Source organism: Scylla paramamosain, chromosome 35 (assembly GCF_035594125.1).
Source record: "Scylla paramamosain isolate STU-SP2022 chromosome 35, ASM3559412v1, whole genome shotgun sequence".
In the NCBI taxonomy this organism is placed as follows: domain Eukaryota; kingdom Metazoa; phylum Arthropoda; class Malacostraca; order Decapoda; family Portunidae; genus Scylla; species Scylla paramamosain.
Genome location: NC_087185.1, coordinates 14741250 through 14809163, shown reverse-complemented (window position 1 = coordinate 14809163; position 67914 = coordinate 14741250). Strand labels below are relative to the sequence as shown.

Genomic DNA, 67914 nt, shown 5'->3' with positions numbered 1-67914 from the left:
AGAGATTTGCATACCGTGTTTTTATTTATTTCTCTCTTTTCTCTGTGTCTTTCCGGGAGCTGAACTGAAGTGGGGAAGTGACAAATGTTGCCACTCGTCCTGTCTATCGCTCGGTGCTTGAGTGACCGCCATGCTGATGAGGGGGAAGGATCAGGTGAGGTTAAGAAAACGGGAAAGGTGAGGCAGCGATAAGAATAAAAGGAATAGGTAACTCAAAGAAAAGCGAAACAAAAGAATGCATACAAAGAGCTAAAGTAAAAAGAGAGGAGAAGGGCAACTGGGAAAAATAAAGGAAAAAATAGACAAGGGAAAATGAAGAAAGTTAAGAATACGAACAGCAGAAATAGAAAAGGAAAGAAAGGGAGGAAGAAAAGATTGAATTCCGCGCTAAGTAAAGGAAGGAAAAGAGGAAGGTGAAGTAAAAAGCAGAAATATGAGAAAGAAAGTAAAATAAAAAAAAATAAAAAAGACAGACATAGGCAAATAAAGTAAGGAATAAGAAAAGAATATGAAAATGAGAGAATGAAGATAAAGGAAAACGAAAAAAAAGCATGAAATAAGTAAGGAAATATGAAAAGTAAGAATTGAAAAAAGCAAAAAATAAAGAAAAAATCAACAGGAATAACGAAAATAAAGAAAATAAATTAAAATAAAAACAAAGGAAGGAATAAGAGAAGGAAAATAAAGAGATATAAAAAAAACAAAGGAAAAGTAAAGGAATAAAAAAAAAACAGAAGGTAAAATAAAGAAGGGAAAGAATGGGAAAAGTAAAAACAAGAAAAGGAAAGAAGCAGAGAACCGAAAAACCGAGAAAAGAAATGAAATAAACAAAATAAAGAATTTACAGTCGAAACATCTTTAAATTCCGTGAGTAGTAGTAGTAGTAGTTGTAGCAGTAGTAGTAGTAGTAGAGTTAGCCACTACAACATACAATTATTTTCTCCACGTAATTTCTCACCATACATATAATATTTACGAATCATTGCTCGCTACACAAAGTTACAACATTAAAAACTACCGCTGACTAATCACTAATGGGGAAGCGTGTCAACCGAAGATTACATGCATTTTCTCACATCATCTTGTATACACCTGGAGATCTCTCGAGGAAAAGCAGATATGCAGCGGAAAGCGACGAATCATCTCCACTCATCGCTCACATGCCTCGCCTCACCACCATCACCACCACTGCCACTGCCACTGCCATCACCACTTATCTCACTATCAAGACTACATTTCAAGTCACATCGGCCTGTACAATAACAATAAATCTACCAGCGTGAGTTAGAGTCTAATGAATGTAATGAACCGGTTGACAGTAGTAATAGTTGTAGTAGTAGTAGTAGTAGTGGCAGTGGTGATGGTGGTAGTAGTAGTAGTAGTAGTAGTAGTGGCAGTGGTGATGGTGGTAGTAGTAGTAGTAGTAGTAGTAGTAGTAGTAGTAGTAGTCATCCTCTTCTCTTTACTGCATGATAAAAGCCTCCCTAACCTTCAGTGAGAGCTGGTCGTCTGTTCCAGGCCACCCAATACCCCCATCTGCTCTACCTCCTGTGCCTTCTTCCATCGTTACCCATCCGTAGTAGTAGTCAGAGCATCAGCAGCAGCAATACAAGCACCAAGGATGTGTCTGTCTGTTTAACTCTATTAGATCAGTTTTGGGCATGTTTCGATAAGTTGAAAATTGTATATGGTTGTTGGTTAGCCATATTGAGTGTTCATCTGATATACTTTGTTATTTTAAAATGTTTCGTCAAAATAATTGTATTTCGTCGGAGCTGTCTGCCTTACGGATCAATAAAGTCTGTTCTATTCTGTTCTAAGACTTTGAAGCCCAGATGACGCACCCAGCACCCACACAGCCACGTGACGCACTCGCCACCTACAGTCATGGCCCTCCTCCTCTTCCCATAACACCCATTCGAACCCCGCCACTCGTGAACCCTCGTGACGCAAGAGGAACATCGATCTTCGGAACCCCAAGCTTGTTACGATGATGTTGATGGTTTAACTAGGAGTCTCGCTCTCTCTCTCTCTCTCTCTCTCTCTCCCTTGTTCCTCGCAATCTTAGTTTATTTCTTTTTCTTCTCCTTTACGTCTCCTTTTACATTGTTCCTCTCTTCTCGTATTTCATTTTTATTCCTCCTGCTTTTTCTGCTCCTCTTTTTCCCCCTTTTCCTCCCTCTACCCCTCCTCCACTTCCTCCTCCTCCCCCGCCCACTCCTCCTCATTCTACTGTACCTAACGTCTTATTTTTTCTTCTTAATACTCTTCCTTCTTCTCAATGGCCTCTCTTGCTCTTATTCTCCCTTGTCTCTTCCTGTTCTTCCTTCTTCTTGTTGCTACACGACCACTCTCTTTTTGCTGCTCCTCCTCCTCCTCCTTCTCCTCCTCCTTGTCCTTCTCTCTCTTGTTTCAAGTCCTCTTGTGTTTTCTTGTCTTGTTCGCCATCTCTTTCATATAATTTATCTTTATTCTTCCTTCTTCATCTCCTCCCAACCCTCCTACTTCTTGTCTTCCTGTTTCTCATCTCCCGTTATTTTCTCCTTCCTCCTTCTCCTTCTTTTTTCTCCTTGTCTTTATCCTTGTCTTTCTCCTCCTCCTCCTCCTCCCGTTCCTCCCTGTGGTCTTGATAAAGCAATGCATTAAAAAACACATCTCACTTCTCCTTCCTTGCCTCTCCCGTCCTTTCCTTTCCTTCTCCCTCTCAGTCTCCATTCCTCCTCTCCCATCTTTCCCATGTCTCTCCCACGCGCGGCTCGCCAGGTGAGGGAAGGTTCGATTTAGCTCAACGAGTTTAATCTGTCTTTAGCCCTGCCAATTTCAGCCTTAAAGATGCTATGGTTCTGTACTCATTGGCGGCTCTACGTCACAAGTTCTTACATTAAAAGTTGCGCTTCATCTCTATGTCTTCGTGTTTTCATTAATTTTTGCAGCAGCTAGACGTATTTTTAGCGGGAGTGAATTTCATAAGTTTTGGAGAATGTCCCTTTGTGTCTCCGCTAACTTCTGGAGTGATAGCGATAGAAAAGAAAGCCAGTGAGAGAGCGAGGTAAAAAAAAAAAGATTAAAAAGTTGAATATTGAATAGGACAAGATTAAACGCATACTCACCTTTCTTTCTTTAGCATTAATTAGAGCTGGGAAGAATAGAGACACACTTTTCCAGCCTTTCTTTGTCGTTAATTAAAAAATCTCTCCACACTCTGATCCCCGAGATGCATAAAAAGATGAGTTATCGGTGAAGTTTCTCGCAGCGCTGGTCACAGTGAATCTTTTTACCACACTGAGGACCCTGCACGCACCCTGCCGAGGACCTCAAGCTTACCGTACCGCAGATTTAAGGGTTATGCTACCGCTGAACTCAAGACTTACTGTATCACGGCCGTCACTCATACTACCACGGACGTCATTCTTCTACGTACCATTGACCTAAAACTCACCCTAACACGGTCCTTAGATTCACCATACCACGGTCATTATTCATTCTACCACGGACAAAATTAATTCCAATACGTACCTTAGACTCCCTGCCATGGACGTCACTAACGCTACCACGGACATCGCCCATTCTACCATGGACCTAAAATTCTAATACGGACCTTAAACTCACCCTGCCACGGACACCACTCATCCTCCCCTTGTTGTGGTATTGATATTTCTCAGTAATAATAACATCAGTAAAAGGAAGCTGCAAGAAGCCGTCAGATCTACACGCGGTAGTCCTTGTGTGAAAATTGTATCTTATTTTAAAAGCTCCCTAATGACTCAGCACTAACAACCTGATTACGGAGTCTATTCTATATGATAATCTTTCTTTTATCCTCCTGTCCACAAGTCATCTAAGAGAAAAAAAAAATCACCATTCAACAAACTTACTTCCTCTTCTATTTTATTCTGTAGAGTACATTGTTTAGTTTCGTTTAAGTTAGAAAGGTTGGTGAAGATGCTAAAGGTTTGCCAGTGGAAGGTAAAGCTGAGATAAATGAAGGGCAGTAATAGACTAAAGTTGTCAGGCAGATCGTCAGACGGATTACCTTGCTAATTTGTTTCTATATAATACAAACTTAAACCCTAAATCATTATCACCACACTTTCTTCCCTTGCCTTAAGTCACGAAGGAGCAAAAGTCACCGTTGGACAGAATCCCTTTTCTCTAATGCCTCACCTACTTAGCTCTATGCTCACTAACCCACCCATTTTCTTCACATTCCTGCCTGTTCTTATTACGCGGCGAGACAGGCAGGAATGTGAAGAAAATGGGTGGGTTAGTGAGCACAGATCTATGTAGGTGAGGAATTAGAGAAAGGGAAGCTGCAAGAAGAGACCAGGCTTACACGTGGCAGTCCCTGTTATGAAATATACCTATCTATTTCCACCTGACATCCCCATCCATAAACACATCTAATCTTCTTTTAAAGCTCCCTAATGTCTTAACACTAACGACATGATTACTGAGTCCGTTCCACTCATCTACCACTGTATTAGCACTACACCTACTATTACTACTACTACTATTAATTAATAATAATGATAATAACAATAATAACAACGACAATAATAATAATGATAATAATAATAATAATAATAATAATGATAATAATAATAATAATAATAATAATAATAATAATAAAAGTAATAATAATATTGACAAAAAATAACAATAACAGTAGTAGTAGTAGTAGTAGTAGAAATAAGACGCGTCCCTTGTAATGGTAGTTTGGTTGTGCTGTTCTTGCCGGTGTTATTATTATTATTGTTATTTTTGTTGTTGTGGTTGTTGTTGTTGTTTTTATTGTTGCTGTTGTTGTTATTGTTGTTGTAGTCGTGGCATTAAGACGAGACCACCTCTCTCTCTCTCTCTCTCTCTCTCTCTCTCTCTCTCTCTCTCTCTCTCTCTCTCTCTCTCTCTCTCTCTCTCTCGTTAAGAGATGCATTTATTTATGTATTTATTTATTTTTTGTAATTTTTAAGATTTTTAACTTTTTTGCCATTTTCTGGATTTTTCGCACAATCTTATTGTTAAGCGGGAGAAACTTGAAGGTTAGACTTCTTCATTAATGGAGAAAAGCTTTTCTTACTTTTCTTTTTCATGAATTTCTTGGTTGTAATCATGAATCTTTTCAGTGATTTAACACTGAATTCTTTCCTTTTTGCAATGTTCAGTTTTTCATTTTTGTTTTTATCTTGTCATTGTTTTATGGATTTCATTCACATTCTTGTTCATCAATGAAGAGACAATACATATGAATATTCATCAACTGATATATATATATATATATATATATATATATATATATATATATATATATATATATATATATATATATATATATATATATATATATATATATATATATATATATATATATATATATATATATATATATATATATATATATATATATATATATATATATATATATATATATATATATATATATAACGTTTTTGTTATTATTTTCTGTTTTTTTTCCACAATCTTGTTCCTCAGTGGAGAGTCATTGGTTATGTGTCTCCATTAAGAGAGACAGTTCTCTCTTTTTTTCTGTTTTTCTTTTTTTTCTTATTATTTTCTGGTTTCCATACACAATGGTGTTCCTCAGTGGATCAGCAGTCAATTCATAATCATCTTAAATTACGAATATAAAGATTTTTTAGTGTGCTTTTTTTTCTTTTTATTTATTTATTCTTTTTTCCCTTGTTTCCTCTCCTCCTCAGTGAAGAGTCTCTTGATTATTAATTTCCTCGTTAACGGATACATTTTTTTTGTAGTCCTTATTATTTATTTTTTTTCTTTTTGTCATTATTTTTTTATTTCACTCACAATTTTGTTCCTCAGTGGAGAGTCAATGTTTATGCTTACCTATTAAGGAATAAATCTTTTTTTTCTTTTTTTTTTTGTCAATATTTCCTGGTTTCCCTTCCCAATCTTGTTTCTCAGTTAAATAACACAATTCATATACTTCTTAGGTTATCACTTAGGTTATTACTTCAAAGATTTGAATGTTTTTTTTTTTTTTTTATCTCATGTTTGTCATTATTAAGTGAATTTTTTTATTTACTATTTTTCCTTTTTGTCATTTTATCTGCTTTTTTTTTACTTTTTTCTTTTATCAATATGTTTTGGCTTTTCTTTTTGTCGTTATTTCTAGCTTTTATGGTTTTTTTTCATTTTGTCACTATTTTGTTTTTTTTCTTTTTTTCTTTTACCTTTATCATAATTTTCTCCTTTTCTTTACTCTTTTTGTAATTTTCAGTATTTTAATATTTGTAGTTGTTTTATATATTTTTGTCACTATTTTGCTGATCTTTCCTCTTTTACGTAATTATTTTCTATTTTTTATCAGTTTTCTGGCTATTTTTACTTTTTATTGTTTTTTTATAATTATTTTCTGCCTTTTTTATTATTCTGTGATTTACATTATTTTTATCTGTAATTATTTTGTTTTTTTCTTACTGTTCTGCTTAACTTTTATTTTTTTTGTATTTATGTATTTTATTTTTTTAAATTTTTTGTCATTATTTCCTCTTCACTTTTTGTCACTATTTTCTAGATTTTTTACATTTTTTTCATCATTATATTCCTCCCGATTTACTTTTTTGTCTATTTTTTCCATTTTTACTTTTTTGTCATTTTTTTAAACTTTTTGGTCATTATTTTCTGTCTTTTTACTTTTTAGTAATTTTCTTTTAGGTTCTTACTTTTTTTTACTTTTTTGTCATTATTTTCTGAGATTTTCACTTTTTGCCATTATTATTTTTACTTTCCTTTTGTTGTCATTATTTTTCTTACTTTTTGTCATTATTTTTTCTTTTACTTTTTTTGTCATTATTTAGTTTTTTATTTGTTATAAATATTTTTTGAGATTTTCTTTTTATCAGTTTTTACTTATATTTTGTCATTATTTTTTGTTTTTACTTCTTGCCATTATTTTAATTTTTGTCATTATTTTCTGCTTTTTACTTCTCATTATTTTTTTTTTACTTTTTAATTAATTAACTAATTAATTTTTTTTGCCATTTTCTGGCTTTTTTACTTTTACGGTACTTTATGCTGCTTCATTAACTGATATTTTTTTTATTAATTATTTTTACATTTTTTTGTAATTTTCTGTCTTTTTTTACTTTTTCTTTCTTATTATTATATTTCTAGCTTTTATACTTTTTTTTTGTTTATCGTACTTTTTTTTATCATAATTTTCTGCTTTTTTTTACTCTTCGTGATTTTCATTACTTTAATCTTTTGTATTTTTTTATGTTTTTGTCACTATTTTCCTTACCTTTTCTCTTTATATTTTTTTTTATTTGTATAATTATTTTCTGCCTATTTTTACTTTTTGTGATATTCATTATTTTAATCTTTGTAACTGTTTTGTCTTTTGTTACTATTCTGCTTATCTTTTCTCTTTTTTGTAATTATTTAATATTTCTTACTTTTCTCATTATTTTTTGTAATTATTTTGTCTTTATTTTTTGTCATTATTTTCTGGATTGACAATTTTTTGGTCATTATTTTCTTCCTTTCTTACTTTATGACAATTTTCTTCCTTTTTTTACTTTTATTTGTCATTATTTTATTTTTTATTATTTTCTGCATTTTTTCTTCATAGTAATTTTCTTCTGGATTTTTACTTTTAGTAATTATTTTCAGTCTTTTTTTTACATTTTCATCATTATTTTCTGGATTTTCACTTTTCTCGTTATTTTTCCCTTTCTTTGTCATTATCTTCTTGTTTTTAGTTTTTATCATTATTTTCTGTTTTTTTTTTTACTTTTTATCATTATTTTGTTGTTTTACTTGATATAATTATTTTTTCTGGGTTTTCACATTTTCTCATTTTTTTTACTTATATTTTGTCATTATTTTTTTTGGCTTATTTTACATTTTTCCCAATATTTTCATTTTTTGTCATCATTTTCCGTTTTTTTTACATTTTTTTCTGATTATTTTCTTTTTTTACTTTTGTAATTTGCTGGCTTTTTTACTTTTAATTATTTTTTTTCCTTTTGTCATTATTTTCTGGCTTATTTACTTTTCCATTATTTCTGTTTTTTTTTTTCCTTTTAATCATTATTTTATTCTGTATGTCATTATTTACTGCCTTTTTTGTCATTATTTTCTGGCCTTTTTGCTTTTTTGTCACTGTTTTCTGACTTTTTAACTTTTTTTTACTTTGTTCTTTAATTCTTTACTTTTTTTTTCTCACTGTTTTCAGGGCTTTTACCTTTCTTATTTTCTGGGTTTATTTATTTTTCACCATTATTTTTTCTTTTCATTATTTTTGTTATTTCTAGATATTTTTTACTTATATTCCTTTTTGTCATTATTTTCATTTTTTTTTTACTCTTCCGTATTATTATTTTTTATCACCATTTTTTTGCCTCTTATTTTTCCTTGTTTGCCAAAATTTTCTACCTTTTTTTAAATTTTTTGTCACTATTTCTATCATTTTTAGACTTCTCTTTTTGTCATTTTTTCTTTTTTGTCTATTTTTTTTAGTTGCCATTTTTTTTACTTTTGCCATTATTATATTTTTTTTTGCTTTTTTTTTTTTGTCATTATTTTCTCGCTTCCTCTCACAATCTTGTTCCTCGGAGGAGAGTCACTTGATTACCCCATTAAAAAGATGTTATTTTTTTTATCATTTTCCTGTTATTTCTTCCTTTTTTTGTCATTGTTTTCCGTTTTCCACTCGCAGTCTTTTTTCTCATTGGACTAATTATCAATTCACAGACTACTTACGTTACGGTACAGTTTTATTATTATTATTATTTTTTTTTTTTATTATTTTTCATTACTTCTTGTTTCCTTAGTGGAGAATCACTTGTTTCCTCGTTATTTTTTTCTAATTTTCCTTTGTTTTTATTTCTGTCATTGTTCTGTTGTTTCCTCTCACTATTAATAGCCATATTTCACCAGATTTCCTCTCACTATCAATGGATGTTTTCTTTCTTGTCTTTTTTTTTTTTTACTTTTTCCCATTATGTATTTTTTTTTACTTTTTTTACTCATTTTTTGTTGTAATTATTTTCTGTTTTCACTTTTTTGTAATTTTGTACTTATGTTTTGTCATTTTTTTGGTTTATTTTACTCTTTTGTCATTATTTTCATTTTTTTCATTATTTTATTTCTTTTTTACTTTTTTTTACTTTTTTACGTCATTATATTCTTCATTTGTCATTATTTTTGGCTATTTTATTTTCATTAATTAATTTTTTTTTTTACCTTTTTTCATTATTTTCTGGGTTTTTTTTTCTCTTTTTTTCATTATTTTCTGGCTTTACTTTTTGTCACTATTTTCTGTTTTTTTTTTTTTTTTTGTTATTATTTTCTGACTTTTTACTTTTTTGTCATTATTTTCTGGCTGTTTTACTTTCTTGCCTTTATTTCTTTCTATTTTTTTTCTCAATATTTTCTGGCTTTTTACTTTTGTCATTTCCTGGGTTTCTTTAGTTTTTGTAATTTTTTTTTATCCTCAGGATTTTTTACTTATATTCCTTTTTGTCATTATTTTGTTTTATTTACTTTTTAGATATTATTTTCTATATTTTTGTCACTATTTTTTTCTTTTTTTCTTTTTTTGCCAGAATTTTCTGACTATTTTTTTGTCACTATTTCCATCTCCTTATATTTTTCTCATTTTTTTTATTTTTATCACTATTTTTTTACATTTTTGTATTTTTTTTTTACTTTTGTCATTTTATTGTTTTTTTTAATCTTTTTTCTTTTTGTCATTATTTTTTTACTTTCTCTCGCAATCTTGTTCCTCGGTGGAGAGTCACTTGTTTACCTCGTGAAAAGATATTATATTTGTAATTTTCCTGTTTTTCTTCCTTTTTCTCTCATTGTTTTGCGTTTTCCACTCGCAGTCTTCTTTCTCAGTGGACTAATATTCAATTCACAGACTTCTTACGTTACGGTACAGTTTTATTATTATTTTTTCTAATATTATTATGTTTCATTACTTCTTGTTTCCTTAGTGGAGAGTCACTTGTTTCCTCGTTAAGATTTTTTTTTTATTTTTACTTGTTTTTATTTCTGTCATTGTTCTGTTGTTTCCTGTCACTATTAGAAGCCATAATTCACCAGATTTCCTCTCACTATCAGTGGCTGTTTCACCAATACTGGATAGAATTTTTCTTTTCTTTCTGTTTTTGTCGTTGTGTTTTTGTTTTCACAATCTTGATCCACGGCAAGTTAACACAAATCGTGGCATTCTAAAATAACTTGTATCAAGATTTCTTTGGTAGATCTTTATCTCTATTTTTTCGTCATTTTCTGATTTACTCTCGAAATATTTAGGCTTCCTATTTAATGGAGGTAATTTAATTACTTTTTTTTTCTATTAATTTCTGGTTTCATCGGCGAATTGACAGTCACTTAATACACTTCATAGCTTATGAGAGCAATGATTTTTTTCTTATCTTTTTTTTTTGTTTCTTTTGTCATTATTTTTCATTTACTGTCACGAATATTCTTGTTCCTCACGGGAGAATCACACAATTATTTCTTCATTAACAGACAGATAGAATCTTTTTTTTTTTTTCTTTTGCAACTTTTAAGCGTTTCATTTTTTATCATTAATTTTTGGATTTCACTCACAACCTTGTTTCTCAGTGGAATCACTTAGTGTTCTTGCTTCTTAATTAATGGATGAAAGACTTTTCTTTTTGCTCTATTTTCGGGTTTCGATTTACAAACTTGTTCCTCACTAAAGATCCAGTGCTTAGGCTTCTTAATCCTTAGTTACAAAGCTTACTTTCTTTCTTTTTATACTTTTTTTTTCATAATTTTCTCGGTTGCACTGACGAGGTTGGTCCACAGTGCGAGTGACTCAGTGTTTAGCGGCTCGCGACCCATGATCGAGGCTCCGCGCACCAGTCCGCCCTTCCCTCTGTTTTTGGGAACGCAGTCGAGCCTTAAGGGCAGCCACCTCTCGGGCCCATCTCACTCGCGCGGGGCCTGCGGGTGGCGGCTGCGATTCCAGTAGCCTCAAATCCAGATCAGGTTTATAATCAGTTGGTGGGCTGTTATGACTGTCGATCTTACAGCGGACGGATTTCAGATTTATTTTCTTGTAGCGCTTGTTCTTCTCTGGTGACATTTGATTGTTTCTTTTCAGCTGGCGGACATAACGGTAATGGCTACACGGGAACGTCTTCTTCCTCAAATCCAGTTCCTTCTTTACTTTCATTCTCGCCGTCATCTTCTTCACCGGTGTTGGTGGGGAGGTCCTCCACCACCTCCACTTGCTGCTTACATTGCCCATCGCGGTGTTCTTGTGGCGGCAAGTCATTACCTTCTTTTTCAAATCCTGATCCTTCCCTATGTTCTTCCTCGTCATCATTTTCTCCACCGGTGTTGTTGTCTGCACATTGCCAAGCGACACACTCTCTCTCTTCTTTCTTAAAAGCATTGCTTTCCGTATCTTCTCTCTCCTTGTCCTGTTCTTCACGATGACTTTGGTTAAAGACAAAAGTTTGGTTATAGAGGGAAGGTTAACTTTCTCAGTAACGTCTTGTTTCTCAGCTTCCTTCTCAAAATCTTGTCTCTCTTTAATTTCCCTATCTGCATTGTCTTTGTCAGGAGAGGTACTTTTCACATCTTCAACAACCACTTCCTTCTTTCCAGTGTCATGCGCATCATAGTCTTCCGAAATACTAGTCTTCTTTCCTTCAAGAGTATTAGCTTCACAGCCTTCATGATATTCATCGTCTCTCTCCTGAACTAGCGGTATTTCACTAATTTTTCCTGGTTTCTTTTCCTTCTCTGTAGTTTTTTCTTTCTCATTATCTTCTTTCTCTTCCTCATCTGTGTTCTCTGTTTTTGTAGGGACGCTTTCCACATCTTCAGTGTCTCCTTCGGTCTTTTCAGACTCATTTTTATCATGTTCTTCCCAAACTGCGGTCTTCTCTTCAGCTGGATTCTTTTCCACACTTTCTGCGTTTTCATGGTGTTTTTCGTGAACTAGCTGTACTTGACTCATTGTTTCTGATTCTTGCTTCACCTCTGTATGATTTTGTCTCTCTGTATTTTCTTTGTCTTTCTTATGAGTCGCCTTTCCATCAGCATGATTCTTTGTCTCGCACGGAATGTCTTTCTTGTGTATTTCCTTAACTTGAGCGATCTGTTTTTCATTGTTTGTTTCTTTAGGCTTCGTAGACGCCTGCTTATCGCGACGGACGGTACGAGGTGCGCTGCGCTGCTGTTCGCGTGCAGCAGGAGCGTCTTTGTAGAATGACCGCATGTTCTTGGTTTGCATGGGGATTACTGGCGACAAGTTTACAATTTCGGGAGTTATGATGTTAACGGGCTTACTTTTCTTCTTAAAAGTGTTCAACAAGGAAGTCGTGTAGTCCATCTTTACTACCTTTTCTTCATCCCCGCGTTTAGCACACTCGTACTTAACGTTCTCTTGTAGCGGCTTATTTTTCTGTTCCTCAGGGGCATCGGTCTCCTCGCCGCCTGAAGCTGCTCGGTCCTTCTGAATAATTTTGAAGCTGGTTTCCGTGACATAAAGAACGAACTTTTCCGAATTTCGGTTCTCCATCTCGTGAAGGAAGGTTGCCAGGCGGCCGAAGAGGACAACCTTCTTTCCGCGCCGCTGTTTGATGGAGACCTTGACGGCCGTCTTGCCTGGCGTCCAGTACTCCCGGAACACCATGCCGTCCATGTACATCACAGTCTCCAGAGACGTGTACTTCTGGAGACTGGGTTCCTCTTTATGCGGTTTGAAAAAGAACTTGGCTACCTTAGTGAAGCGAGGACCTCGTGGCCAGCAACAGCAGAAGAAAGATTTCGCGTTTGGATCTCCCACGGATACTTTGACTGTGCGTGGGGGGCCGCGGAGAATGTCGCCATTCTCCACGACACATTCCCCACGCATGAATGTGCTGAAGGAGCGTGCACCATCCATCCTGTCTCCTGTCATCTGACTGACTGAATGGTCTCACTAGGGTACACTAGTATTTAGGATGTTTGAGGTGCTTGGAAAGTGCTTGACGCTGGAGAGCTTGGAGTTGTGACAAAAAACACACGGTGTTGCCGCCTTGCAGAGCACCGTCTTTAGTGTTCACAGGCAGGGAAACACCTGCACCACGGTTAGCGGGTTGGGGCTCAGGAGGTGGTCCCTCGCTAGCAACTGTGATCGGCGGCGACCAATAGGAAACTTGCGCTGCATTGCATCAACCAATCACAGACCATGTTTTATTATTATTATTATTATTATTATTATTATTATTATTATTATTATTACTATTACTTTTATTTTATTATATTATTTTTATAATTTTCCTGTTTTTCTTTTCTTTTTTGTCATTGTTTTCCGTTTTTCACTCGCAGTCTTCTTTCTCAGTGGACTAATACTCATTTCACAGACTTCTAAGGTTACGGTACAGTTTTATTTATTAATTTATTTTATTTTTTTATCTTTTTACTATTACTCTTCATTACTTCTTGTTTCCTCGGTGGAGAGTCACTCAGTTATTTGTCTCCTCGTTAATATATCACCCAGCTACATAAGCCACAAGCATTACACACTTCCTCACCTCGCCGTGCATTCAATTCGTCCCCCTCCCGCTGTAACGCCATCAAGTGCACATTTACCTCCTCCCCTCGCCTCGCAATGCGCCCTGCCTTCAGTTTCCCAGTGAGCCAACGATAACCATCCTCCCAGTCCTGCCTTGCACACATTTCATCATATACGACTGTGATACGTGCATGTGTTATCTATTCTATTCTCCCTGGTCCTACTATACAAGTCTTTTATATACGGTATAACAGGTGTTTCATGACTTCTAAATGGAACGCATGAATCCAGTATGAACGAGTATTTTATCCCGTCCAGATCTAACCAAGCGTGTTTTTCACCTTAGGAAACAGATTGGAGTTAACACTTGCATATTTCAATTACAAAATCACTCTATTACTCTGATTATTATTTTTTTTTTATTTCTTTAACTATTTTATTTTATTCATATATTTATTTTTCAATATGGAAAATACTGACAGCAGACATGAGAGCTTTGGGGAAAAATCCTACTGGGTACTGAACCGTGCAGTTAAAATTCATCCCTTAGAATCAAAAGTTGGGGATTATTGAAAATTAAGTTGATAAAAGCGTTAATTAGAATCATATCATAGTCTTAACAGTTGTACAATAAATCCTAAGTATCCTGGAACACCCTCGGCCTTCCCCATGCTGGAAAACACCAACAAAACGCATCAGAACTTTAGGGGAACACCATAAAAGAAACATTCTAGAACATTTCACATACTTTCCTCACCCTAAAATTCCTTCATTGCATCAAAACTTTAGGGAAAACTCATAACAGAAACACTCAAAGGGACATTCATAAACATTCAGATATTTTCATCATTCTAAAATTTCTTCAGTGCATCAAAACTTTAGGAAAAAATCGTAAGGGGAAATTTAAAAAGGGACATTCTAAAACATTCATAAAGTTTCGACACTACAGTTCCTTCAACTTTCACCTAGATCAAGGAAAATAGAAGCAGTTAGTGTCAGAAACTTAGGATAAAAATCATCGTAATTTTTTTGTCTCCATCTAAGTATGTTCACGTAAGAATTGAATGTTTCTGCTTGTCCTTTACTCTGAGGAACAAAATAATAGGCAGGAGAGCAAAGGAAGAATAAAAGTAAATAATTGAGTCATTTATTTTTTCCCCCATGCTGTTGGAGGGGACGGAAGAATAGAGCAAAGTTTGATGTATGTAAGTTTATTTCCATTACTTTTCTTGTTATCGGGAGGAGGAAAGTTAAAGGGACTCGTTAACGTCTTTTCGTTGTGCTTTCTGCAAGGTCGCCAGCAACACACGATCAGCTCACTCTGTCTCGTCTATATCAAGTCTGTTTCTCATTACTGTCCAATCAGTATTTAGTTTAGAATGCATATTGGACACGAGCACATTTTGGAAATCTTATATAACACAAAGCAATGAACTGAGGCACAAGCAGAGTCTAAATTTGCAAACATGGTCACCTCACTCTGCCTCGTCTGTATCAAGCCTCTTTGGCATTACCGCCCACTCGATAGTTAGTCTAGAAAGCATAATGGACACGAGCACATTTTGGAAATCTCATAAAACACAAAGTAATGAATTCAACAACACAAGCGGTCTCTAAATTCTCAAACATTAGCACAACAAACAGAACAACACTCTCCTTTGAAAACAGAAACTCTCTCATTTGAAAACAGAAACTCTCTCATTTGAAAACAGAAACCGTAAAAACTAACATAAAAATACATATATTTTTAAAAGGTATTCATCAGAAAACAAAAAAAAATACAAACATAAACGAAACATCTTAAATCTCACACATTAACACAACACATTCCAATAAAAGAAAAAAAATCACACTTTCGCACACTAACAACTAAGATTCAATGACTATTTACTTTTTAATCGGTTCCTGAAGATCAACCAGACCTTCAGCTTTCTGAACACCACAACAAACCAAACGTTCCCCTTTACTCTTTCACTGCGAAACATTATTTTCCCGTAAGTCTTTAGAATTTTTCAGATGCTTATTTTTGGACTAGAATATATTAAATAGTTCTGCAGCTTAGAAAATACAAAACTAATCTTTTATTCTCTATTACCTGTACATGTAAGTTCTACTTCTATATCTCCATGAATACCAAAATATGACAATAACAACAGATTGAGGTGGTATTTTCAACTTTTTTTATTCATCTATTTATTTTATTTATTCATTCATCTATTCATTTATTTTCGTCGATAAACAGAGGAACATTGCAGGTATGGAGGGAGTGAGCGAGCGAGAGGAAGTCCGTGAAGGTCAGAGGCGGGCGGGCCAGAGGCAATGAAGAGTGACAAGCCGCCTCAAGGACCCTTACCGTTTGGGCTTCAATTTTGCAGGCAATCAGCGACTCCATAGTGCATTGGAGGCCCATGTATACTTTATGTGTTGTGGAATTGAGGAATCGTAGGCGGCACGGTTTCTCTGCGTCTCTCTCCCTATCTGTCTGTCTGTCTGTCTGTCTGTCTGTGTCTGTCTCTTTCTGTCTCTGTCTCTTCAGTGTGTTGTATTATGGATCTCTCTCTCTCTCTCTCTCTCTCTCTCTCTCTCTCTCTCTCTCTCTCTCTCTCTCTCTCTCTATCTGCCTGATTTTCTCTTTATCCAAAGGTCACATATCGCAAAATAACAGGCGAAGTATATCACGGCTCCCAGAAAACAAGAGAGAGAGCAAGATGTAATCAGTGAATCAGAGCGAGATAAAGGAAACATTATCTCCGCCTGGCCCTCGAGTCCCCGCTGTGTTGCACGACGAGTGGCTGAACAATGCATGGTGATGACGAGAGAGAGAGAGAGAGAGAGAGAGAGAGAGAGAGAGAGAGAGAGAGAGAGAGAGAGAGAGAGAGAGAGAGAGAGAGAGAGAGAGAGAGAGAGAATTATACCAACTGAAACCATGAAAGACAAATTGACGTTTTGAAATTAGAAAAAAATAATGAAATGAATCTCAAATCAGCAAAAGGAGTTATGTCAGAAAGAGAGAGAGAGAGAGAGAGAGAGAGAGAGAGAGAGAGAGAGAGAGAGAGAGAGAGAGAGAGAGAGAGAGAGAGAGAGAGAGAGAGAGAGAGCCACCCATTTCACAACCCATGAAATATAAAACAGACGGACAAAACAGGCGTACAGACACACAGACAAACAGAGGCAAACACACACACACACACACACACACACACACACACACACACACACACACACACACACACAAGCATACCGTGAGAAAGATACACAGACGGGCACGTGGGAACAAGTAACACAGAGGGAGAGGAACAGACAAAAAAAAAAAAAAATAACAGACAGACGGAAAAAAGACAAAGAAATGCAATCATTCAAACAAAAAACAAAGACGAAACGAAAGACAGACACAGATAAACAGACAGATAGACAAAAAAGACAAGATAGAGAAGACAAAATAGAAAGAAAAAAATAGATAGGAAAGGAAAAGTCCGGGAAGACAAAACAGGTAGAGAAAGAGAAAAAGACAAACTGAAATAGACAGGAAGAGAAAAATCAAGGATGACAAAAGACGAAGATAAAAAAAAAAATCACAAACAAGGAGATAGACAGATACAAGACAGGAAGGGAAAAAAACAGAGAAAAAGAAAGGGAAAAGCAGACAGATAGACTAGAAAGACAAAACAAAGAGAAAGAAAAAATACAGAGAGATAGACTGGAGGAAAAAAAGACAAGGAACACAAAAGCAGACAAAAGGAAAACACAGACAGACAAACAGAAAGATAGACAGCAGGAGAAAAGACAGGGGAGACAGACATGAAATCCTGTGGCATATACATTACAAACTTTTCCTTACTCCCTAACCGAACTTTGGTGCTAAAAAAGAATCTTGGCAGTGTGTTTGCGAAGTATTTACAAGTATGAAAGTATGTTTCTCTCACACGCTGGGGAAAGCTCGCGGCAAACAAGCAAGCAAGCAAGGGCCGGCACCACTAACAAGCTTCCTCCTCCTCGCGCCCACCGCTGACTTTACACGTGAAATATTAGGAACACAATATTCAACTCTGGCATCCCTCGCGGTTCAGAATCCCACTCCTAGATGGCGCTGGTGACACTCGTGCTTCTTTGGTGACATTTGTAGTTTCCTTACGTTTCTCGGTGTGATACTAGTGTTCTGAATTGGTGTGTTTTTTTTTTTTTTTAACGCTTTTTTTAGTTTATTTATATGTCTATTTTCTTTTACCTTCACGCGATGGTGTTAACAAATAAGACAGTTTGTATATACTTGAAATCATAGTGTAGTTATGTTTTTTTTTTCCTTCACGCGATGATGTTACAAATAAGACAGTTTGTACATACTTGAAATCATAGTGTAGTTAGGTTTTTTTTCCGTCTTTTTTTTTTTAACTTTGATTTATTTGTATATTCATTTTCCTTCATCTTCACGCGATGGTGTTACAAATGGAATCTTTTGCTCCTTTTTGTTTTTCTTTTTTATCTTCTGTTTTTTTTTTTTTTTTATTTGCAGAGTTCTCTTTAATTTTCACGCTATGATACTTCAAATCAGACAGAATCAGTAACTTTTTTTTTATTCCTGTTTCTTTGATTTATTTAGATTCTTTCTTATTTCCCACAATGAAATTCCAAATGATATTGCAAGTCTTTCTATTTTCTTTTCTTTCTTTAACTTGAATCTCATTTGGTTAACTTGTAACTTCTTTACATTTCACACTACAAAATCTTAATTGAGACTAACACTTCTTTTTTATCGTTCGTACTTTTCTTCTTCTTTTTTTTTATGATAATGCGCGTTTCCATATTTTCAATCTGAAGTTGTTTTTGGCTTACTTGCAACTTCTTCACATTTCACACTTTTAATATCTTAACTGAAACAAACATTCCTTTTTATCCTTCGTCCTTTTCTTCTTCTTCTTCTTCCAGCTCTGCAAACTTCACGTCAGGATCCACTCGACGCGACATAAAGAATGAAAACCCAACATTTATAAATCTTTTTGACCGCCACCGGGAAAGATGTTATTACCTTTTGCACTACTGGCGAAATTTCAGGTATGTTCGCCTTCCCTACCCCCACTCCCTCTCTCCCTCTCTCTCTCTCTCTCTCTCTCTCCTCGCCTGACCGCCTTAATATTTTCCGAGGCAGAGAGAGCTTCGGCCATCGAGCTCAAAGTGAACTCAGACATTTCTTGGAACATTTCCCGTCTCATCGCCGACCGTAGGAAATGGCTGGCTGTCCTTTTCCTACTTCAATCACCTTACTCCTCCTCCTGCTCTTATTCGCTCACTCCTCCACATCCTCCTCCTCCTCCACCCCTCACCATCCTCCTTGTCCTTCTCTTCCACTTCTTCTCCTGCGCTTGGCTTTAATCTCAACGAGGCCCTGAGATCGCACGCACACCATGGGAACCTGAACAAGTTTGAGCCACGGCGATCCTGATGTTATCGAGCCGTGAGAGAGAGAGAGAGAGAGAGAGAGAGAGAGAGAGAGAGAGAGAGAGAGAGAGAGAGAGAGAGAGAGAGAGAGAGAGAGAGAGAGAGAGAGAGAGAGAGAGTAGATGAGTCATAGCACTACAACCTCCAACTTTACTTTGACGAATCAACCAAAAGTATTCAATGTCCCGGAAGATCGGAAGAAGAGGGAGGAGGAGGAGGAGGAGGAGGAGGAGGAGGAGGAGGAGGAGGAGGAGGAGGAGGAGGAGGAGGAGGAGCAGATGCCACGCTCGAAAGCACGTGTCTCCTCTGCTCTCCTTCCCTCTCCTCTTACCACCTTCTCTCCGTTCCTTTTCTCTTCACCTTCCTCGTCCTCTTCTTCTTACTTTTCCTATTTCTCTTTATCTTCCTTGTTCTCTTCTTCCTTCCCTTCCCCTGTCTCTTCACCTTCCTTCTCTTCTTCCTCTTTCATTCCCTTGATCTCATTCTTGTCTTCCACCTCGTTCTCGTCCTTCTCTTCCACCTCCCTGTTCTCGCTCTCCTCCTCCTCCTCCTCGTTCTCTCTCTCTCTCTCTCTCTCTCTCTCTCTCTCTCTCTCTCTCTCTCTCTCTCTCTCTCTCTCTCTCTCTCTCTCTCTCTCTCTCTCTTCCCCCTCCTCGCTCTCGTCCTTTTCGTTTTCCATCCCCCTCACTTATAACTTTCGAAAATGATCTTCCCATTAAGTCATTGTTTCCAAAGAAAGACAAAAATATTAATTCCTCTTCGTCCTCTTTCTATTTCTCCTCCTCCTCCTCCTCCTCCTCCTCCTCCTCCTCCTCCTGCTCCTCTTCCTTCTCCTCTTCCTTCACCGCCTCCCACGCTCTCAGTGCCGCGCGTGTTCCAGCTCAGATCCTTCTACTCAGCACGTTTCTGACGAAGTTTCGCGGTTCAGAGCCCAATTGAAACCGGGCACCACCACACCCAGGGCCGCGACACACTCAGGACTCTACACCTGGGACGCGCGGGAGGAGGAGGAGGAGGAGGAGGAGGAAGAGAAGGTAAAGGAAGACTCTCCAGCAGTAGTATTAACGTGCTGGTCTTGTTTTAAGTTACGCTAATTGAGAGAGAGAGAGAGAGAGAGAGAGAGAGAGAGAGAGAGAGAGAGAGAGAGAGAGAGAGAGAGAGAGAGAGAGAGGCAAACAGAGAAACAAGCAGACAGACAAAAGAAAATACAGTGAGAAAGACAGAAACACAAACACAAACACAAACACAAACACACAAACATACACACACACATACAAGAGACCAATATAGATATCCAAACATCCAAACATCACCTCCTCTTCCTAATATTGCCCCTCCTAGCAGTGTTTTCCTTAGGCCGCGAGTACTTATCGTAGGTCAGCGGTGCCATTATCAAGACGAACAGATGGTATGTTTACGCCACCACTCCTTAAGAGCCTCACGCCCAGCCCAGCGGAATATACGGTGTAATGGGGGGAAGAGAGGTGATTTTCAGCCATTTTGTGTAAGCAGGGAAGGTTGTGAGAGGGGGAAAGTTACCTGCCATTGTGACTTTCCGTGGTTTTCCGCATCGGTAGTGTAAGGCAGAGATGTGATTGGTGTGTGTGTGTGTGTGTGTGTGTGTGTGTGTGTGTGTGTGTGTGTGTGTGTGTGTGTGTGTGTGTGTGTGTGTGTGTGTGTGTGTGTGTGTTGTAGTATTTTGTAATGTTTAGTTGTTTGTGGTTATGTGTTACTTGCAATGCCCTAGTGTTTTTTTTTTATTTTTTTATTCCATATATTGTATTTGGTGTAATCTTATGAAGGATATGTTGATTGCTCTCTTGTAGTTTCATAACGTTCAGCAATATTTTTATACAGACTTGATATATTATTCCCTCAACCTTTCATGCTCTCTTCCTCTTATTTCCCTCTAGTTTGTATGCAATGGACACGTTTTAATTCCCTTCCATATATGTATCCCTTTTCCAAAACGCACAACATGAAAAAGAGTCCGCGGGGATGAAAAATACAGCTGCAGTCCACTTCTATAAACTAATTGAGTCACGAGAATGAAAAGCCTCGAACTTCACATGAGACTCACCGAGCGGCGCCATACATGTGACTGGCTTGCTTGTGGGAGGGAGGCCGCGGCAGGTGGCGCTCGCAGGTATAAGCAGCTACGGCGAGGCAATGCTTACAAGAATTAGATAGCGACATAACTGTGATGTACGGGAGCGCTAAATATCATATATCAGTATAATAAACACAACTTAACGCCAGGCACGCGCAGACATTAAAACGAGAAAGTAATGGTATGTATATAAAGAGGAAGGTGGAAGTCAACAAGGTACAGAGCGACTGCCAGAATAAATGTGGCTTCTTTCCTACGTTTTCTCTGTTATATAGTTTAATCATTTTATCGCGGGTTCTGTCTGTATGTAAAATGTTTGAATTCTTTCCTATATTTTTCTTTTACATAATGATTTTAGCGAGAGGGTTTGCTACATATAAAATGCTTGGATTAATGTTTCTTTCCTATATTTTTTTTATGTTATATGATCATTTGAGCGCGGGACCTATCTATATGCGAGATGTTTTAACTAATATGGTTTCTTTCCTAAATCTTTCCTTTGTATAATCACTTCATCGCGCCATCTATATCTAAATGAAATGCTTAGATTAATTTTGTTCCTTTCCTACATATTTTTTTTCTCGTTATATAATAATTTAAGCGCAGAATCTATCTATATTTATAAAGGTACATTACATCAGCCATTCAGTCACATTTTTTTTTTCCTTTTTAATAATTCTATGGACACTGGTGGTTACGGTCTGTTCTATAAGATACATATCCCCGCCACACTCATTCCTTTGTTCTTGGATTGAGCTGCTGCTTTGACAGGTATAGTGAACAAAGGCGTTATCATTCTGTTCTCCTTAAAATGTTAGTGACATTTTAATAAGTAACCGTAAGGAATTTTATTAAGAAAAAGATTAAACTACATACAATAAAAATTCTCCTCTATTTTGAGTTCTATATTTCAAAATTAAGATCTAAATTTACACAAGACATTTTATTAAGCTGAGAAGTGATACCAGTCAAAGTATTCACTTCAGGAGCTACCCATGCGTAGACTAACTGACCTTTTGTAGACTCCTTCATTTTCTACTCAGGTTTGTATTCATTCGACATGCTATTTTGTTCACACTCATAAATAAAAACAAGACAAAGAACTGCCATGAATATTTGAGCACATAATGGCGACACGTTGTGACTCTTCGATCCTCATCCCTCAGGCAGTGTTTACCCGGCACAGTACTCACAAGGCATGCACCTGACACACACCTGCCCCTGCACAGTACCCACGAGGCACACACCTGACACATCTGCCACGGCACAGTACTCAAGTAGCACACCTGACACACACACATGCACCTTCCCCGTCACAGTGCTCACGAGGCACACACCTGACACACCTGACCACACACACGTAACACACCTGACCATCTTACATAAAAAATAATAAAATAAATAAAGAAATAACAATACACACAACACTTCCAGAAACAACTTAATCACAGACCTCAATATTACAAAAGAAATTAATAACTAAGTGGCATTGATTGAATAAAATAAACACGTAAGATTTAAATACTGTGAGATCTATACAGCACGCAGCCTTATTATCAGCAGGGTGCGTGGCAATATCATTAGGTCACGTGCACGCCTTGCATCACCTCACAAAGTACTGCCATTTGAATCAACATGGATCACTCGCCCGCACTGAATGGTCCACAGAACACTGGCTGGCACGTGTGTGTGTGTGTGTGTGTGTGTGTGTGTGTGTGTGTGGGAGGGGGGGTGTATGTAAGCTGCTGCCGTAATAGTGGTGGTGGTGATAGTATTAGTATTAAGTAGTAGTAGTAGTAGTAGTAGTAGTAATCGTGATGACAGTACTACTACGGCTGCTACTACTACTACTACTACTACTACTACTACTACTACTACTACTCGTACTACTGACTCCTCCTGGCCGCCCTTTAGTGTCTCGCAGTAAGGCAAGTTTTGTTTGCGTTTGTTTGACTTTCATGGAGTTAAACTATTAATAAGAATATAGTTCAGTTGTATTATTCAAGATCTCCACTTCTCAACGCATTACACGGCAGGAAATGCGTCTGATGCTTACCTTCCTGATGGCTGTATAAAAGTGTATGGCGCTGCCACACACACACACACACACACACACACACACAGCTATCAGGGCGCCAGGTTGTGAGGGGCGGTGTGGAAGTGACAAGGCGGCGAGGCAAACACATCACCAAAGAACTGAGTCGTTGGTTCTATTACAGCAAGGAATTAGGGAACTGAAAATCGTCTAAACCGTCTGTGCGTCTGTTGGGTTCTTAAGTTTGTTTGGGATGTGTGAATGAAAATTTGTTTATCTCCTTTTCAATCTGAATTTCTAGAGTTTACAACCATTCGTGCAAGCTCTAATGTGATCCCTGCTCTAAAGACCCTGATTTTCGTCGTTGCTGAAATCTTTTAACCATCTAAATACTCCCATCACATCACGCGCCCACGCCTTCCAGTGAATGCCGCTCAGTAATGTGCTTTAACTTGTTCTGGCAAGGTAAAGTAAAAGTACATTGCCCAGACCCGGGATTGAACCGGGGACCTTTAGATCTTCAGTCTAACGCTCTCCCAACTGAGCTATCTAGGCTTAATCATAACTGTACACACACACACACACACACACACAACCCGGCAACTTACAAATACCTAAATTAAGAAATGTCAGCATTAAACAATAACAAAAATAAAAAGAATCTTCTTCCCAGCTCAATCCCTATTCGGAGTCGCCGCTTCTAATGATCCTTTACCAAGTGTTTCTATCTTGAGACACTTTCATCTAATCCTTTGTCCCTCATGTCCTCGTTGACACAGTCTTTCCACCTGATCCTTGGTCTTCCTCTTCTTCGCGCTCCTCTCACTTCCATTTCCATGACTTCTCTTGTAACTTGCTGCTCTCTATTTCTTCTTACCAGATAACCAAACCATCTTGGCCCAAAACTTTCTTAGACACTTCACAAAGGTAAAAGGAGAATACGATCGATCAATAGTTTATGATTGCTGCATGACGTATAACTTTACAGGTGATTCATTGCTGTTTATTTCCGGTTCATGTTCTATATTTAATAACCAGAATAATATTGCATTATGAAATAAGAAAAAAAGTAGATTCCGTTAGTAATGAAACAGTAATTAATTCATATTTAATGTTACGATCAAGCTTTGAATTCTCTGGTGCTTTCTCCTTTTTACTATTGTTAATTTCTATAGCAAATATATCTTAAATCTGGGGTTTATAATTCACTCATGCTATTCATACATGTAATATATATCATATCTATGCTTTATTTTTTTATTTATAATTATTATTATTTTTTTTTTTTTGTAAAGTGCAATCTATTCTGTTCCTTTTTGCTGACAATGTGAAATTTTCCACAAAGGTAAGGTAAGGTAAGGTAAGGTAAGGTCTCTCTCTCTCTCTCTCTCTCTCTCTCTCTCTCTCTCTCTCTCTCTCTCTCTCTCTCTCTCTCTCTCTCTGTGTGTGTGTGTGTGTGTGTGTGTGTGTGTGTGTGTGTGTGTGTGTGTGTGTGTGTGTGTGTCGTTTCTGATGAAGGAAGTCGTCAGATCTTGAAACATTAAGTGCAGAAAACATGAGACTTTCCCCGAGGTCCTCTTAAAAGATACAAATATAAGGACTACATCAGGACTACATGATTATGGCAGTTACTACATAAGACATACATGTCTATAGCTGCCTGTCATCGTTATCCATATCTAATCTCCTAAACTCTCTTCTGACTTGATGTAGAGCTTCTTAGTGCTTGTCTGTGTATTTTTATAAGGAATATTAAGCCTAGATAGCTCAGTTGGGAGAGCGTTAGACTGAAGATCTAAAGGTCCCCGGTTCGATCCCGGGTCTGGGCAATTCAATTTTAACTTACATTGCCAGGATAAGTTAAATTATTAAGCTGCATTCACTGAAAGGCGTGGGTGCGTGTGAATGTGATGGGTGTTTAGAATACATGATTCAAGGTTTTCAACAAAGGCGACGTGAATCAGACTCTTTTGGGATGGAAACATAAAACTTGTACTAACGGTTGTAAACTCGAGAAATTCAGGCTTAAAACAATATGCAAAAACTTCTTAACATTTTTGGCTAAGGATGAACGAAAGAGTCTTGGTTAGAGCACAACGGATGCACACGCTGTACACTTTCAAGAGCAGGATGGATAAATAAATTAATGGACGAGATGGAAGATTGTAAGTTTTAAGTGTTCAGGAGGTGTCTGGTGTTGGGCAGCTGGTCCCTTGTACATACTTTGCTGATTTTCGTGTGTGTGTGTGTGTGTGTGTGCGTGTTGGTCAGCCAGCACAGCACTGCACGAGGAGCACAGATGTCACAGTAGCCAATCTTTGGGCTGGACTAAAACACTCACGCCAAGCACCGGGACAGCGAGACCACAGCCTCTCAGGTTACATCTCGCACCTACTTGCTGGTAAACAAGGCCTACACAGTACACATGGAGAGGCTTGTCCATTTGGTCCATTTGCCTCGCCACGTCAATTTACTCTGTATGTATTGACAACAAGTGCATAAGCCTAGATAGCTCAGTTGGGAGAGCGTTAGACTGAAGATCTAAAGGTCCCCGGTTCGATCCCGGGTCTGGGCATTGTACTTTTAACTAACCTTGCTAGGATGGGTATAAACACCTCACGCTGCGTCCCTCAGGCTGGGTGGTGATGTGGCTCTTTTGTACACGCGCTCAAAAATTAGTATCGTTACACATTCAGCACGACACAAACTGGTAAATTTACGAAGGACGGAGTATCTGATAACAGGCTACTCGAGTTGGTATCCCTGCGTGTGGTAAGTACAGCTGCACCTGAATGAATCAAGTGAGCGGCACTCGCAAATGAAGCAATAAGATTTGAGTTGCCACAGTAACGCTTCATGAAACACTTAATCGAACACGCGTACCAACACTGCCGAGACCACCGAGTTGTTTCACTGTGAAACTCGCTGGACTTCACGGTAACGATACTCTTTTGAATGAGTGTACATCGCTCACCTACATGCTGCTGGCGGACAAGAGCCACTCACTGAGAGCTCCTTCATCTGCCTTGCCGCGTGTGTGTGTGTGTGTGTGCACTATGAAATACTAATGTCATCCTTTGTTTTATAACGTTTCTTGACATTACTGCATTGATCTATAGCCAACACGAAGCTGCTATAGAAGCAACGCAACACAAACACAGGCCTCACATCCACGAAAGGTCAAGTGAATGAAATATTTAATGCCTTCCTATAATTCGTAAGATAGTGTTTGGAATTATTCCTTTTACCAGTCCTCATTATCTGCGGCACCGCGTGATGAATAAATTAAGTTATCGTAAAATGTACTGTATTAATGTCTGGCTATATTATTATTGTGTTGCTATTATCATATTATTAGTGTGTGTTGTGTGGATCAGTGAGGCGGAGATCAGCGCTTTGTGGGATGCGGCAAGGCATGAGATATGTATAAAGTACCCGAGTGTTGCATGTGGTGTGGTGTTCCGTCATCAAACAGCTCACGGTGAGTGGAGATGTTGGAACAAATGGAACAAGTGTAGAAAGTAACCAGTTCCGAAAAGTGTATGTAAATCTGAAAAAAAATAAATAAATAAAATAAAGCAAGTAAAGTAAAGCTGTAATTCTTAAAATGTGGTATTCTGAAAAGTTTGTAATTTTTTAAAGAAATGTAAACTTGAAAATATGTTTATCTTTATTTATTTATTTTTTCTCTCCACGCCTAATCGTTTTATAAAATTTAAAGTTTCGTAAAGAAAAAAAAGTTTCGTATGTGTGTGTGTGTGTGTGTGTGAATGTATTTGCATGCGCTTATCTATATTTCCGTCTGTCCTTCACCAACCTCCCACAGGATCCGCGCTTTAAATAAGGAATAATAAGCTGGGAGAGGGGAGACAGGAGATCAAGGGCCAATAAGAAATAATTATTCATTCCTTAGAGGAGGGGAGGAAAAACACACACCACTGACACACGAGGGAAATGTAGACGGCAGGAGAAATAATGAAACTAATGAGAAAAGCAAATCCAAAGGAAATTAGGTTAACAAAGCATTATGGAACCAGGTCAAGAGGAGACAGTGGTGGCGGTTTTGTGTTACTGTGTCCGTGCAAGTATAGAAGCCTATGCAATATATGAGGAAGGAAAGGGGTGAGAGAGAGAGAGAGAGAGGGAGAGAGAGAGAGAGAGAGAGAGAGAGAGAGAGAGAGAGAGAGAGAGAGAGAGAGAGAGAGAGAGAGAGAGAGAGAGAGAGAGAGAGAGAGAGAGAGAGAGAGAGAGAGAGAGAGAGAGAGAATTATACCAACTGAAACCATGAAAGACAAATTGACGTTTTGAAATTAGAAAAAAAATAATGAAATGAATCTCAAATCAGCAAAAGGAGTAATGTCAGAGAGAGAGAGAGAGAGAGAGAGAGAGAGAGAGAGAGAGAGAGAGAGAGAGAGAGAGAGAGAGAGAGAGAGAGAGAGAAGACAGAGAGAGAGAGAAAGAGATTCAGATAAAATTCATGAGGCAATATTTCGGGAATTCAATTGTGTGAGACAGACAGACAGACAGACAGACAGACAGACAGACAGACAAATGTTCCTCTTTCTTCTCGAGAGCCGCAAAAAGACAGTAGGTGCAATGGGAACAGGAGGAGACCGATTGCATAGGTAACCAGGTGAGTGTCTGCGCAGGTGAGGCCGCAATATGTTTAGAGGTGAGACCCATCGCAGGTGAACCCGAACGAAAGAAGAAGAAGAAGAAGAAGAAGAAGAAGAAGAAGAAGAAGAAGAAGAAGAAGAAGAAGAAGAGAAAGGGTTGGGGATGGGCGGTACGGGGAAACCTAAGACAAAAGAAGAGAAATTGGGGTTGTATTGGTTTCCTGTCTTCGTTTCAATTATTGTGTTCATTTATTTGTACTCTTACATATATTCGGTGTGTCGTTTATGTATCATGTTACGTATGTTTACTTATTTTTTATTTATTTATTTATTTATTTATTTTTATTATTTTTTTTTACCCCCAACGAAGGAAAACAAAGTTGGAAATCTAGAATAAATGAAGGGAAACTAAGGTTGTATTGGCTTGCTGTCTTTGCTTCAATCATTCTGTTTATTTATTTGTAAGTTTATTTATCTGTCATCATGTGTGTTTATTTTTTTCTCTGACAACGGAAAAAATGGGGAATACTAGAACAAACAAACAAACAAACAAACAAACAAAAAAGAAAGAGAGACGTTGTTTTCGCTTGCTGTATTCATTTAATCTATTCATTTATTTGTACACTTATGTATCTTCTGTGTATTATTTGTATATCAAATGTAAGTAGTTTCTTTTCTTGAACGAAGGAAAAATAGGAAAAACTAGGACAAAGAAGAGATATTACCGTTGCACTGTCTTGCTATCTTTATTTCAATTAATCTATTGCTTCATTTGTACTCATGTATATCTCTGGAATATTATTTGCTTATGTGTGTTTAGTAAAGGAAATGGAAAACGAAGAAAGAAGAGACACAGAGGTTCTTTTGTCCTGTATTTATTGTCCTGCTGTCATTAATCAATCTTTTAATTTATCTATTTTTTACATATTCGTCTCTTATTGTTGCGTTTTTCTTTTTTTTTTCGTTTTGTTTTCAAGGGAAGGAATAAATGAAAATAAGACTAAAGAAGAGAAATTGAGGTCACATTGGTTTGCTGTCTATTTTAATTTAGCTATTCATTTATCTTTATTCTTATTTTGCATTATTTGTGTACTATTGATATATTTATTATTTTCAAAGGAAGGAAAAAAAATAAGAACTGAAAACGTATTGATCTAAGGCTTTTAATTTCATGAACTTACTGATTTATTTGTATATTTATTGGTTCCTTTCTTATCCTTCGGCTCTTATGACTCAATTATTCAAAGTGTAAGCAGTTTCTCAGTGTTTCCTTTTTCTTTCTTCCTCTCTTTGTCTTATTCATGCTTAAACTTTTCTTGCACAACAGCTCACTTTTTCTTTGATTTTGTTTTCTTCTTATTTTATTTTTTTTATTCATTTATTTTTCCATTCGTCTATTCCATTGATTCGTTTATTCCCTTGCGAGCGTGTGATGGTCTCTGGGTCACGCTCTTGTTACGCTTTTCCTTGAACTTTTTAAATCTTATCAGATATTCTCTATTCCTTCAGTTTATCTTCACTTATTTTTCTTTTTGTCTCTCTTTTAAATGTGTATTTTCTTTTCCAAACTAGTATGTTATTCTTCGTTTCATTTGTTATCATATTTTCCTTGTCTTTCAAACCTAAACTCTCCTTCACCTTCTTAGTTATTGTCTATTATCTGTCATTTCCTCAGTTATCATCCCTTTATTGTCTTTCTCCACATTCTACACTCTCCTTCGTCTTGTCAGTTATTGGTTTTTATCCTTTACTTCCCACTTATCATTTCTTCCTTGTCTTCCTCTCAATCTTACACTATCTATTGGTCATTCTCTTTTATTTCCTCATTTATCCTCTCCTCGTCGTCTTCCCTCCTACTCCTCCTCCTCTTCCTCTTCACCTGTTCCATTTCTCTCCCATTCCTCTGCTCTTCTGTCCTCCCTTTATTACGTTCTTCCGGTTCATTCCCTCTCTCTCCTCTCCCTCCCCTCCCTCGTGACCCCCTTTCCTCCCTGGTTCATTTACCTTGATCCACCATTGACTCCCCTCCTCCACTCTCCCTTCCTCTCCCCTCACCCCAAATTCATCCTTCCTCTCCCCTCACCCTTGGTTCCACATCCTTAACCCTCCCCCACTCTCCCCCAATCTTCCCCTCTCTCCCCCGTCACGTCTCTCCGGCCTCTCACTCCAGTCTTCCCTCCCTCCCTCTCTCTGGACTTTCCCCCCTCTCTCTTCTCCCCATCTCTCTCCCGTCTCCCTCGGCCCGTGTTCATTGTTGCGCTACAAGGCACGTCTTCTGAACGTGGAAAGCATTAACAATATGTAGCACAGGTCCCGATGGATTCCCCCAAATGGTCCAATATATATAACTCCAGCATATTGGGTCACATTATCAAGAAAACCTTTCCCCTACCATTCCCTCCCGCCCTGCAAGGAACACTCACCCTTACGAGGTACTGAATATGTGCTACAGTTTCCTTTTGTTTTTTTCAGGGTATGTGTTAATATGCATAATAATATTGGCTGGGATTATCATGTAAGGCTTTCCCCTTCTCGCTCACATCCTGCACCGAACATTTATTTATCCTCGTGTGCGTCTGGCCAAGTGTCACAATTTCTGTTTCTATCCAAGCCTTGCGTTGTTTGGTAATAAATCAGATTATTAAGTTAACCTCCTTTCCACTCACAACCCAAGAGGAACCTTCCCCCTTCGTGACTGTCTCAATGGATACCGCGGTTTATGGGGATTTTTATCGGATGTGTTATTTATTGACATTGTTCTGTACGTAATGTCGTTCAATACGTTTAAAATGAATAAAGAAATACAGTAAATTATAGATGGATTGTTTTAATACTTTAGTTTAATAATAGTTAATAATACGTAAGGTTAGGTAAGGATAAGTTACGTTTTAGCAATTAAACCTCAGCCTTCCACTCTCAACCTGCAGGAATTCATTCACATTACAAGTGTCCTGAATGAATGGTACACTGTTAAGGGTTTCACTGGATGAATCGCAAATTATTTTTAACTTTATTCTTCTCTTTCTTTCCTTCCTTTCTCTCTTCTTTCTCGTTCTTCTTCTTCTTAATAATGAATAAGATAATCATGTCAACTTCCTCCCTTCTAATTCTGATGAGTATGAAGCAATCACACGTACAAGTTCCTGAATGAATATCAGTTTCTAGTTCTCTTTTCTAAGGGTGAATGAATAAGATAATCATGTCAACTTCCTCCCTTCTAATTCTGATGAGTATGAAGCAATCACACGTACAAGTTCCTGAATGAATATCAGTTTCTAGTTCTCTTTTCTAAGGGTGAATTGTTTAACAGCATTGCTTAATGGTATGTTTAATAATGTAACAAGATTATCATGAAAACTTTTCCCCTCCACTTCCAATCTGCAAGAAACAATCGGCCTTACGAGTATCTGAATAAGTGCTACAATATTCCAAGTTTTACGGAGATGGGCTGTTTCATAATATCGCCCATTGTCTTCCGGTACAATGGGCGGGAGTGCCGAGTGCGGGCGTCCTTCTCCTGTGCCATCGCGGAATGTTAGCTGCATGTTGTGTACCAGATCCGCTCAAGTCTCCCTCCATTGAATTCTTAATGCTGGACTTGCGTCTGTGTTCCTGATACGAGTCCTCAGTCCACGCATCGGGACTTACCGAGGCCTGATGGAAACACAGAGGCGGAATTCCAATAGGGTTTAGAAAAATATCAGACATTCGTGTGATTTATTCCAGACGAACGGCGCCACGTGCATCACCTGAAGCACCTGAACCACTGAAGCACATGAACCACTGAAGCACATGAACTACTGAGGCACCTGAACCACTGAACCACTGAGGCGTATGAACCACTGAAGCACAACCACTTACGTAAATTACACCGTGACACCATTAAATTTAAAGTAAACGCGCTATGAATTGTTAGTCTCAACGAATATTTTACCATGCAATTCCTTTTATTTGTAATAGATTTTATTACACACAAAGGAATGTGTGTATATCTCATTTAGTTTTTTTTCTATAAAAGTTAATCACCATAAATTGATTTCATGTAAGATTTAAAACAGCCTCTTATTTAACCTAAAACACTGGAAACTCATTTAGAATGCAAACCCCTTTCCGGACAATTTATTTATGTAAAGGCGCCACGTATTGATTTAACCCTTTCACTGGTAGTCAATCTTTTTCCAGTATCATCTATAAATTTCGACTTATTTTTTGTACTATAGTCTCTTAAATAAGCAGTTCTGTACCTCTGCAAAGATGAAATTAACCTCATATTCCTTTTTTTCTTGAAGTCCAAAACAATTTACTGCAGTGGTCGCAGCGTTGACGAGAGGACGACCATAGTAGTGAACGGGTTAAGCATGATATCTCTTAATTCGCTTTCCCTAATTCTTAAAAAAAAAAAAAAAAAAAAATCCTCTGCCAAGGAAACGCAAGCTATCATTTCTCCCTCTACCTTCACTAAAAAAAAAAAATCTTCCTCTCTCTGTCTCAAGGTAACGTAAGCTAACTACAATTTATCTGTCTTTACCCTTCGCTCACTCATTAAAAATCTTCCTTCCTATCCAGATAACTCAAGCTAAGTGCCATTACTCTCCCTACTAACTACTTTAAAATCAGCAAGATAAAGCAAGCTAACTACCATTTCTCTCTCTTATACCTTCACTAGCTCCTCGAAAATCTTCCTCTCTCAAGATAACGCACGCTAACAACCATTTCTCCTTCTTTACCTTCACTAACTCCTCGAAAATCAGCAAGATCGTAGACAATTCCTTCCTTTCTTTCAAAATAAGGCGAGCTAACTTACTTTACCTTCACTAACTCCTTGAAAGTCACTTAGATCGTGGACAATTTCCCCTCTCCCTCTCCCCCCACTCTGTCCCTCCCTCTCTAGATAACGCAGGGGACAATTAAAAGTCACACTGTGGAATAACTTACGCCACTTTAATACAGTCATTCAATATTAATCTGGGTACAAGACTTTCTCATCGGCGGGCGTCAAAAAATTGAGGTATTACGAGCATCAACTGGTGGGGTGGAGGAGGAGGGAGGAAGAGGGAGCTGTTTTTAACGACGTTGCCGAGTTGCGAACGTGAAACTTTTAAGGATCCTGACTCCCACGCGGGCGGGATTAAATTACGTCATGACCAGACCAACGAAATGACTCGAACCCGAAGGAAGAAAAGACACAGAAATGGCGGCCACTGCAGGAGGAAAGAGACGAGTTGAGCAAGGGAAGAAAGACGAGGAAGAGGAAACTGGGAAAGGAAACGATCAGCAGGACCAGGGGAAAGAAAAATGGGAAGATTGGGTGAAGAGAAGCAATGGAAAAATAGGAAGAGGAATGGATACGATGAGAGAGAGAGAGGAGAGAGAGAGAGAGAGAGAGAGAGAGTGAGAGAGAGAGGAGAGGAGAGAGAGAGAGAGAGAGAGAGAGAGAGAGAGAGAGGAGAGTGTGTGTGTGTGTGTGTGTGTGTGTCACGGTACATAGGTAAATAAACAAAAGTAAACCAATAAAATCCACAAATATAACAAAGCAAAACAAAACAAACAAACAAGCCAAACCAAACATCAGTTACAGCGATAGGGGGATGCTGTTACCATTGTTGTTGTTGTTGTTGATGTTGCTGTTGTTATTGGCGGTGGTGGTGGTGGTACTGTTATTGTTGTTGTTGTTGGAGATGGCGGTGTTGGTGGTGGTAGTGGTGGAAGAAGAGAACATGACAACCTGTGTGCACACTCACACACACACACACACACACACACACACACACACACACCATCAGCTCATGCACCTTTCACCACAACACAAACACAAACACAAAACACGTGGAATATTTAACAATATATCACAAGCCAAGAAGGGAAGGGAGGAACAAGTGACAACCAATGACCACTCCTTGAAGAACCCCACTTTTGTCATCTTATTCTTAACCTCACCTCTTCCTCTTTCTCCTCCGAGCAAACGCCCACAACTTCAGTAGCGGAACGGGAAGAGGTCACGTGTATCGAACCAAGCACCGACTGTCCTCAAGGGCAAGTTTGTGGCCATTGTGCCGAACTGTGAATCAATGCATGGATCAGGGAAGTCGCCAGGGACAGAGAGAGAGAGAGAGAGAGAGAGAGAAGGAGAGAGAGAGAGAGAGAGAGAGAGTGTGTGTGTGTGTGTGTGTTGTGTGTGTGTGTGTGTGTGTGTATTATTCTTATCTATATTTTCGCTCGAACCATTGAAAAAATGTATGTAAACTGCATATATTGTTTTGGAGTGGTCAATAAAATAAATCTCTCTCTCTCTTTCTCTCTCTCTCTCTCTCTCTCTCTCTCTCTCTCTCTCTCTCTCTCTCTCTCTCTCTCTCTCTCTCTCTCTCTCTCTCTCTGTGTGTGTGTGTGTGTGTGTGTGTGTGTGTGTGTGTGTGAATAGGACAGCGAGATGCACTTGATTCAGTTATCAAGAAAAATGCATTTCTGATATTAGCCGAGCACATGAATACAGGAATAAAGCATGGCAGTTCTTTTTTTATGCTTTTTTTTTAATAACGCGCCAGGCAATCGGGGTGAAAGCATTATTTTTTCGTCGGCAACACATCAGCTTATAGTTTATATTCCAAAATTACCTTAACAACGCGTGACAAATAAACTGGAGTAATATCTGTGTTTCACTTCATACTTTCAGTTTCTTTTCAAAACAAGCTTTATGATCATCCTCACTTATACATTAAAAATATCACAGCAACACACTTTTTGCATGTTTCCATTAATTCAACGCAGTAAATATTCAAACGAAATACTCGAGAGGTTTGAAGAAAATGTTTAATTTTTCTCGTAGGTAACAGTACTCTAATTAAGACTAAGAATCGTAATCTATGCAAAATTGTCCTTTCTTTGCCTTCCTTTGTGTTTCTTTCCATGCCAACGAACTTTATAAACCTGAAGAAATAAATGTTTTTCGTTATTTCTTTCCTCGTCTCATGATTTAATCTTTCTCGTGAGTAACAGAACTCAAATTAAGATTAAGAACTGTTATCTATGCAAAATTGTCCTTCCTTTGTGTTTCTTTCCACACCAACGAACTTTATAAACCTGAGTAAATAAATGTTTTTCGTTATTTCTTTCCTCGTCTCATCTTCCTCCTTTACTTTCCTTCAAGGGTTCCGCCTGCTTGCACTCTTCAGCATATAAGAAGCCTTTGTCCAGGCCCCTTTGTGTGTCTTTGTCTGTCTGCGTGTGTGTATGTCCGTCGGTACGTATGAAGGTAAGTAGGTGGGAAGGCATGTGTAGGTATGTATATCTCTGTGTTTGTCTGTCTTTCTGTTTTTGCCTCTGTTTCTCTTTCTTTCTCTCTCTTTGTTGTTTTGTGTCCGTCTGTCTGATTGTCTGTCTGTCTGTTTGATTGTCTGTCTGTCTGCCTGATTGTATCTTTCCATCTGTCTGTTTTTCTGTCTGTTTTTCCTATGTCTGTCTGTATGTTTTTCATATGTCTGTCTATTTTTTTGTTTTTCTAACTGTCTATCCGTCTCTCTCTATCTCTCTCTCTCTCTCTCTGGTTATCACAAATACAAGCAACCGAAGCCTATAATCTTAACAGCCCTTCTCGCCTCCTCCTCAAGATTACATCGAAGAATTTGTATAATTATTGAGAGAACACGAATACTTCTCTTCATTCGCGTCTGCCAATGTCTTTCCCAATATTGTGTGTATCGATTCTCCTTTCTTTAATCATATTGCACTGCCGGTAGTGTGTGTGTGTGTGTGTGTGTGTGTGTGTGTGTGTGTGTGTGTGTGTGTGTGTGTGTGTGTGTGTGTGTGTGTGTGTGTGTGTGTGTGTGTGTGTGTGTGTGTGTGTGTGTGTGTGTGTGTGTGTGTGTGTGTGTGTGTGTGTGTGTAAAAGAAAGGGGAGTAAGGAAAAGGCAATGAGAGAGAGAGAGAGAGAGAGAGAGAGAGAGAGAGAGAGAGAGAGAGAGAGAGAGAGAGAGAGAGAGAGAGAGAGAGAGAGAGAGAGAGAATAAGTAGGGAAAAGAGGTAGATAAATTAAGTTAGAGGAGATAGCCTGTAATCTTCAGTGAGAGATGAAAAGGTACAGACATTAATTCTTTATCCTGAACAACACTAAAGTATAACATTAACTCTGACATATTGTATTGAAAAGTTTAAACAAAATCACCTTTAGTCACTCACACGCTACGATTACAGTCTTCACTTACTCTAACCGAACATCCAATGACTGCGTGAAGATGGAGGACTGTCAAGAGTGAATAAGTGAACGGAGGAGAAGGATTCAAGTTTTGAAACACTTCTGCACCGAACCTCCACTACATTCCAAAGGTTCTAGTTGGAGCTACACGGGATTTTAAGGGTGTTTTCACGATTCAAGTGACAGATTAACAATATTTCTACATAATGAACAGGAAAAACACTCTTGAGAACCCGGCTAGTCATCTCTGTGGCCTTTGAAAATAGTCGTGATGAAAGAGCGAAGCGTTTCTGAAGAAGGGAGAAGAAGGGAGAAGAAGGATCCAAGAGGGGGATAAAGGTATAAGAGAATTTACCATGGCTTACAAAATTTCATCATTCAGGGAGAGAGAGACAATTTACTCTAATTTAATATCTGGCGACTACATGAAATTTGAAAGTCATCAGTAGTGAACAGGGTAAAGGAGAGACAAAAAGGAACCGGGACACAGGAGAGGTTACCGTGGCCTCTACCATTACATCATCGCAGGACTAAGACAGAGTAATTTAGTATACTTTCAACATATGGTGACTTCATTTAGTTTAGAAGTCGTCAGTAGTAACCAGGCCATTGGAGACACAAGAAGGCAGGGAACAGGGAGGCAGGAGAGGCTACCACGGCCCCCAGCGTTACATCATAGCAGGGAGTAAGAGAGACAGTTTCCCCGAAGCCGCACACTGAGCCACTAATGCAAAAACTCCGCTATGGCAACTCAAGCACGCACTCCAGACACTCAAGCACGCACTCAACTCACTCAAGCACGCAATCCGCACGTACTGGGGCAAGCAAACGTGAGGTACACATTTAGACAAGATAAAAACATAATGTGCATATCATCTCTCACGGAAGGATAATGTGTGTGTGTGTGTGTGTGTGTGTGTGTGTGTGTGTGTGTGTGTGTGTGTGTGTGTGTGTGTGTGTGTATGTGTGTGTGTTACTTGTGACTATAGTAAGAATGAGAGTGCAAGAGGAAAAAAGGAGCGGAGGTAGAGTGTGTGAGGTAGTTGCTGTTAGTAGTAGTAGTAGTAGTAGTAGTAGTAGTAGTAGTAGTAGTAGTAGTAGTAGTAGTAGTAGTAGTAGTAGTAGTTGTTGTTGTTGTTGTTGTTGTTGTTGTTGTTGTTGTTGTTGTTGTTGTTGATGTGTGTGTGTGTGTGTGTGTGTGTGTGTGTGTGTGTGTGTGTGTGTGTGTGTGTGTGTGTGTGTGTGTGTGTGTGTGTGTGTGTGTGTGTGTGTTCAATAACAGAAAGCAATCAAAACCTGGTTCTCACACACTGATAAATATATGAATGACGACAGGGGACAGCAAGGTTGAGGTGTTCAGGAGCTGTCTTGCGTGGCTCAACAGACATTTCGCAGTCTTCCTTCTTTATTTATATATCTATCTATTTACTCATTCATTCACTTACTTATTTACTTATCTATCCATTCATCTTCTGCATCTTTAACCATGAAGTACTTTGCATGCTGCCATAAAAAACACTTATATTTTTCAAAACATCGAAATTTTTAACTATGGTTTTTTTATTCTGTTTGGGGACCGTCGCCTCACTGGGTTTTTCTTTTTCTTCTAATTGTTGCCCTTCGTCTGTACCCCTCCTACACACAAACACAAACACACACACACACACACACACACACACACACACACACACACACACACACACACACACACACACACACACACACACTATATCAGGTTACTAAGACATACATAGGCAATCTTTATTCATTTTCTCTCACCTCCCATAGGATATTCCGACATGAACTTTCTGTAACCCTTCGTCAGGCCTGTGGGAGCAAGGTCACGAAATGCCACGAGAGGAGGAAGAACCCAGAAGGCCCAACTCCTCCTCCTCCTCCTCCTCCTCCTCCTCCTCCTTCTCTTCCTCCTCCTCATTTTCTTTGGATAAAAATACTAACCCGAAAAACTATTATTTTTATCATTCTTTTCTACGACTCAGTGTTTGTACTCATCTCTCTCTCTCTCTCTCTCTCTCTCTCTCTCTCTCTCTCTCTCTCTCTCTCTCTCTCTCTCTCGTGGGGGAAAGAGAGGATAAGATGTGACGTGAAACAGAAATGAGGAAAGGAAAGGAAAGGAGAAAGAGAATGATGACACGGACGAGGAAGTGGAAAGAATGAGGGAAACCAGGAAGTGAGGAGATGGGGCAGGAAAGAAGGAAGGAAGGAAGGAAGGAAGGAAGGAAGGAAGGAAGGAAGGAAGGAAGGAAGGAAGGAGGGAAGGAAGGAAGGAAAGAAGGAAGGAAGAATGACAAAATATAAACACAAAAGGAGGAAGAACAAGCGAGTGAAAACAGGAGGTAGCATGAAAAAAGTGGAGAGAGAGAGAGAGAGAGAGAGAGAGAGAGAGAGAGAGAGAGAGAGAGAGAGAGAGAGAGAGCGCCACTGACTGCCAAGATGGATGAGCAGTGTCATTATTTGAAGCAGCGAGGCTTTCCGTCTGGGATATAATGAGCTTTTAATAGACGTGGCTAGCGTGTGAGCTTCGCGGCGGCAATACCTGTTCGGTGAGACTCGTTTTCTTTCACCGTACTGTGGCCCGTATACAGAAACGCTTTACTCTCTCGCCACGACTATTTTCAAAGACAATAGAGACGATCAGCCGAGTTTGAAAGAGTGTTTCTTCTGTTTGGAATGTAAAAATCTTATTAATTCGTCATTTTAACCATAAAAACACCGTTAAAAACATGCGTAACTTCAACTACACTGTAGAACCTTTTGAGTGTAGTGGAGATGTGGATCAGAAGTGTTCCAGAATATGGTCGTGATTGCAATAGTGTCGGCGTGAGTGGGTGAAGGAGGTGGGTGTCTTACAAGGGCCCTGTTATGCTGCGACTGTCCCACATAATCTTTTGATATTTTTTTTTCTGTTCTTTGTCTTGTCCCGCTTTTGTTTCTCCTTGTTTGCGTGTTCTAGTTTTATTGTTGTGTTCTCCTTGACAGGTTACATTGTTATGCATGTTAACAGGCTTCCTCCTCCTCCTCCTCCTCCTCCTCCTTCTCTTCCTCCTCATCTTCATCTTCCTCGCCCTTCCTCTCTTTGTGGTTTCTTTCTTCACGGTGTTCTCGCTGACAGAATACGTTCTTATACTTCCACGGCCACTTAGCTGACTATGCAATTTTCTCTGAAGTGTAAAGGAGTCTTTGCAAAAACTGGGGAAAAAAAAACGGGGTTACAAAAATATACTCACTTACTTATTACTTCTGCTCCCAGTTAGTTCTCGCTGACAGAATACGTTTTAATGCTCCCACGGCCACATGTTCTTAGTGTACTGTGCAAGAACAAAAAATAGGGCTACAAAAATATAATTCACCATAATTTTCGTTCACTTAAAAAAAATTTCTGCTCATTCAAAAAACGGATTACAGAAAAGAGGGCTACGAAATACAATCCAACATAATTCTCGCTCACTCAAAAAAAAATAAATAAATAAATAAGATAAATAAATAAATAAAAGGAAATAAAAAATATTGAGTAATGAAGGATTGTAATGGGATCAAGCAATTTAATTAAGATGTTCCGATGCTCCTGTGTTACGACATCTGAGAATCATGGGTACGCTAAAAAACAAAAACAAATAAAAAAGAGTTTCAGAGTTCCTGTTTGCTCGTCTTCTCTTCACCTTCCTCCTTCCCATCCTGGTCTTGCATTGCCTCCTCCTCCTCCTCCTCTCTCAGCTCTTCCTCCTCCTCGCTTCAGAGCAACACTTGAATGAAGGTAAGCTGCGATATTTACAAACTGTTTCCTCCTCCCACGCTGCTTTTCCAGACCCTCGAGTTGGATCATTCACTGGAAGATTCGCCATCGGAAACTTGGTATTCAACTTTTAATTTCCGGTACTTGTCTATGTTCCTCTCTCTCTCTCTCTCTCTCTCTCTCTCACTCTCTCTCTCTCTCTCTCTCTCTCTGGAATAAACTCTCACACTATCCTTCTTTCACCTTTTTTTTTTTTCCTGTATTCCACAACGTTTTCTTTGCTTTTTTTTTTTTTTCAATTGTTTATTCAATTCCGTGCTTAATTTCCTTTCCACCAAGCAAGGCGTACGAAGTTTCAAGGTCAGTGCTGCATCAAATTAAAATGACATTCAACACCCGACTAAATTTCACTGTGATATTTGATGACGTTCAAAGTATGTGTACTTCTCTTACATGCACACTCTCTCTCTCTCTCTCTCTCTCTCTCTCTCTCTCTCTCTCTCTCTCTCTCTCTCTCTCTCTCTCTCTCTCTCTCTCTCTCTCTCTCCCTCAGGTCACTATTTTTGGGAGTTTATTTTTTGACCTCCCTTGTTTTGATTTTTTGACTTGTTCTTACATTCCATTCATTTTTTTTTTCCCGCAGTTTACTTTTTTTTTATGTTTACAAGTGTCTATCTCTTTCCCTTTTTTTTTGCCATTTCATTCTATTGTTTGTTTTCTAATCGAGAATTTGGTTTATTTATCTTTTTTTTTCTTTTCTTTCTCTTACTTCCATATTCTAGTCATGCTATTTATTCTCATTTACTTAATTTTCTATTTCTCGTGTGTTTTAATTTTTTTTTTACCAGTATTTCATTCAATGGCTTGTTTTTCTTATCGACAATTTAGTTTATTATACCGTTTAATTCATTTTATTTTCTCTCCTCCCTTTCACTTTCATATTCCAGTAATGTTATTTACTCCCACTTACTCTCTCTCTCTTTCTAGTTACAACTTCTTCCATTTTAAAAATTGCGATGCATGTTGCACGCGCAGAAACGAGAAAATGAAACTAATAAATAAATAATCACCTTCTCCATTTATGAAAATAGTTCAGAGGGAAAAGTTTGAAAAGTATGATTTCCCTCGAGGCGGAAGAGAAACATGAAACCACACCATCATCCATCCGATCTTAGCCAGGGAAGAGGGAAAACAGGAAGGTAGAGGAGAGGAAATAAGAGGATATAAAAATGAAAATAAGACGGTGAGAAAATAGTACTAGAAAAGGGAAAATAGCAGAGGAAAGAAAGGAAAACAGGAGAAGAAAAAGAAAATAGGAGGGTAGAGTAGAAAAGGAAAAAAAATAGGAGGGTGGTAAAATAGATGAAGTGAGAAAATAGAGAGGGGAGAAAAGGGAAAGTAAGAGAACAAAAGGGGAAATAGGAAGGAAGGAAGGAAAATAAGAGAAGGAAATAGAAAAAGGAAGGCAGAAGACGAAAAAGGAGACAGGAAGGTATAAAAGGAAAAATAAGAGAATAGAAAAGAGAAAATAAGAGGAGAAAATTGAAATGGGAGGGCAGAAGAAGAAAACAGAAGATAGGAAGGTAGAAAAGGAAAACAGGAGTACAGAAAAGGAAAAATAATAGTAGAAAAGGGAAAAAATTGGAGGGTGAGGAAATGAGGATATAACAGAAAAAACAGGAGGAGAAAAGAAAAAAATATATAAGAAAAGGAAAAGCAAGAGAAACGAAAAAAGACAAATAAGGGAAGAAAACAGAAAAAAAGAGAAAAGGGAAAACAGGAACGTGGAAAAAGAAAACAGAGAAGAAATATATTGAAAAGGTCAGGTACACTTTCAATGACACTAGGACTGTGAGAGTATAAACGTCACGATTAAGAAAAGTACACCACACATCTTGGACAGGGGGACAGTAGGAAACAACTGGCAAGAAAAAGTAGAGAAAAGGTCGTAGTATTAAATTAAACCAGTGATATGAGAGTGTTAAGCTTGCAATAAAAAAAAGGTCACTGGGTCACGAAAAGTAAGGAAACATAAAGAAGAAGAAGGTCAAATATCAGCAGTGCCTTAACTAATCCTAGTGAGTGACAGAAAGAGCATAACTAATCTCAATAAAGCATAAGGGTTCACGAAGGAAAACGAAGGAGAAAAGGTGCTATAAAAAAAGGTGGAGGAAGGTCAGCAGTGCCTTAAATGACTTTGGGAATGATGAGAAAGGAAAAAAAAATCACTAAAAACATTAAAAAAAATAATATCGTACCAAGGACGCAGCAAAATAACAGATAAAAATAAATAAAGGTCTTTTGAGTATTACCTGGTTTTTAGCCGACAGGAGAAAACAGGGAATCAGAAAGAGAGAGAGAGAGAGAGAGAGAGAAAGAGAAAGAAAGGAAGTAATAAAAGTTGAATAAGGTCAGCTGGGCGGGGCGGGATTGACACAAACATGAAAGGTCAGCGTTTGTGTTTCGTTTCATTCTTTTCCGGGACCCCTTTTTTTCCAATCCGCGTCGCCTTTTCCGCTGGTTGATTACTGTTTACCGTGATTCGTGAAGGCCGTGCCGTGAGTCAATACTGCCCCTGTGTTGATCAAAAATTCCTCTGGTGATGAAATGCCATGAATTCTCTCGACTCTACTCAATAAACTCTGCTACGATTACTCTCTCTGCTTTATATATTATTCTTTAAGCATGCCTACACACACACACACACACACACACACACACACACACACACACACACACACACACACACACACACACACACACACACACACACACACACACACACACACACACACACACAATACGTAAGCAAACAATAAAAAATATCTGTTCATTAAGTCCTTAATTTCCACTCTCACTCAATAAACTAGTTCAAGGTCTCTCTCTCTCTCTCTCTCTCTCTCTCTCTCTCTCTCTCTCTCTCTCTCTCTCTCTCTCTCTCTCTCTCTCTCTCTTTCTACACATTATTATTTTCAAAACACAAGGCACAACCAAGTCATCTACAACAGCAAAAAACATCTTTGGCTGTTAAATAACTTGAATTTTCACTTCCAGTTGATAAAATGCGCCACGATTTCTTTCTTCGTTTTTTTTTACTTTTTTACTTTTATAAAAAAAAAAAACACATGCAAGAAAAAATAATAAAGAAAAAACAATAAAAAGTGCACACTAGATTTCATGTAAAGAAAAGCGGTGATTTCTATAAAATTTCAGAGCAGCTTTTTTTTTTTCTTTCCAACCGCGACTTGACACGAAAGTAAGAATTTGAGAGAGAAAAAAAAAAAAAAAACACGTATGAGAATTCAAGTGAGAAAATACAGCAATGCCTGCGTGATTTCAGTGCAATTTCTCTGCTTATTCATGACCACCGCCCCCTAAAACAAAAACAAAAACAAAACAAAAAACATGGAAAGATATGCCCAGCAGCGCCTTTGGGAGAGAAACAACGATTCCTATATAATTCCAATACATTTTTCTTTAAACCCTTGAATAAAAAACAGGAGAGAGCAGTTATGGGTGAGGCGTGAGGGTAGCGACCACAGCCTGGCGCCCTTACCACCTTCCTGTTGTGCAAATAACCCCCAAAAAAGCGGTAATAACGCAAAAAAGTGCTGGAAACACTCATTAAATTAGTGCATTGCTCCGGAGCGCCTTGGCATACCCTGTGATTACGTAGGAGTTATGGGCGGTGAGTTTAGATGCGCCGCCGTAACTTGGCCAGGTTGTGTTGCGTTACAGGAGGCAGGAGGCACAGAAGGGAGGGAAGAGAGAGAGAGAGAGGGAGTATTACAGGTATTCTGGGAGATCTTCGCCCCTCTATACCTGTCCTTTTTTTCTGCACTGGACATCTCCCTCCCGTGTTCAAAATGCTCAACTAATGTTCGGGGCCCCCTCTCTCCTCTGCTCTTTTATATCTTCCTTTCTCTCCCGTTCCTTCCTTCCTTTGCTTTGCTTTTCTCTCCCCTTCTGTGTTTTTTTCTTGTTTCCTTATTTTCTCTTTTGTTTCCTTTCTTCTTTACCTTCTCTCTCTCTCTCTCTCTCTCTCTCTCTCTCTCTCTCTCTCTCTCTCTCTCTCTCTCTCTCTCTCTCTCTCTCTCTCTCTAACCACGTCACTCGCTCACTAATGACATCAGTAATGACAAAGAAACGCCCCTGATTTTTGAGTCGGACGCGGGCAACTCCTGAAGAAGTGAGCATAATTGTCTGAGGAGAGGCATCAAGTGTCTCTTCAAGGGAGCGACGCCTCACCTCTGCCTGATTTCGCCTTTATTTTTCCGTCATTGTCCTTCAAGAGAGATTGTTAACGCGGGCCATTTCCACAAGACTCGTCAGTGAAAGTGTGAAAGTGCGGGAAGGGGGTAAGACAGGAGGAGGTAGGAAAAAATGAAAGGTGAAAGGGAAGAGAGAGAGCAGAGAAGTGTAGGAGGATGAGAGGTAAGAGGAGAAGGAATAAAAAGGAAGCCTAAACAGCAACAGACACTGAGGTTCTTACTAGGCTGTTTGGGTAACTATTCTACGCTATTAGTGACAAAGACAGGATAGTACAGAAAGGAGGAGGAGGAGGAGGAGGAGGAGGAAGAGGAGGAATACAAAGGAATACAAAGGAATACAAAGGAAAGCCAAACAGCAACAAACCTTTTGGTCCTTGCAAGGCTGTTTGGTAACTACTTCTAACTAGCTACAGTGAAGAGAGACAGGACAGCATAGCAGAAGGCTCCTCCCCACCCACCACTCCCTCCAGCTTGCGCTGGCATGGAAATAGTTGGGAAAAGTACCATGCAGTATGGAAAAACTGACATGGAAATTTTCATAGGAAAGGATGAAAGGAAGTTCTACTATTCACCCTACGGTGAACTCTATACGCCTATCTGAAAGTTAATACAAGTTATATTAAAACTGTTGAATAAGAGTTTAAATAGTGAATTTAGTAATTATTCGGACAAGAAGAGAGCTTGTTGGGGATTTGCTTTTAAATATTTGTCTATTTTATTTTTGAATGATTCAATAGTATTGCTGTTTACAATTTCGGCAGGAATTGAGGAGGAGGAGGAGGAGGAGGAGGAGGAGGAGGAGGAGGAGGAGGAGGAGGAGGAGGAGGAGGAGGAGGAGAACAACAACAACAACAACAACAACAACAACAACAACAACAACAAAAACAACAACAACAACAAAGTTATACCACAAGAATGTTGCAGACACACACACACACACACACACACACACACACACACACACACACACACACACACATACACAGAACACACCCAAACAGAACACCAGAACCTAACATCTGAGAGGAAACCCGCACATTACGGAGGATAACAGACGCTGCACTGAATCGGGAAAGGAAGCGATGGCGGAAAAAATAGACAACCTTGAAAAAAAATAATAAAATGAATAAATAAATAAAAAGGCATTCGCTTCACCTATTCCTCCGCAGTTCAACTTAGTTATATTGAGTGTTTTCCTCCTCACACCTGCGCCATATTGGAACACGTCACGGGCAGGACAAGCAAGACAAGACGATGTGAGTTATCTTATTTTTTTCCCTCCGCCAAACTCCTCTCGCAGTGACAAGATACAAGGAGCGATCTTCAGGCGATAAAGTGCAAGTCATGCTCAAAAGTATATCTATTTTTTTCCCATCAGCTGGAAATTGAGAAGTGAAGGAAAAATATGAAAGCGACAGTCAGGTAACTAGAAGGAAAAGGAGGAACTGAAGGAGGAGAAGAAAGAGGAGGTATAGAATAAAAGATGAGGCAGCCAGAGGGAGAAAGAAGTTGAAAGAAGGAAGAAGGGAACGTGGTGCAGGAGGAGGAGGAGGAGGAGGAGGAGGAGGAGGAGGAGGAGGTGGAGTAGAAGAAGGAAGAACAGAAAGAGAAAGTGAATCAGAGAGAGAAAAAAAAGAAACAAAGACAAGTATTATGAAATATGAAACTAATTAATTTCACACACGCACGCAAGAACACACCCACCCACACACCCACCCACCCACACCCACACACACACACACACACAAGAACCCTGCCAATGAGCACATATGTAAACACCAACCAGCACTGACACAAACACACTACAAGGAATAAACGACGGGTGGCATTCCTGACCCAGATTTGTGGCTACTGACAAGGTTTTCTGGAGTGGAAGTTTTACCACACCATTTATCGAGCAGGGCGTGAAATATAGGCAATAGCAGCGTGTTTCGAGGGACAGACGCATTGAATCCACCTTCTTTTTTCCCTCCCTTTTTGTTGATCGTTTCCAGCCGAGGTGTTGCGAGTGACGAAGACCCGCAGTGAGGCACAGGCGGGTCCCGGCAGATCAATGGGCCGCAGACAGACAGACGGAATGACAGGCAGACAGCTTCAGTCGATGCTGCAGACGATGAAGACAGAGACGCACACAAGAGTAAATGGAGGCCTGGGACACATCGATGCATAGATAGATAGATAGATAGATAGATAGATAGATAGATAGATAGATAGATAGACAGATAGATAGATAAATAGATAGATACATAGATACATACATACATACATAGATATAGATAAATAGAGACGTAGGGAGAAGAGAGGGAGAGAGAGAGAGAGAGAGAGAGAGAGAGAGAGAGAGAGAGAGAGAGAGAGAGAAGAGAGAGAGAGAGAGAGAGAGAGACGAGAGAGAGAGAGAGAGAGAGGAGAGAGAGAGAGAGAGAGCACATATATATGACAAATGTGCTCAACCAGCTGAAATGTCCTTGTCCATGCACACTTCACATAAATAAAATGAATATATTATCGTCCTAAGAAGAGTTAGCCTTTAATTAAATGCTAAATATATCGTTGGCCTGAGATACAACTGCAAGCGTAGTAGAGTAAATGAAATAGAAGTGCAGAGATGCAATAGCAGGAAAAGGTGCTGAGAAAACTCCACTTTATAAATAGAAGAACAAAAATATCGAGAAAAAAAACTCATTTATTAATCCTTTCACTGCAGCACGAAGCAATGAACAGCGCCACAAGTAATGCATGAAATCTTTATACATCTACAAGAAAGTAGGTGATTAAAAAAAAGCTTATTTTGCAATTTGTACCAAGTTTAAAGGTGAAAGGCGGCTGTAGAACAAATAAAGGTGTCTCAGAGCGATAAGTAATTAAGGAAAGGTGCACGAAATAGCAGTCAAAGAATTAAGACAAATATTTCAGTAAAACTAATAACTATATAAATATAAACACAAAAACTTCATAAAAAAAAAAGATAAATTTCTATATACACACCAAAACTTTAAGAAAGACGAATTACATTATAAATAGAGACACCAAAACTTAACCATTCAAAGGAATTAGTGAACAAAGATGACAGCGGAAAGCTACACAATATAATGTACTATATAAATATAAACACAAAATCTCCATAAAATAAACAAAATTCTACACAAAGACACGCAAAACTTTAAGAAAAACAGAATTACTTTACAGAGACCAAATATTAACCACTGAAAACAATTAGTGAAAAAAAAAATGATAATAAAGGAAAGTTACACAATATAATTACAATATGAATATCAACACAACTTCCATGAAAAAAAAATCAATATAAAAACACAAAACTTTAAGAAAAAAAAAATGACTTAAAAGAAACATCAAATCTTAACCATTTCAAACAATTACAGATAAAACAACAACGGAAACCTTCACAACAACAGCAGAAATTTGAGAGAGCGTCTTATGGTTCACTGCTTCGGCAACTCCAGATACAAACCACTATAACTGGTTCAATCAGCTTCAAAGGGTCCGGTGAGTCAATAGCCTCCCCCACACACACGTGGTTCACTGGGGTTCGTGCGTCTGCTTCAGAGTCTCATCACGTGCTTCACCGAGCCAGGGGAAATCTACCTCTTGCGCTTTCCTGGGTTAATGAAACATGATTCGAAGCTTCATAAGGCAAACTCCCGACGGGCGACTAACTTTTATAAACTGATATTCTCATAATTTAAGAACCACTTTCAAAACTTAGATGAGGTTACATAGCATGGATTTTGTCGCGGCAACTCACGGGAGGAGAGGAAGGAAGGAGAGGAGACGGAAGTGAGCAATAAAACATGGAAATATAAAAAAAGCAAAGAAAAATTAGGTTATATAGCAAAGATTTTGGCGCGGCAACTGGCGGGAGGGGAGGAAGGAAGAAGAGAAAGAAAGAAGGAAGGAGAGACGGAAGAGAGTAATAAAATATGAAAATATGAAAAAAAAAGGGAAAGAAAAATTAGATCATATAGGTTTGATTTTGGCGCAGCAACTGGCGGAAGGAGAGGAAGTAAGGAGAGAAAGGAAGTAAAGGAAGAAAAGGAGAGGAGACACCACTGAGGATTAAAACATGAAAATATGAATAAAAATATAGGAAAGAAAAACAATCACGAAGGAATAAGAACAGAATAACGGGGAGTAAAGAAGGGAAAAGGAGAGTTGAATCAAGACAGAAACAAACTGAAGGGGAAGGGATGAGAGTGAAGGACGTGATAAGCAGTAAAGAAAGAGGAAACGAAGAAAAAATAAAAAGGATATTAAGAATTTGATAAAAGCGAGGGAGAGAGAGAGAGAGAGAGAGAGAGAGAGAGAGAGAGAGAGAGAGAGAGAGAGAGAGAGAGAGAGAGAGAGAGAGAGAGAGAGAGAGAGAGAGAGAGAGAGAGAGGGTGTAAAAAAATAGTGAAGACTGTAATTTCCTTTAGTCTCCTTCCACTTCTTTAATCTCTTTTTTAATCCCTTTTCCTCCTCCTCCTCCTCCTCCTCCTCTTCCATTTGTTTTCCTCTACATTTCATAGCTAGTTTAGTAAGTAATTTCCTGGATGCATTTCCCCTTATATTATCAAAGTTAAGTATTCATTTAATTTGCTTTCATAATTACAACCTTTGTTTTAGAGAGAGAGAGAGAGAGAGAGAGAGAGAGAGAGAGAGAGAGAGAGAGAGAGAGAGAGAGAGAGAGAGAGAGACTAAAACACACATAACAAGAGAGGAAGAGATGTGAAGTAGGGAAACAAAAATATCCCACAGAACAGAACAAAAATCGTGATGAAGTATTTATGTAGTAGCACCCATCTGTCCCCTCCTTGGTGGCGCGTGCAGTAAATTAGCCCATTCTAAACAGTGTCCAAACGGTCGTAAATTGAGGCAAGTTATGGCTGGCGCCGCTATGACCGAAATAAAATATGGACCCGCAACACGCCACAAATTTTGGCCTCATGACTAATTCTGCCCGGAAGTGAGAAGACCAACACACTCCCCCGATAGATGCTGGTGGACGGATGCTCTCTCTCTCTCTCTCTCTCTCTCTCTCTCTCTCTCTCTCTCTCTCTCTCTCTCTCTTAATTTGATTTAATGTTTGCAACTTCTAATATGTCTAATTTTATATTCATTAACACGCTAAGTACTTTTTATCTGTGGTTGTTCTCTGTACCTACACAGGATTGACGCTCTCTCTCTCTCTCTCTCTCTCTCTCTCTCTCTCTCTCTCTCTCTCTCTCTCTCTCTCTCTCTCTCTCTCTCTCGTTTTATTTTTTTATTTATTTATTTACTTTATAGGGAAGCAAAGGTAATGACGCAGATTTTTGCACTACAATTCTCTCTTTTTTTTTTTTTTTAGGGCATTACATTGAGGTATTCGCGTTTCCTACTCTCTCTCTCTCTCTCTCTCTCTCTCTCTCTCTCTCTCTCTCTCTCTCTCTCTCTCTCTCTCTCTCTTATACATATTTTATTGTTATTATGGTTTACTTTCGTACTTTATTTTATTTTCCCTTTCATCACCGTACGTTTTCTAACTTATATGTGCAATCTCGTTTTTCTCGTGGAATTACCCATTTTCTGTTTTTTATTCTTTTTTTCTTTTTTTTTTATTGTATGTTGAGCTTCATTTCATTAAAGATTTTTTTTCCTGGTACATTTTCTGCAGATGTTAAAATGCGTGATTTTTTTTTTTTACAGCAAACGATGAAAATAAGAATCAAGGTATTACTAATTTTTCTCTTCATAAAAAAAAAAAAGAAATGATATGATGAAATTAAGGGAAAAAAAATGGGGAAACACACGAAGCAGAGAAGAAGGAAGGGAGAGAAAAGATGAATAAGAACGTGAAGGAAGAGAAGAATGGGTGATAAAAAAATAGCGCAAAAAAAAGTAAAAGAAAATTGGAGAAAGAAACGTGAGGATAATTTAGGTTTACGAAAGAAAGCAAACGAAAAAATAAATAAATGAGGCAAAAAAATGAAAAACAAATAATTCACGCCTTTAATCACGAAACAAGACTTCTAAGATGAAAATAAATTGAATTAACGAAAGATAAGAGCAAAGTGAAAATAGAAGACAAGGAAGAAGACAAAAGAAGAGCAAAGAAAACATAAGAGGCAATAAAAGACAAACAAAAGAGAAATGAAAAGAGAAACAAAACATAAAATATCACAGAAAAAAAATATTATAGAAACAAGAGAAAGGAGAGAAGACATAAGAAAGACATAACAGGAAGGAAAGAAAACAAGAGAGAAGCAACAGAAGACAAGGAAAAAAATTGAGAGACAGAGAGAGACACACGAGAGAAGAGAAAGAAAACAAGAAAACACAATGAAGAGATAATGATAGAAACAGATAAACAAAATAAATAGATGAATAAACAAATACAAATAAGTTAAACAAAATCACACAAAATAACACATCCATACGAAGCAATACACTTAGCCACAAAATTACACGTTAAATCACTCACTAAACAACAATTGAGGGAAAAAATAAATAAAACTCACCAGGATCAGCTGTTTCCATTCGTTTGTGAGTTTCGAGGACAGTACGGAAGGGAGAGCCGCCCCCTTGCCCTCCCTCCCCCAACCAGAGAGCCGAGGTGTGGTGGGGTGGGGGGAAGGAGACGGGGTGGGGAGGGGGGATGCGAAGCAGCAAACTGTCGGGAATTCTAAATGTAATCAAGTTTTAGCTGCGGAGAGAGAGAGAGAGAGAGAGAGAGAGAGAGAGAGAGAGAGAGAGAGAGAGAGAGAGAGAGAGAGAGAGAGAGAGAGAGAGAGAACGCTAGAGCTGTGAAAACTATTTTACAGTAGGGCCATAGGGACATATCTAGAGAAAGGGGAGGGAACAGAAGGAGGTGAAGGAGAGGAAGGGAAGAAGCAGGAGGCGAGGGGGTGGGAGGGAAGGAAGGGTGCGATGGGAAGGCGAGGAAAAGTTTGGAATTGTAGGCAGGAAGTCGAGAATGGTTCTTTCCTTCTTCCCAGTCACACCTTTTGTTTCCACCTCAATGTTTCCCTTCTGCAATATATAAGTAATTAAATGAGAACCTGCTAACTTTTCAGTGTCTTCCATTAACTTTATTTATCTTTATCTCTCTCTCTCTCTCTTTCATAACCTTATTACGTTATATTATTTTAACGTGTCTGTACAAAATTAATCTGCTGAAACTGTAAAAACAACTGCCATGTGGAAAATGAAGTGAACTGAACTCTCTCTCTCTCTCTCTCTCTCTCTCTCTCTCTCTCTCTCTCTCTCTCTCTCTCTCTCTCTGGATCCCGAATTAGTCAGATATTTAACATGGAACAAAAGAAAAAGAGCTGATTTCAACATCTTCCGCTTCTCTTTCTTTCTTTTGTTCATTATTGTTTCCCTCCTGTTCCTCATTCACTGCTCCCTTTCTCTTTCTTCTCCTTTCCAACGACTCTTTCTCCTCCTCCCTTTTCCTCTCCCTATCACAAATTCTCCCTTACTCTCTCCCTTCTCCCTTAACCCAAACACAGGAGCTCCCTTTCCTCAGTTTCACCTCTTCCTCCTCTTTTTCCTCCATTTTTCACTTAGCCGCTCGTTTTCCTTTCCACTCCTCCTTACCATTCTCATCACTTTCCATTACACTTATTCCCTCATACTCTGCTTTCCCCTTTAGCTGCCTCACTTTCAGGCTTTTCCCCTCACGCAGGCTATTCTCAGCCTCCCCTCGTTTCCCTCACCGTCCTCTGCTCAAGTGACTGGCACTTTCCCCTCTCTGAACTTGTCAAATGTAATTATTGTGGGTTCTAAGTGTCCCCTTGAGGGTTTACTGGACTCCTTCAGGGGTTAAGAGGGGGTTCAGAAGTGGATGGGTCCCGTTTTGAATGGATGGAAGAGGTGGGAGTCTATGGGAAAGAAAGCAAAGATGGAAGTGGATGGCTGGATGGTTCTCAAGGGATGTGGTGTTGAAATGCTCTCCTCTCCCACCTCCTCTCTCCTTAACTCTCCCAAGTGTCTGTCACTCTTCATCAAGGTGGATATTTTCTTGAAGAGGGTAAGAATGAAACTCTTTCCTCACTCTTTCTAACATTTTGTAGTATTTATTTTTGGTGTAAATGTACAATGTCACACTTTTTTTGTTATACTTAGGTCACTTACATTATATACACAACACTCCTCCACTCGCCCTTCTCGGTACGATGATCATGATGAAATTTCGCCTCCACGTTGACTTCAAAAAAAAAAAAAATGTCTCTCTTAGTATTAGTTAATCATAGTTTTCTTGTGTTGAAATGTTCCACTTGTTATGATTTTTATTACACAAAGACTGTTTTTAACGATGACAAGTTTACAATGATTACATCAACCCCTCCTCTCTATAAGGCCTACACACACACACACACACACACACACACACAAACTACTCACACACACACACTCTCGCACACACACATACTCACCTACACACTCTCTCTCTCTCTCTCTCTCTCTCACACACACACACACACACACACACACACACACACACACACACACACACACACACACACACACACACAGGGGAAGGGTCTCTACGCACAACACTCAAACACCGAGAACACTTTCAACGTAACAGTATTCGTACCTTGGAGGACTCGTGATACGTGGACGAGTAATAAAAATAAGAAAAATATATATACTGACGGCACATTTGCTTCAGTGTGTCCTTCCCGTCAGACGCGGAGGAAAGGAGAGCGTCGAGAACACTATTGTCCTTAGTTCATCCGCGTTACGTGGTTGGAAAGTTAACAAGTAATTGCACAGTACTTCATTAAGGTCATCCCAGGATATGAGTCATGGCTTTATGTACATGATAAGGGGGGAGGCGAGGGTTAATCTTGAGTGACTCTTAAAACGCGTCCATTTTCACTGGCATTCCCCCCTTCATTAAATTCCTCCCTAGCCACTTACCGCACCCTTCCTCATTACCATGCCACCTCTACCTTCCTCTGCCGCCTTAACTACCTCTACACCTCCGCCCTTAAACCTTCCCTCTCTCTCTTTTAACCTTCCCCTTCAATTTAATTTTCTCTTTGATAACTGATCCACAAATAGATACTGTAAATATAACATGATTAATCACCCCCCGGCCAGATACGCAGCTCGCAGGGCCGCGCGGAGAGGCAGTGGCCGCGAGGCTGAAAAGTATTATTACAGGTACTCAGTCCTGCCGGGAAGTCTATCGAGGCACAGTAAGTACGTAAAAAAAAAAAAAAAAAAAAAAAAAAAAAAAAAAAAAAAAAAAATCCAGCATAATATTTCAAGTCACAAGTACATTAAATAATAATAAAAAAAGACTATAGCCTACGTTTGTTATTGTGTCACTATTGGTCTTTTGTCTCCCGGTTGTGTAATCCCAAGAGGCGTTTTCTAGAACTTTTTTTTTTCTTTTATCACTTCGACATAAAACGAAAAGAAAAAAAAAAGAACAAGAATCTCTTAAGTAACTAAGTACTGTGTTTGGGCTGGTCTTTTATCCCTGTCTGAGTAAACCTACGACACGTTTTCTATGACCTTCCTCTATCCCATATCTCGTTTTCTCCCGCCCTCTGCAGGTGTGACTATGATAGATTCCTCGCACAACAGGAAGACACCTTATATTAAGCTCTGTTCCCGGTCTGTTAATAAAATAATGTACGTTTATAATCATTTTCATATTACTAACTCCGCCTTATACATCGCTACGTCAGAATACAGCTTATACAATATATACATGAAACCAGGACAACACATACCAAATGTATATTATTCATCTACTACAGATACACGCTACGCAGATCACACCCAAATCATACACACACTCCCAACGGAAAAATCCACTTGTATCAGTCAAACTCATAAAAAAAAACTCATTACTGCCCCAGAAAAAAAGGCATTTAGTAGTAATTAAGTTGCTGTACATGCTGGTCACCCGTAGAGAGAGAGAAAAGAAATAATAACAGAGAGAGAGAGAGAGAGAGAGAGAGAGAGAGAGAGAGAGAGAGAGAGAGAGAGAGAGAGAGAGAGAGAGAGAGAGAGAGAGAGAGAGAGACTACACCCCATCTCACACTCGTGGCGTGTTTGTACCCAACGCAATGAGGAACTGTCCGCCTCCTAAGGGATTATTTACAAATGGGTTACACCTGACGCGGCGGGAGAGAAGCGTCCAGGTGTTATGCCAAGGAGTTATACACTTCATTAGAAGACAGGTGAGGGGAGAAGCAGGGCAAGGTAAGGGTTTCTGTGTGGTGTGTTCCGTGAGGTTTGCTTGTCTGTCCCTGACTGACAGATGAGTTGAGATAAACGAGTGGAGTTATTGGTGCAGGAAGCGCGCGAGGAAGCAGGGGTGCCTTCCTTCTTTAGCGTCTCGACGTTCTCCCAGAAAAAGAGGAAGCCATACGTTCAAGAAAGTTTAGCAGCACAGCTTCATCCTACGTTTTCCTTCACTAATCAATTACTCATTGGCCAGCGTCTTGTTAATCTAAGGTTTTCATGTTTTCATCACAGATTTTATATTGGGCAGTGTCAGGTTTCGTATATTTCTACGAGTTATTGAAGATCCCACATTAGATACTATTACGAAAGCTTTCAGTCCTTAAATTAAATCATTAGAATTTCCTTGGCGAATATCATGAAAGCTGTGAGACAAGAGTATCGCGACAGCTGACAGAAACAAAACCAAGTAGCTCACAAGACAACGGCGACTTTAAAAAACGCTACAAGAACGAAGTCAATCTTTCATCGATCAATAATAACGAACACGCGGTCACAGAGAGAACAATTTCCTTCACATAAATCAAGACATCACACCTAATTTCCTTCTAGCCTGTAAATTTAACGCAGCGATATAACAAACTACCACCACACAAACAGGGCTGAGTAAGTGAAAACAATAAATATGACCTGAAAACACGTCAGAATGAACACTATCTTGAAAACACCACCACTCCATCATCACTAAGTATCCCCACTTGACTACATCCCCTGCCTTGCCTCATGACGTACCCACAATCCCCCTGGAGGCGTCACAAGCACGTATTATGACCCATTTATGCTAAAGCCACATCGCCGCGAAAACATCAAAGGGGAGGGAGGTGAGGGCGCAATTAACTCGCGTCTCTCCTCAAGTTCCACGGCGCGGAGACCGAGTGGGCGTATTAGGAAAACAACCTTGCTTCTATAAATAGGTGCTCGGCAATTACTAGCAGAGAGAGAGAGAGAAAGATCGTCATTCATGTGTTTCTCTTGTCTGTTCACCTGTTTATCCTTCAGCTTTCGTCCCTGTAAGTTACCGCGGCGTTAATTTATCCTGCTTAATTATTCACAGTGTACGTGAGACCAGTCCCTCCGTGACCTCTGATTTGAACAACGGAAGACGCTCTGGAGTCTCCTCTCTCTCGTGGCCAATTAGGTGTGTCTTCCTTAAGCTTTCCTTCTCTTGGCAGCAGAGTGAAACGCGAGACTTCCCTCTTTATTTCTTTTTCTCCTGAACGAATGTGCGGAAAAGTGTAAAGGAAGTGTGTGTGTGTGTGTGTGTGTGTGTGTGTGTGTGTGTGTGTGTGTGTGTGTGTGTGTGTGTGTGTGTGTGTGTGAACGTGCATGCTTGAGTGGATCTGCAATACTCCTCCTCCCATTTGTCTTCGTGTCTCTGTTTTCCAATGCATCCATTCCTCTGTCTTTACGTATATGAATCTAGCTCCTGTGTGTGTGTGTGTGTGTGTGTGTGTGTGTGTGTGTGTGTGTGTGTGTGTGTGTGTGTGTGTGTGTGTGTGTGTGTGTGGGCAGGTGGGCAGGTGGGTGGGTAGGTGGATGTATTCGTCTGTCTGTGTGTGTCGGCCTGACCAATGCTTTGATCTGACGTAGGATGGACAGGGCACGCGGGGGATTTACCTGGTGAGGGAGGGTCTGATCCCACCTGTCTCTCCTCCGAGTTGGAATTGGGCCAGGCAAAATTACACAGACTCAAAAATCAATACTTCCACAGTAGGGATTCAACCTTGACCAGAGTTATTTAAAAAGGAGATAAGAATGAATTCGTTTTAACTGTTAGATAACTGGATTTACCTCAGTAGTTAGGTTGTTAGTGCAGATTCAATAGAAAGCCTTAAAATTGGATACATTCATGGATAGGAATAATAGTTGGATGTAAGTAGGTGTGTTTTATAAAAGGACAGCCACATGTAGGCCTACTGGCTTCCTGTGGTCTCCTTTGTTGTTGTGTTTCACCAAATAAGTGCAGAAAACAAAGAGGAATTGCAATGATCAGAAACTGTAACAAAAAGACTGCAAAATGAAACCAAAAAAGAAATATAAAAAAAAATGTAAAAAAAAATGCAAGAAAAATATTAAAAAATGAACTGTAAAAAAAAATGTAAAGATCGGAAAAATATTAAATCAAGGAATTTTCTTACGTGAACCAGGTAATTAGTTTTCCTTGAGGGACAACGGAATAAAAAGAAGAAGAAAGAAAGAAAACGAGAAGAGAGATAAAGACAAGGAATATAAGAAGAAATAACTTTAGAGACAACGGAAAATAAAGAATAAAAGAAAGAAAACGAAAGAAGTGAGATAAAGAAAAGGAATACAAGAAAAATAACTTAGGGAGCGATGAAAAAAAAGAAAAGAAAGAAAACTAAAGTGAAAAGAAACAACTTAAGGGGCAACGAAAGAAAAAATAAAACGAAAGTGAGGTAGAGACAAGGAATGCGAGAAGAAATAACTTAAGCATAACACCACACAGACACTTCTCTCCAGACATCAGGTTCAGTATGTACAAAAATATATACATCGGGAAAACCTCGTTATTTTGCAGAATACTAAAAAACACCTCCCTTAATGTTCCTCAGAGCGCCTGCACAGTGTCCGGGAGGCGCGGCGATACATTACAACACGCACCGCCACGCCTCCTGTACAGCACAAGACCTTGCAGACAAACATGCTGGTTCCTCTACGCTGGCACACGGTTCGAATCCACCTCAAGACAAACTGTAAGTGGTTCGAAGCCTGAGAGGTGCGTGGATCCCCTTGTGTCGTATCTATAGGCCATCCAGCACTGCAGAAGCCTTTTAAACACCACTCTCCTCCGTTACCAGAGAGGATCAAACCCCCTTACAATGTCTGCAAAACACACAACAATTACAGGATGCTTATTATACCGATAAACTCCCACACAACACCTTTATAAAGTTAAGATTACTTGTTACCCTTGCAACACCTGTACAAAACACAAATAGAATACAAACAAAGGCAGACAGACGAGCTGGCGACGTGCGTATCACATGGCAGTATAATAAAACAGAAAAGAGCGAAGATACGGTGCGATAAAGTTAATACCAATTATTTTTGTCATTTTTCAGGGAATGGAAAATATTGGCAGTGTCCCCCACTTTTTTCTCTCCATGCCAGTGTTAATCATCAGAATTCGAGGGAAATGTTTGAGTATTTGACTAAAAATTGAACACAGCAAGTGGATGGCTTCTTCCGTGCGTTTTGCGTCGCAGGCGAGACTGGAACTGCAATAAACCAACACAAGTATGAACAGAGACACCACCTGAACCCTGACGAACAGAACAGACGAAGCCACCAACTGAAAGGCAGGAACCGCCCTTCGCCTCCACTCGACCAGATTGTCACGTGTGCTGTCCTTCAATAGACAGAGTGTAATCAATAAGCAACTTAGTAATACGTATATACAATGATATTTAGTGATTGGGGCCCGTGTACACTAGAGCAACCCATCTCTCTCTCTCTCTCTCTCTCTCTCTCTCTCTCTCTCTCTCTCTCTCTCTCTCTCTCTCTCTCTCTCTCTCTCTCTCTCTCTCTCCCCTGTCATGAGCGTCCCGGTCCTCGCTACGCCTGACGTGGAGTCCCCCAAGTCGTCCAGCTGTCCTCTTATCTGTTCGTGAGGAGAGTCGTGAAGGGCAGAGCGAGTCCCAGCAGGAGCCTCGGCACTGCGGCCTGGGTGACGTGACCGACGGGCCCGTAGAGGCAGAGGGAGGTTAAGAGAACCTGAAGGAGGGCTGAAGGGGCGTTGCAACCTTTCGTGGCGCTGTTGTCCGTGGTTTGCATGGCGGCTGGGGTTTTGCCTAGAATAAAGAGAGGCGCGGGGGTCGGGGGTGAGCTTCCGAACTCTGCACGTGTAAGTGTGAATGTGTGAGTTATAGAGGACATATGCGTGCGTTAGTGATGGTCTTTACGTGTGTGTGTGTGTGTGTGTGTGTGTGTGTGTGTGTGTGAAGAGAGAGAAGACATTAGTAGCATTTTTACCATCAGCATCCCTAAATGTTATGTAAGATTAGTAGCATAATCTACGAGTGTTAATCAGCTTATCATCAAATTGCTGCAATCAGTAAATTACAACACTACGGAAATTCATTACTCTAATTGACTATTTGGAATCATATCAACAGTTTTACGGAGAGCAGTTAATTTCAAGACACTTATCGCAAAAAAGGTGATTAATACGAGAGAGAGAGAGAGAGAGAGAGAGAGAGAGAGAGAGAGAGAGAGAGAGAGAGAGAGAGAGAGAGAGAGAGAGAGAGAGAGAGAGAGAGAGAGAGAGAGGCAAGAAAACAAAACAGAATAGCAATCAGAAAAAAATACGTAAAAAAAAAAAAAGAACGCCGAAGACAAGACGAAGAGCACAAGAAACAGGATGCCAAGAAAACAAAGGAGCATCGTAGCGAGTCAACAAGGAACACAAGCCGGCCAATCCCTTACTCTTGAGGACGTGGACTTGGATGGAGATCTTCTGGGCGTTGGAGGGTTTGCAGGAGTACTTGCCGGAGTCCCAGAGAGTGGCGTTGTGAACCAGCAGGGAGGAGCGGGTCGTGTCGCCGTCGTGCACTGTCTCCACTTTAATCTCTCGCCCTTCCCTCGACCCATAGTTTACCAGCTGCGTCAGGAAAGAAGGATTCCATGTAAGAAAGGAATCCAGGATCTTAAGGAAGAAAACAAGCCCTTAAGGTAACCAAGAAGCTTTGAATCTCGGCCCCGTTGTTCACCAGCTGCGTCTGGAAAGAAGGGATCCAGAATCTTCTTAAGGAATTACATGCTTTTAAGGAAGGATACAAGCCCTTAAGGGAGCCAATGTCTGTGCTGGCTCTTGCTGGGGGTGCTTACATGCAGTTCTTCATTTACACGCCTTTCTGGGAGGATGCGTGTCTTTGGTGAAACAGTGCAAGATCCTTAGGTGTGTGTGTGTGTGTGTGTGTGTGTGTGTGTATTGACTTTCGTTCGAGTGTTTTGCGTGCTCCTGGTAAAGGATGCAGGTTCTTGAGGAGGGATAAACACATGCAAGGAGCCTTTAGTGGGGGGAAAATGTGTAGTGGACGTAGTTATAGGTCATTTCTTGTGAGAGGACAGGTATAATTAGCTCTCGTCTCGTATTGGCATGCTGTTGGTAAGGGGGACAGGTTGTTGAAGAGAGATAAATGGATTTTTCTGGAATATTTTGGTGAGAGAACGTGAATATTGTCGGTGTTTCAGGTTTGTTTGTTTTTTTTGTTACTGCTAATTATTCAGGTGTTGCTGTGGTGCAGGTGTGTGTGTGCTGGCTTATGTTGGGTATCTGCATCCTCCTGGTGTAGGTAGAGGCTCTGGAAGGGAAATAAAAGTCTTCTCTAAGTTTGTAGAGGGAGAAAATGACAGTTGGCAGTACTTACACCTTACTCTCTTATTTGCATGTTCCCGGTGATAATAAAATATCTTCAGGAGACATAAAGGTCTTTGTTGGGAGTTATTAGTGGGAGAAAGTGACTATTGGAGGTAGTTATCGCTAATTGCTAATGTCCCTGGTGTCAAGTAAAGGGGTATTTCCAGAGATCTATGGGGTAATTACCGAGGGATGTTTTTTCTTTTCTTTTTCTTTCTGAGAGATAGAGAGAAAAGACAGATTTTTTTTAACAAAGTAACTTTTTATGAGAAGTTTTAAGAGAGACTTTTTTTTTTTTAGGAATTTGTGAGAACTTAGAGGGGAATTCGTAGAGATGATGAAAGATAGATAGAGGAAGAGGGAGGAGGACGAGGTGGAGGAGGAATACAAAGGAATACAAATGAAGTCCAAACAGCAACAGGCCCTTAATATCCTTACTAGGCTGTTTGGTAACTATTCTACGCTATTAGAGAGACAGACAACATAGCACAGAGGAGGAGGAGACAGAAAAGGAGACAAGAGGAGGAGGAGGCAGTTAAGGTGAAGAGTGTAGCAATGACAAAAGGTAGTAATGGTGACAGATGGAGGAAGAGGCGATAATGAATGTGACGAACGCAATGACAAATGACGCGGTGCATTTGTCACGTGGGCAGTGAAGGTGAGAAAAACGTGAGTAGAGCGACGCTGCCTCACCAAAATAAATAAAACCACTGTTACCACGACACGCCAAACACGAAGGGAGAAAAATACATTCCCGTGAAGCAAAAAAGTAAAAAAAATGCTAAACAAATACAAAAATAAAAAGGGAGAAAACTACTGTAATAATAAAAAATGATACAATACATGGAATACAAGTACACTGACAGATAACCTTAACAGAACATGCAGAGAAAAATACATTCCAGTGAAAATATCTAAAAATTCTAAACAAATATAACACAAGAAAGCGAGACCCTAGTATAGCAATAATAAAATGATAAAATACACCGAATACACTGACATACAAGCTATACAGGCAAAACACATATACACATAACCCCAACCCTGCTAGCCCAGTACACACTAATGGTTATAAATACAGAGACGAAAAGATACATGTGAGAAATGAATATGCAGTGAATATGTTGAAAGTGAGTCGTTACAATGAATGCCAAGGTTAGGCCGCCCCTGCCCTGCCCTGTGCTCGTTGTGCTAAGCGGATTACCTTAGGATTTCTGAATAAAACATTGATCCAATCCCCAACAACAACTGGCCAATAGACGGGCGCCCATTGGCTGACCCTTCCATTACGTCATAGTGGGAGACTTGTGATGTTTAGTGTGACGTCACGGGAGACAAATAGATGCGTAGCAGAAAAAGAGTGAGAAATGTCAGCGTAGGTAAAAATAAAGTAATAAATATTCATGAGTGTTTGGTGACGCTTGTGTTTGGTGATGAGTGATGAGTCTTCGCTGTGTTATAAATAAATTGTTCAGGTTGTGAGTTCCGGCTGTGATTTGTGCCCTCTCTCATGTCGCTTGTCTTCCTCTGTTTGTGTTGAGAGTGTGTATGTTTCTATCTGCTTGTTGACTTTGTGTTGCCTCTCTCTCTCTCTCTCTCTCTCTCTCTCTCTCTCTCTCTCTCTCTCTCTCTCTCTCTCTCTCTCTCTCTCTCTCTCTCTCTCTGGTTACATTGTTAAAGTAGAATTATCTTTGCAATCTAATACTCCATTTCTTGTTTTTTGCCCTTTTATTTTATAACTCCAATAACTTTAAGTGCTAATAGGACACCAGAAAAATACCTCGTTGTTGCGAAGTGTTTGTTGTGAACTCTATGGCTCACACACACACACACACACACACACACACACACACACACACACACACACACACACACACACACACACACACACATTCTTGCGTGTTGACCCATAACGTTGAGAGGCGGCTCTTAATAGTATTACAACCTGGGTGCATCCACACAACACCACACACACACACACACACACACACACACACACACACACACACACACACACACACACACACACACACACACACACACACACACACACAGCCCTTCCCCTTTCCATACAAACAAACGCGGAAATAAAACCATAAACTAAATATATAAATACAAGAAAACAAAACAAAACAAAAACAAAATTTACATAAATACATGAAATATCAGAGAGAGAGAGAGAGAGAGAGAGGAGAGAGAGAGTGAGAGAGAGAGAGAGAGAGAGAGAGAGAGAGAGAGAGAGAGAGAGCACGGTCCAGGGAACATCAAAGGAGCCACGCCCAGTTATGATCCCCGGGCTTTGTATGTTGTCCTTTTTGCGCAGCGTTGCTAATGTGGCAGCGGCAGAAAGTGGCTGTCGCTCAACCTTTCGTTTACGTCCCGCATTAACATGGAAAACAGCACCGCTCGATGTACTAAAGCTGGGAGGTGGTAGGACGCGTGCTGTGTGTCTGTAGGGACAGGGGGGGGGAATGCAGTGGTGGTGGTGGTGGTTGTAGTGGTAGTGGTAGTACTAGTAGTAGCTGTAGTAGTAGTATTTATTGCTGTTGTTGTTGTGGTATAGTATTTTTTTTTAGTAGTAGTAGTAGTAGTAGTAGTAGTAGTAGTAGTAGTAGTAGTAATGTTATCGTTGTTGTTGTTATTGTTGTTGTTGTTCCGGTAGCAGTAGCAGCAGAAATATCAGCAGCAGTAATCGCGCAATAAGCATATGTTAGGAGTAATAATAACTGATGGGTCTGAACGTCGTGCTACATTCCTAGTTAAAGGGAGATAAGCGAGAAAGGAGTCACACTTTATCTCATTACAGGTGATACATACACAGGGCAAGGGATAAAACTGAAACATTAGTTATGCTACACACTTCAAGAAAGTAAAAGAAAATAAGAAAAAGTTTAAGAGACACGTAAGTCAAACATGTAAACTAAGAAAAAAATGTAAAGAAAAAACTCAAGCCTTCATAGGAGATTTTATAAATTCTTCCAGACTTACTCGCATATTCGGGAACTGAACAGAAAAAACATCTGGAAAATATCTCCGTGAAAGCAAAAGACAGAAGCAAGTATTGATGAAAGCAAAGATATGAAAAAAGACTATGTCAAAGAGAGAGAGAGAGAGAGAGAGAGGAGAGAGAGAGAGAGAGAGAGAGAGAGAGAGAGAGAGAGAGAGAGAGAGAATCACACACACACCCACTACCTTCTCTCTCTCTCAAACACACACACACACACACACACACACACACAAACCTAATACCCCCTTCCCACACACTTTCCCCCTCCCCCCCACCACACACACCTTACTATCTTCACCTGCCTCATAATTCAGTTACACCTCCACTTACATCCCGTGTCGGTCTTTCATCTTGCGCTAGCGGGACCGAGGTGCGCTGGGACACAAGAATATCATATCACGGTCTTTTCTCCGGCAAGCTTCTCGCGTCCTCAGGCAGAGCGCGGGTCGAGGCGCATCACACTGACTCCTTGTTAACTCCACGAATTCTGCATGAGCTTTGTGTCTCCTGCACGCGTCATTGTCTCGGTCCCTTGCTCATCTCTCTCTCTCTCTCTCTCTCTCTCTCTCTCTCTCTCTCTCTCTCTCTCTCTCTCTCGTCTGTAACTTGCCACAAGAATCACCGCCCAATGAGACCAAAATAACTACATGTGATATTTCAGCTCCTCCTCCTCCTCCTCCTCCTCCTCTTCTTCCTCCTCCTCCTCCTCCTCCTCCTCCTTCTCCTCCAAACCTGTCCAATTCCACCTCCGGAAAGACCAATCATAACGACGGATTTCACGTTAACCCCCATTTATTGAGAGAGAGAGAGAGAGAGAGAGAGAGAGAGAGAGAGAGAGAGAGAGAGAGAGAGAGAGAGAGAGAGAGAGAGAGAGAGAGAGAGAGAGAGAGAGAGAGAGAGAGAGAGAGAGTTAATGCTTACTTAAATAATCCATAATAAATCACTAAGTCTTATTATGCCTGGGAAAAAGAAAAAAATAATGACAACAATATCGAGCAAAAATCGCTTCTAGTTTCCAGATTTGATTCACTTGATCCCCCAAATACCTCTCTCTCTCTCTCTCTCTCTCTCTCTCTCTCTCTCTCTCTCTCTCTCTCTCTCTCTCTCTCTCTCTGTCTCTCGTCACATCTTTCCCTTTAACCCCTAATCTCTCTCTTTTCCCCTTTTAAAGCTTCAATCACTGCCTTTTCCCACACTCTGCGCCCATCCTTCCCTCGCCTGTCCACGCTATAAAGAGGAAATTCGCGCGTTCTGGACTTAGAATATCGCCTCTAAGATTTATGGTCCAGATGAGGGGATAGATTTTATGACTCTCTGGAGAAGTGAGTTATTTCTCATCTTTATCATTTTTACCTTTTTGGACGAAACACCGCGAGAGAGAGAGAGAGAGAGAGAGAGAGAGAGAGAGAGAGAGAGAGAGAGAGAGAGAGAGAGAGAGAGAGAGAGAGAGAGAGAGAGAGAGAGAGAGAGAGAGAGAGAGGGGGGGGGGGGATTAAGAGCAATGCAGGTGGAAGAATATGATTGAGAGGAAAAATAAAGAAAATATAAAAGGAAGTAGGAAAGTAAGGAAGCAAGGAAGGGAGGAAAAAAGACGAGAAGGAAGGAAGGAAGTAAAGAAAATGTGAAGGAAGGAACGAGCGAAGGAAGGAAGGAAGGAAGGAAGGAAGGAAGGAAGGAAAGAAGGAAGAAAAAAATGAGAGAGAGAGAGAGAGAGAGAGAGAGAGAGAGAGAGAGAGAGAGAGAGAGAGAGAGAGAGAGAGAGAGAGAGCGCATCGTGCATCACCCGTGAAAAATAGCGAGATAAAGAAAAGTATACGACAGGAACAAAGAATTAAGACAGACAGCCAGAGAGGGAAAGTGTTGAAGCGAGAAAATATGAAAAACAAAGAAATAAACTGGCAAAACATACGACCGAGGTGGAAAAAAAAAAAAAGTGATGCATTTTCATATGAATCACATTATAACAAAAATGAACAGAACGAAAATGATACAAAACTTCATAACAAAAATCCCTCGAAACTATTTTTTTTTCTAATGCGAAGAGAAACGAAAATTTATGCTAAAAAAAAAATAAATAAATAAGTAAAGTATATAAGTAAGATGAGTTAGCAGGAATTAAGTTAAAAAAGAACCGCATCAATTTCAAAACTTTACATCCTCGGACTTTATTTTTTATTGAATCAAGGGGAACACCTGAACATAACAAAGTGGAAGGCGAGGACACAGGGAAAGGTTCGGACGACAGAGGAATGTTAGGCGGGAATGTATGTGTCAGGTTGCATGTTGATGGGACAGGTGTGTGAGAGGAGACAGGTGTGAAAGGATTATTGGGGCGACACGTGTGGGTTGGCAGGCTTGGCGTGGCGCTGTGAGGGAGGGAAGTAGGCATGAGGGCAGACAAGTGTGAGAAATTCGACAAAGGCGAGTGTGGACACATGTGTAGCATATATATAATGAGGATACAGGTGTGAGACAAATGTGTGACAGGTATAAGGACAGGCAGATGAGATAAATGAGACAGGGATGAGCTTGGACAGGTGTGTAAGGGAAACATAGGTGAGAATATAGATGCATGAGACAGGGATAAGATTAGATAGGTGAGTGATCAGACAAGTGACAGATGTGACAGATATGAGGACAGACAGGTGTAAGAAGGAGAAGGAGAAGTTCAAAGACAGGATTAGACAGGTGAGAAGGAAGCACACAGGTGTATATAGACAAATGAGACACGTAAAAAAGCTGACAAGTGTGAAACAGATGTGCAAGTAGACAGGACAAGTATAACAAGTAGGAAAGAAGACAGGTAGATGAGGGGAGACAGAAATATATAAGATGACAGTGTGAGAGTGAGAGAAAACGGATGAAAATAAACAAATCTGTATAAAAAAAAAAAAACACATACAGAATCCAACATATATGTGTGTATGTGTGTGTGTGTGTGAGTGTTAGAGGTGAAAGCAGACATATGACTGAGGTACAGGAACACATGTATAAGTGGACAATACAAATGGAAACAAGAGACAAGCCTGAAAGCAAATACGTGTGTGAGTGAAACGAGGCAAATTTCAAAGCAAAAAGGTACACGTTGCCGATATGTAAAAGCAAGCACACGCAACAGGCAGACAGATATGAAAGGCAGCAGCTACATGAGGTAACAAGACAGCTGTGTGATTGCAGCAGGACACAGGTGGTTCAGGCAGGTATGCAACACATGTGGAGGGAAGGACAGGACCAGGGAGCAGACAGGTACTTGGACAAATGACAGGTAAAGTAAAATGAGACAGGTAGATGTATTTGAGAAGCATATTAGACAGTGTAAGAGAAAGAGACGTAGTTAAGTGGACAGGTAGACAGGTAAGCCCGGGGGAGACAGGCGTAGTAGAAGGACAGGTATATGAGAACAAGGCAAGGGTAAGGAAACAGACAGATATATGTAAGAGAATCATATTGCACGATGTAAGAGAAGAAAAGACAGGTATTGAGTAGACAGGTGCGTGAGAGACAGGTTTAATGAACAAAGATACCTGGTGGTGAAGATAGATACTCGTGTGTGTGAAAAGCAAATTAAACAATCAATAGGAAGGTGAGACAGACACTAAAACAGACGGAATAACAGGTGAAAGGACAGGTGTGGTAACAGGACATAGGCACCTGAAACTGACAGGTGTAAAGAAGCATAATATAACACGTATGAGAAAGAAAGACAAACATTACTAAACAGGAACAAAGGCGAGGGAGAGACAGGAGCAGAAAGGTAACAAAGACACCTGATAAGGAATACATGTATGAGAAAAGGAAACTAATTAGAAAACGTAAGGGAAAGTAAGATATTAAAATAGACAGGTAGACAGGTGAGAGAGAGACAGGTGCGATGAAGACAATAAGAAAGGAGGAAGACAGAGATGAGAGAGAGAATCTAATTACAAGTATGGAATAGTAATATATTAAAACAGACAGGAAGACAGGTGAGACAAACAGGTGTGATAAGAGGACACAAGAGGAAAAAGGCAGGAAGGAAGACATAATATGAAAGAGAAGCAAACAGACCGTGTAAGAGAGGGAAACTATTTCAAACACGTATAGAAAAGTAAGATATTAAAATAGACAAGAAAAGAAGTAAGAGAGACAGGTGAGAGAGGAAAAGGGAACAAAGGACAACCTCGTATGTGAAAGAGAAGCATACGAAACATGTAAGAGAGAGAGAGAGAGAGATAGACAGAGACAGACATTAGAGCGGACGGGTAAGTAGAGGGTGCAGGACAGAGGCAGACGGGGACACATGGCTTACACATAACCTAACACCTTTTGCTGATGAATGACTCTCCTTTACGGCTCCCTTGGGACGTCCCTCGCCCTCCTCGCCCCTAAACGAGACCCGGCCACTGACCCGCCGCCCCTACACGCCTCCTGCTCCTCTACACTCTGTCTTGTTCGAAAAAATGATCTTACAATCCTTTCTACAGCCACTGCCAACAATTCTGAACTCCTGTGTGTGTGTGTGTGTGTGTGTGTGTGTGTGTGTGTGTGTGTGTGTGTGTGTGTGTGTGTGTGTGTGTGTGTGTGTGTGTGTGTGTGTGTGTGTGTGTGTGTGTGTGTGTGTGTGTGTGTGTGTGTGTGTGTGTGTGTGTGTGTGTGTGTTGAAATACAGATTACATACACTGGGCTTCGCTGGCTCCATGCATCTTTGTTTTAGTTTATTTGCAGCAAACACAATGTATTTTTCAATAGTTATTACGTGCCCCTCGGGATTTGACACACAACTTTTAGTTTGAAACAACTACTGCAATATTTTTGCGGTGGCTTAAATATTGCTACACCTCTTCCCAAGTGTCCTCAACCCCTCCAAAAATAATAATATATAAAAGTAATAAATATAAAAATACAAGGATAATATAAGAGATCTTCATTTTAAACAATATAATTTTGAAACATTTGCCGCAGGAAAACTAAAGTATTTATGAATTATTTATTAGTGTATCTATATATTCACATTCAACTCATCGCCATTCACGCCTCGCCGCTCCCCTCGCCTTGAATCATGTAATTTCCTGGTGTTTATCGCGCACACATCCCGCCATTTCGCTACTGTTTATTTGTATCTTTGAACCGTGGTACTGAAACTCACCTTCCTCTGGCACAGTTACCGCCCTGCTCCCCTCCACTTGATGCAATCTTTATACATTTATCCTGTTCGTATTTCACTAATTTGCTATTTATTTCTGAGTTCCTACTGAGGTACTTGTACATTACACTCCTGCTATCACTTATAACATTGTTACTTCCCTCATGTCAAATAAAATACCTTTCAAATGTTTTTTTTTTTTTACTACAGATTGGCATTTTTTCG

The 67914-nt window shown here is 39.4% G+C and overlaps 1 protein-coding gene and 3 non-coding genes across 4 annotated transcripts in view; 2 read left to right on the top strand and 2 right to left on the bottom strand.

Annotated features, from left to right (window-relative positions):
* Window positions 1-23588: 23588 nt before the first annotated feature.
* On the bottom strand, window positions 23589-23661 carry Trnaf-gaa (transfer RNA phenylalanine (anticodon GAA)). The gene has a single exon. It is a non-coding gene; the product is annotated as a tRNA-Phe (tRNA).
* Window positions 23662-24862: 1201 nt separating this feature from the next.
* Window positions 24863-24935, top strand: Trnaf-gaa (transfer RNA phenylalanine (anticodon GAA)). The gene has a single exon. It is a non-coding gene; the product is annotated as a tRNA-Phe (tRNA).
* A 673-nt stretch (window positions 24936-25608) lies between these two features.
* On the top strand, window positions 25609-25681 carry Trnaf-gaa (transfer RNA phenylalanine (anticodon GAA)). The gene has a single exon. It is a non-coding gene; the product is annotated as a tRNA-Phe (tRNA).
* A 29743-nt stretch (window positions 25682-55424) lies between these two features.
* LOC135090682 (hemicentin-2-like) overlaps window positions 55425-67914 on the bottom strand; it is a 164094-nt gene continuing 151604 nt past the window's right edge. Inside the window, 2 exon segments of the mRNA XM_063987681.1 lie at window positions 55425-57992; window positions 58627-58801. Of these exon segments, the coding sequence (XP_063843751.1) occupies window positions 57799-57992; window positions 58627-58801 (369 nt within the window). The 3' untranslated portion in view covers window positions 55425-57798.